The 72,089-nt window shown below is 41.8% G+C and overlaps 1 protein-coding gene across 1 annotated transcript; it reads right to left on the reverse strand.

Moving 5' to 3' along the window:
- Window positions 1-405: 405 nt before the first annotated feature.
- pard6a (par-6 family cell polarity regulator alpha) lies at window positions 406-28,048 on the reverse strand. Its single transcript, XM_070907618.1, has 6 exons — window positions 27,760-28,048; window positions 21,722-21,944; window positions 6,768-7,057; window positions 6,227-6,352; window positions 4,638-4,837; window positions 406-1,506 (listed from the first exon to the last, which is right to left on the reverse strand). The coding sequence occupies exons 1-6, from the start codon at window positions 27,871-27,873 to the stop codon at window positions 1,182-1,184; spliced, it is 1,278 nt and encodes a 425-aa protein (XP_070763719.1). The 5' UTR covers window positions 27,874-28,048; the 3' UTR covers window positions 406-1,181.
- Between the last annotated feature and the right edge of the window lie 44,041 nt (window positions 28,049-72,089).

Below are 72,089 nucleotides of genomic sequence, written 5' to 3' on the forward strand. Positions count from 1 at the left end.
TCTGATGTCAGAGAGGCACGGATGTCCTTATATGGTAAGGATGTCCTTATATGGTATCTCTGCTCCAGGCACAGACGAGATGTTTACATTTATGCTTAGGTTTACAGTTCCCCTTTGGAAATTCTTCCAAAGACTTCTGGAACTTGACCGACCAATCAGAAGAAAATGGGCTTGTGGGGGGGGGGGGCTTAAAGAGACAGGAGCTCAAAAGGCTTGTTTCAGACAGAGGGTGAACTGAGGGGCTGCATGAAGGGCCAGAATAAGATAAATCAGACTTTTTCTGAACTGTGAATCATGTAAAGCTTCTCTAGTGGAAGTGGAGTTAAAAATGAGCATAATAGGTCCCCTTTAATGAAGTGAAGGAGAAGCTTTTTTTACAGATTTACTGACTTTCCTGCTTTAATCACATTAAACTTTCACTTTACCTGCCAATTTAAATGCATTACTTGGTTGAAATTGATTTCACTATTGCTGTGCATTTTCCACCAAAAATACCAACAACTCTGCTCCAACCTGAGCACGGTGCACCATCTGTGCTGGACAGCGACACGCCACACAGACCGGCAAAGAGAATTTCAAAGTCAGGAAAGAAACCAGCCAGGTTGGAGCGGCCATGATATTAGAGCCCTTCATGTTTTACTTTGTTGTTCTTTCACTGTCTTGTTGTGGTCAACAATCCTGCCATCCTACAATTAATAATGAGGTTTCTGATCGGTGCAACTGTTTCCTAATACTCCACGAGCAAATTTTGGAATAGAGATGATTTGTTAAACATGTTGACATCAAACTGACTTATGGCTTTTACAGGAGCAGCAGTTTATTTCTCCACCTTGTTGCTCTCTGTAAGTCCACGTTGATCAGTTAATACATTATGGCATTTTAAATCATTTCCCTAATTTTTTTTTTTTTTTTTACGTACATGAACCCGACAATTCAGCTGTATACAGCCTCACGTTGCAGCCATGTAAAGAGTCAGCGTTGTTATACCTGTAGTCTGTGAAAGCCCCCACGATCCAGCAGAACCCTCTTGTCCTGCTGTCAGTGTTCCTAAGTGTTCCACCTGCTTTATAAAAGAGACACCAATCAGGGGACTAACAGGAAGGAAAGGTGCTGCTGAGTCTGTAACTGTCATGGTTACAGCACTCTGCGGTTGTTAAGTGTAGCCGTCAGAGTTGTCGTGGTTACAGTGTTATTATGTTGCCGTCCTCTCTCATGCTCTCTTGACTGCTGTTGGATGTGTGGGCGGGGTTTCCGTTGTGATTGGACATCATCGCGGAGGAGCTGTCGCTCAGGGACGCTCCGACGCTGTTGGGCAACGACACGCTCTGTGGGAGGGGCCTAACCACGGTGGAGTTGTGCGGCCTGTTGCTAGGCGAGTCTCTGTTGAGGTTAGTGTCGTTGCTGTTGGTTACCCGATGGGAGTCGAAGGGTGTCAGGCAGTCATTCTCCAGAATGAGGTCGCCGTCATCATCTTCATCGTCACTGTCGCCCTCTGCAATGCTGTTGCTGCAGTAACAACAGACGACACGGCAAATAATGATTATAGAATTCATTTAGAAATCATGTCTAAACCCTGCTTTCATCTGATTTTTTGTCCACCTGATGACTGTAAGTCTCTGTTAGCTCTGTTTTTGGTCTCCACCACCTCCTGAGGGAAATATCTGGCTCTTTAGCTGCTAAATGCTCCACTGTGTTCACCAGCTAGTCTTGCTACTCTTACTGTGTCTGTCTGCTGTTTGCTGCTGAGCAGGTAGGGAACAGTAACAGCTGATGCTGCTGCTGGAAACAGCAGATTGATGAGAGGGCTGAGACAGAACCAAACAGTAAAGCTATGGGGCCACACAACCTGTAAAACTTCCATAGAGCTGAGGGGAGCTGCAGAGCTGGTGGTAATTCTCCGTGAGCGACATGCATGGTTGATTCATGCTGGTTTGTCTATTGAATGTCCTGAAGTTACATTTCACATTTTACAGTTTGAATGGATGTATCATATACTTTATGCATGTTTTGCTGGAATTCTGTCTCCTTCTAGATATGACATGAAAAAAGGTTACTGAGATTTTTAGCCACTACTAAGACTGAGCCAATGAAACCAGTTGTAGCGTCTATAGAGTGCTACAGGAATGAGTCCTAAAACCCAGAAATGAGTCAGCATTTTTACACTTCCGGTTCCCTTGTCTGAAAGTCAATGGGTTTTTCTGAATGGGTTTTTGGTTAGATGCCTGAAATAAGGTCTGTGGTTAACACAAGCTTAAGAGATTTACACGTTTTGTTCATAAAATACATCAGTAGATACCTCACTCGAGAATTTTGAAGCTTTTTAAGTCTTAAAAAAGGCGGTTGCTAACAAGTGGCTAAATGAGACTACAGAGGTTGTCGCGGACATTAACGTCTTCATGCCGAACACGGAAAATCATCTACTCACATCTGCTCCCATTCAAGAGTAGAAAGCTGCATCAATTTAGAAATAAAAGTATGTACGAAATATAAAAAATAAGAAATAGAAAATAAAAATATACACATTTACAATATTTAAGTGAAAGGTAAAAGTAAAAAATATATACAATAGCAATGTATATGTATGTGTGTGTGTGTATATATATATATATATGTATGTATTGCACTATTGTGTATGACTATATGTATTGCACTGACATTTAAGAATAAGTAATAGTGAGGTAGCATATGTAAAAGTTAAGCTGGTGGTGACGCTGAAGTAATGCGACTATGGTGTAGTTCGTTTATAGCCTAACGTTAGCTTTTTACTTCTGGCGATTCCATTTACGCTTCAAAAATCATAAAAGTGGTGTTCATTAGTAAAGTTTATCTTGCTGAACAAAATGTGTAAGTATCATAAACTTTTGTTTGCCACAGAGCTTATTTTCTGCAATAATCCAAAATCCCATGGAACAATCCCATTGGCTTTTAGTGGAGGGAACGAGGGCGATGCTAACTTCCGGGTTTGCCTACAAAAATACGTCCTCCCTGTAACAACTCTATTTGGAAAAATGAACAATTGCTTATGAAGACAAAGTCTGATACTCATCTTGTCCCAACTATTCATCAGCAGCTTGTGTAAAAATTCTGGAAATTTGCTTACACTTCACAGGACTGATCAGGGGGGTGTCATAGTGAATTAAAATGTTGCTGTCAGTCTACATAAATGCAATATATCTGTTTGCTTTCCTTTTGCTGCCCAGTGATTAAGTCTCTCTCCTCCTCTTCCTTTTCCTGCTGCTGCTTGTGGCTATATTTGTCATTATAATTCAGAGTCAGAATGGCCTCAGCGCTTTTTTAAAGGATTTTACACCCTGGCATACATTACACTCTGAGAAAACACTGACTGACTTTTCGGTCCTTGTTATGTGGATTTTCTTGGTATTGGTGTATACCAATCAGGCATAACATTATGATCACCTGCCTAATATTGTGTTGGTCCCCCTTTTGCTGCCAAAACAGCCCTGACCCGTCGAGGCATGGACTCCACTAGACCCCTGAAGGTGTGCTGTGGTATCTGGCAACAAGATGTTAGCAGCAGATCCTTTAAGTCCTGTAAGTTGCGAGGTGGGGCCTCCATGGATCGGACTTGTTTCTCCAGCACATCCCACAGATGCTCGATTGGATTGAGATCTGGGGAATTTGGAGGCCAAGTCGACACCTCAAACTCGTTGTTGTGCTCCTCAAACCATTCCTGAACCATTTTTGCTTTGTGGCAGTCGCATTATCGTCGCATTATCCTGCTGAAAGAGGCCACGGCCATCAGGGAATATCGTTTCCATGAAAGGGTGTACATGGTCTGCAACAATGCTTAGGTAGGTGGTACATGTCAAAGTAACAGCAGAACATTGCCCAAAGCACCACACTGCCTCCGCCGGCTTTCCTTCTTCCCATAGTGCATCCTGGTGCCATGTGTTCCCCAGGTAAGCGACGCATACGCACCCGGCCATCCTCGTGATGTAAAAGAAAACGTGATTCATCAGACCAGGCCACCTTCTTCCATTATTCCGTGGTCCAGTTCTGATGCTCACGTGCCCATTGTTGACGCTTTCGGCTGGCGGACAGGGGTCAGCATGGGCACCCTGACTGGTCTGCGGCTATGTAGCCCCATACACATCAAACTGCGATGCACTGTGTATTCTGTAACCTTTCTATCAGAACCAGCATTAACTTCTTTGGCAATTTGAGCTACAGTAGCTCGTCTGTTGGATCGGGCCACCGGGCCAGCCTTCGCTCCCCACGTGCATCAATGAGCCTTGGTTGCCCATGACCCTTTCGCCGGTTCACCACTGTTCCTTCCTTGGACCACTTTTGATAGACACTGACCACTGCAGACCGGGAACACCCCACAAGAGCTGCAGTTTTGGAGATGCTCTGACCCAGTCATCCAGCCATCACAATTTGGCCCTTGTCAAACTCGCTTAAATCCTTATGCTTGCCCATTTTTCCTGCTTCTAACACATCAACTTTGAGGACAAAATGTTCATTTGTTGCCTAATATATCCCAGGTGCCATGATGAAGAGATAATCAGTGTTATTCACTTCACCTGTCAGTGGTCATAATGTTATGCCTGATCGGTGTAAGTGGCACATAAACTGGCACATACAGTATTTAGTATCCCCTTGTCCTATCCTCATACCTTGCAGTAATGGGGTTGCTCTGAGAGGCGGGGCTTGGTGAGTCATGCGACAGAGCCGAGCCGGTAGATCCAGCTGAGCCCACAGAACCAGAATTGCCTATTGAGGTTTTACTCCCTCTGTGCACCACGTTGTTCCTCTGGTTGGCCGGTTTGACGGTCACGATGAGGTTGTGACTGTTGGCCACCATCATGTCCGTAACCTGAAAGAGACAAATAGAGGGGTCTGAGCTCTGGAAAAAGGCAAAAAAGACACTTGAAGGATTTGTTTATTAAGTCAACCACATGCATCACAGGTTCCACTCTTCAAATCTGAAAAATATGAAATTTGGAAGTACATTGGAATATCTGACTGCCTGTTGCTCTTTTCTTCTGCATTAAGATCACTGCAGCCTAATACTCAGCTAGCCTAGTCATCAAAATGTGATTGTAACAAATGAGGAAAAAACAGTAGCCAGAAAAGCCCAGAATTGAAAAACACTTCAGTCAGGTTATACTATGTCTTACTACGTACTATGCGGTAGCTGGTTTCATAATAAAAGATCAGCTTAAAACCCTGCAAAAGTCCTCCTTAGTGTCTTTATATTATGAAACTGTGTGAGATGCCTGAAATGATCAATGATCAACTTCCAAGTGTATATAAAATGAATATGATGAATAATTAGATGACGATCCGATCTAGATACATGAGCTACGATACGATCCAGGGACGATACATTTTAATAAAGAACAATTTGGTGCGATGCGATGCATTCACTTTCCATTTTAAATTGAAATAAGCCAATTCTCAAAAAGTAGCAGTGTTTACCTTCAAATAGATACTGTATATTTCATAAAAGACCAGGGAATCCCGAGTATTTCTGTTGCTCAACCAGACTGACAACAAATTCTGTAACAACAAGCAACGTTCAAAATGCGAGTGTTAGTCGCCTTCGTGACACATTTCCTCAAACAAGACTCCAAAGACTAATCAAACAGGTATGTTTTGATAAAAATCTAAATAAGGCACCTACGAGGACAGCTACGTATTATCTTGCTGCCTTCAACAGCTGTCGTAACTACGACATCAACAGATGCATTTGGCTGAGAGTCACCAGTTAACAGGGTCATTCATTAAACCGAAACACCCGCATAGGTTTCACCAGGTGAGTGTTGAGATATGTCGTCCTCGTTCTACAGACCTTACAAATGGCCAGACTTTGGTCCAATCTTCCTTACTTCTTATGAAATACAAACTTCTTCCAAAGTTTAGATTTGATGGTGCACTGTAAAACTGTTGGACATGTTTTGTTTTGACCTCGCAAGCAATACTAAGCTAATGTTGACAGTTGAATTTTGTAGCTTTAGAAATCGGGCCATCGGTTCATGGTACATTTAGATCAATCCAGGGGTCCACGTATCGAGGTAGTTGCATCTTTAACGTTAAACCCGGATTCCGATTCGTATCGGTGAATCGTTACACCCCTATTAATAATAATGAAGAAAAATTGCCACATAATTTGTTGAGCAAGTTTTGAATTAACCCTGTAAACATGTTTTGCTAGGGCGGTGGCAGGGTCTCCAGGGAGGTTCAGTTTGGACACTGTATCTACCTGATCCAAAGACTTTCCCGCTACATCGATGCCGTTGACCTCGAGGATCTCATCATTAACTCCCAGCAGCCCAGTGCTTTCTGCTAGACCGCCACGCACCAGGCGAGATATGAACACCCCTGGAACCTGCAGGAGGACGCAAGAAGGACAAAGAGTAGATAAAGAGTCAAATGTTACATCTCTCTGCAACATGTTTCACGACCATATTATCATATCTATGCAGACGACATGCCCAAATATTACCAATGTTATAATAGCATTAACCTTCTTTTTATGTATGTTGTATGGTATTGGTTTTCGTGTGTTCACCATTTATTTTATTCCTAATAACATTATCATATCTTATTTATTTGCCTTGCATGCTGTATTGTATGTTTCTGTGTAACATGTAGCATAACGACGTCCTGTATGATATCTATACTAACATTAATATTCACCTTTTTATTATTGTCCTGCGTGCTTATTGACTGTTATAATAACTTTTAAAATTGAAATTGTACCTAGAATGGTAAGTAGGTTGAAATGAAATCACTGATCTCACCTTCTCTACGCCCTGTGGTGTCACCCGCACGCTCACCCCATCGCGGATGTAGAAGCCCAGTGGCTTGTGGGTACCGTGCTTGTGGAGTCGCACACGTCGGTGTGTCTCGGGCAAGATGTCCACGTCAATGATGGACGAGATCTGTCTGAAGTTCTGCGGCATGCCAATCATGAGGCCCGGTTTGCTCTTTGAGTGGGTGGAGCCTGAGCCGGCGGTGCGCAGTCCGGTTAAGCCCAACCCCTTTTTGCGCCTCTGGAGGGAGTTGGTGGCAAAAACTACAGGTTCATCCTCTGAGAGAAAAAAGACACACAGAAGGATAGAGAGAACAGTTTATTATTGTGATATTGTGATGCTTTTAACTACAACTTTTATTCTAAATGAATATTTCAACTGGCCTGATGGCTAACTTAGCTGTCAAGTGATAGAAACATGGGCATAGAAATCCACCTTGTGTCCCTGGTAGATCCCTGAACTCCATACTAATACTTCCGCATACAGTACACCATGTTGCGCAATTGACTCCCCATGCTAAAACTTGAATATACATTACATGTATGTTGGTTTATAGCAGAAGCAATGCTAACACTTTTGGTTGCAATACTGGTCCAGGCTAAACACAGCGTACACCATGCTCAATGTTTAGTGATTCACTCCCAAACTGACGTTAGAGTAGGCTTCAGTCAACACATACTACCAAGTAACAGTAAAAACTAAAAAACTCAAGAACTAAAAGAAATAAGCCCAGTTATATTAACTATATTGGGAAAGAACTATATACACTATGTCCCTCTTTGCCCTCTATTTGTCATTTCTTTCCAAATTGAAAACAGTATATTCCCTCCATAAATGGATGGACTTCACTTAAATAGCGCTTTTCAACCTTAACGGTTCCCAGAGTGCTACAGATCAGGTCTCATTTACACATTCACACACACCGATGTGCGGCTCGGTCGCCCGCCACGCAAGGTGCAGGCCTCCATCGGGAGCAACGTAGAGTTAACCCGTTCTACCCTGTTCTACCTCCCCGTGCGACAGTGCTAACCACTGCAACACCATGCCGACGGTAGTATATAGTTTCATAGTTTAGTGGAGGGCGCGGAGGGAACACCTCTGGCACTGAAAACCCGGAGCCCAGGTTACTGTTCCCTCTTGGATTCATATTAACGACGACCAGGTTTTCCGAGCTACGTAGGCTGACTGTACCATACAGTAGTGGACTTTAAAAACCTTCAGTAAAATCCAGATTTTACAGAACTGATCAAAATCGACTTTGTGTTTGCCATGTAGGCTGTGGGAACCTGCAGCAGGGGTGACCCCTGGCAGTCCTTCACACAGAGGTGTCGGAGAGCTTGCAGAAACCCCCCACAGGTTTATCTATATAATCTAATCAAGAAAAAATGTACATCTGAGTGTTTTTCTTCTTTTTATTTTTTTGGAGGAACATTAATACAATTCCATCCAAAAATATTATTCTGTGTGTCAAATTTCATATTTGGATCCGTTACTCTGACTGTATGTACACGGGGAATTTATAAATATTTGTGTTACAATATTCACATCATTTTCTAATTTCACACTCCACCATCCTCCTTCTTTATTTTGCCATTTCTCTCTCTTATGCAGCGTCATCAACGATCAGCTGACAGCATGACTTCATCAAAAAGTATTTTACATGACTAGAAAGAAATTGAATAAATGACTACTTCCACATCCACTACTTCAACTACTGTCAGTACAGTACTACTAAAACAACCGAAAGTGAAGTTACATACAGTATAACTCTAAATACAGAAAGCTATTTGTACTATGTTAGTAAGTATATGCTAGCAATTGATGCATGTAAAAAGCATTTAATCATATTTTCACAACAATATTAGAATCTGATATTGTCCAGTCCACATGTGTGTATCCCACTGAACCCCCCCATGCTGAGACTTTAACCAGGACTGCGGCCCCCACTAACTTGCCTGATTGATTAAAGATTTAATACCAAAGGATTGTAGATTTCTAGAAACCTCCTTGTCTGAGCAAGCTGTGGAGGGTCAGGGTCTCGGGTTGAGACTCTGAAGCAGATTAAACACAGACAGATTTATTCCCAATCTCTAATCCCCATCGTTGTTGTTGTTCGGCAGTTGATGATTCTTTTGTTGCCTCCATCTTTGAGGTATCAGCTGCCTCTATTAGCGGGCGTGCCATATGATATGTTATATCCTTTACTGCTACATCTTTAAGCACTGCTGTGGGTTGAATTGAAGGCAGGACGACAGAGGTCAGATTGAAAGGGTTAAAGGATTCTTCCACTCTAGATGTGACTAAGACGTGATCCATTTCGCCACTGAATTCTGGCTGCACATGTATAAAGTAAAGGCAATGGCATTTGACTAACGCTGGGTTAAAAAGCAGACTTTTATGGACAAACAGGATTCTCAAGGCCATGCCCATGCAGCAGAATTCAAGTGCGTCCGCACAGGACAAACCCATTAAATTGCTATGAATCACAATCCAAAGAAAGTCCAGGCCTTGTCGCTTGTTGGAAGCAACATTGCAGACACAGTAAACAGTTTGCTTCCAGAAAAAAAGGGAAGAATGTTTGCAATGTGCCATGCCCATCACACTGACTGGGTGACAGGTCTTCAATCATTCTCTTGGTTTGACAGGAACTTCTTGAAGCCAGACAGCACATGTTTTTGTTTTTGGCTTGGAACGTCACTGAGCAGACTATATAGCAGCCGCACCTCTTCTGTTTTGTTTCCGGTTCTATCTGGCAATAACAACAGAGTTGCTGGTCACTATTCTTAACCAGATTATATTACAGTTTTGCATCTTAATTTCAAGGTAAACTAGTATCAAATCTTCATTTGAGGTATAAATAGGTCACAAATGAAAGATGCTTCCATACAGGCGTCAGTTCTCTCGGAATGGTTTGATGAGGATGAAGATGATGCGAACCATATGCTATGGTGATCACAGTCATCAGATCTCAACCCAACTAATCACCTGTCTTAGATCTTCACCACCATCATCAATTACCCAATGAGGGAATATCTTTCGGAATAATGCTGCTGTTTATCCCTCCAGTAGAGTTCTCACACTGGGAGAATCTATGACAAAGAGATCTGAAGCCGTTCTGGAGGTTCATGGTGGAACAACACCTTACTTTAAGCAGTGCTAACCGGATCATAACCATCACATGTTCCGAAAAATCCCAACCTACCTGTGAAGATTTGATAAAATGATTTAACAAGTATTGCTGGTCTTGCCCAGTATGCTAGCTAACGTTAACCTCAAGGGCTTGGCAACACCATCAGCTATTCCAGGACTCCAGGACTTTAGCTTCTGTCTCCTTGTAGACTGGTCCCTCTAATGTGGTCCTGCTCGCAAAGTACCGACGTAATCATCCAGGTTTTAACTCCTAAATATCGAACATGTTTGAAATGATCGGGGGCGGCTCGGATGAGTCTGCGAGCAGGTCAGGAGGTTTGAGGCTGGATCTGTTAACCTCTCACATTACCAAATAATCTGGGCCGAACATCGGTACCAACCAAAGTCCCAGACCAGATTTCTCCTCCGATTGTCAGGAGGGGTGAATCGGCCCGAAACTCCTGTAGTCTGAGCCCAGCTTCAGGTGACATACAAGTCATCCTCTGTCGTCAACGTCAGTCACAAAAATCTTAATGAGAATGACTGGCAGCACCAACTGACCCAGACTAGAACAGACCCAGACCAACTCGGTCCCATCAGTCATCACGCCCAAATCCTACTCCGAAACACCTTAACTCTCACAATGTGTGTCTTCCTGTCCCTCTCTTCTTTCTTCTCCTCTGATCTAGAGATACCTTCAGCCAGCTCGTTTGCACTTCGTGCTGCTGCACAAATATGAACCAAAACAGCAGGTGGAGACACCCACACAAGACCTAGACACTAGACCCATTAGCTTCCTCATCAGCCTTTGCAAACGATTTGAATAAAATCTGCCTGTGCCAGCTCAGGGAAAACACCTGCTGTGACATCCATGATCGGGGCGTGACCAAAAGTTCAGTCCAGCTCATGAAGAGCATTGAAGGAACCATTTGCTGCCTGATGTGAGTCAGTGTTCATTTAGCCTTGATGAAACAGACTGCTGTGAGAGAGGGAACATCCATTTCTTGCCAGTTTAGCCCCGTGGCAACGGTCCCTCAAGACTTACCTCTAAATCATTTACTGTTTTTTTACCATATATCTTGGACATCTAAGACCCACCTGGGATGGGAGATTTCTGAGAGTTGCTGCAATGCTAAACGTGTATCCAAAAATGTAACTGCCACGTCTTACATATTGCACAATCACTCAAAGATTGAAATAAGTCTAGACAAGCTCGGTTTACAGCTGCTGAACTGGAAGCCTTTGGTCTAGGCTGTACGTAAAAGACTCCAAACGCTTCACTCTTTGACCCCACCACCAAGTCTTAAACTGCAGGGTCTTCATGGGAGACAATGGGAATGTCTAAATGGCTACAGTATGTCAGCAATGTGGCAGCAAAGCCACATTCTATCAGAACTTGTACAACCACATTCTATACTGCTGAAAGGAATATGACAAACAACATGTCTTCCAACTTCATGTATTGACTAATGGTCATTAGACTAGAAACCCCCCCAAAAGTAAAGCCAAAACATCTTGATCACTTCAAAGTACACGTCAAATACTTTCCCCCCAAAGATGGTTTGACATGCTGTATCACTGCCAATGATAGTTAACAGTAAGTGGAGTCACACAGCTAAACTATCTGTAGGTAATAGGAGATTACTCTAAACATGGTTTTCTCTACTTGTCTCCTGACACTTTATTGGACCATGTCACAACAAATGAGAAAGAGCAAGGAGAAAAGCATGTCAAAGAAGCATGTCACACATTCACCCACACATTAATTGCCAAGTCTCATACCGGGCTTTTATTAGTTGGAAAGGAAGAAGAGCAGCTTCTCTGCTGGAGACAAATACCTGACCTGCTGCATTCTTTCTTTCTTTCTGCTACACACACGGTTTCCCTCACTGTGTGTGTGTGTGGGTGTGCATTAGGTCACTCTCTGAGAAGCAGTATCGACCAATGGAGAGCAACATTAATGTAAGAAAACACACATACGCGTACTGTCTCCATTTAGAGAGTGTGTGTGTTTCCTGACAAGGCAGCTAGAACAGAGACAGAACCTTAGCAGAAGGGCCAGACTAAAGCCTGAAGGCACAGACACTGCTTAGCCCCCTCTAAACACACAGACACACACACACACACTGTAGATTGATAGAACGATATTGTAGGCTTTCTCCTTCCCTGTCCTTTAAAGCAGCGTTACACCCAAAATCTGATAAACATTGTAATTCCATGTAAATCCCACAGTATTGTAGATAGACCGTCATGTTCCAAAATTCCTGGTCTAATCTGAAGGTTTATGGCAACATCATCCAAATCAAACAGACAATCTTCTGTAAACTGATACAACAGCTTTTACACAAGCTCTTACTTTCATGTTCGGAAACACTGAGGTACAAAAAGATTTTATTTTGTGTTACACGGAGTATTAAATCACTCTGAACATCGCAAATAATGGTTAATTGAATACAATGATTTCATGTTATTGAAATGTAACATCTGCTATAGAGAATACAGACTATAAAATGAGCATCATTCAGTCCACCATGGACCTATAGAGTGCTGCAGGAATGAGTCCTAAAACCCGGAAATTAGTATTTTTACACCTCGTCTGGTAGTCAGTGGGTTTTTTTGAATGGGTTTTTGGCCTGAAATAAGATCTGTGGTTAACACAAATTTAAGAGGTTTTCATGTTTTGTTCTATGACATAAAATATGTCAGTAGATACCCCACTCGTGAAGTTTCAAGCTTTTACGTGTCTTAAAAAAGGCGGCTAAAAGTGGCTAAATGAGACTACAGAGGTTGTTGGGGACGTTAACCTCTTCATGCCGAACACGGAAAGTCATCTACTCACTAGTCCGCCTTTACAGCCTAGTTGTGTTTATGCTCTATATCTGTCTATATATGTATATCTATCTATATTCTCTTAAAAGTTGAGCTTAGTGGTGGTGACGTTGAAGTAATGCGACCGTGGTGTAGTTCTTTATAGCCGAACATTAGCTTTTTACTCTTTTTACACCCCTTTTACTCAATCATAAAGTGGTGTTCATTAGTGAAAATTATCTTGCTGAACAAAACGTGTAACTATCATAAACTTTTGTTTGCCACTGAGCTTATTTTTTGGCATAACCCAAAATCCCATGGAAAAAAAATCCCATTGGCTTTTTGTCGAGGGAACCAGGGCGATGCTAACTTCTGGGTATGCCTACAAAAATATGTCATCCCTGCAGCGCTCTATAAGGTCATCATCAGCTATCAGTCTGCCAGTACAAGCTGGTCCATGTGTGTCTTGAGTGAACCCTGATACTGTACGTTTATAGAGTAAAATGCAATTAGATCCGATTGTATACATGTAGGCGTCTGTGTAACTCTGTCTCTGTGGGAACCAGAGTTACAACCTTCAGAGTGAGAACATGTTTTTCTTGCCCGTCCTCTCGTTTTCAAGGAGCTGTTTGCGAATCAGGTGTTGATTTCTGCATCAGAAACAACTTAAAAACCTTAAAATGAGGTTATAATTCAATTTTCAATTGTATTTACATAGCAACAAATCACAACAAACGTCATCTCATGACACTCTACATATGAAGCAGACTCTTTCTAATATAATAAAAAGGTTATTATGAAGGTAAAGTTGGTGGTTAGGTTTAGGTTGAGGGGGGCAGGGCATGAATGCAAACAATGACGGATCCTCATAAAGATACAAATATTAGAGGTGTGTGTTGATGTTGCATCAGTTGTATGTTTATGCACTGTGGCAGCAAAAAGCTTGATAATTTATATTCATAATGTCAATAAAAGACCTTTATTTCATAAGCTCAAAGAAGGGAATATCAAAGCAAACAGAATGAAATGCTTAGACAGTACGCTCTAACTGTCGGGGCTCAGTTTATTGATATGAAGGCCGTTCTTCCTGGCAGACATAGAGAACAATAAATAACAGTCCACCTAGAAACTCCCGACTGACTGCTTTACTGACTAGTCTTGAGTGTTGGCTGATCAACTCCCTGACTGACCTGTGTCAAATGAACTGTTGACACGCTACATTTATGCCATGCCATTATTACTGTAGCAATATACAGCAATATACATTGTCTGTGCTATTTCATGTACGGAGGGAAGTCATTGCATAGAGCTGGGCAAAATCATCTGGAATCAATGTCATGATTAATTGTCACATTTATCTCACTAAGGATTAATAACACAACGTCACTGTCTAACTGTTATTGCAGTTAATCATTCTTTGTACTGAGCAATACACAGAAAAAATATGGATTATGAGTATTTGTATGTTAATTGTACAGTATTCACATCTAACAGTTTTGTTTTTGTATCATGTTGACTAAAGCCAATGTGTGCCCACACAGCTGACATGCATTTTATATAAGCTTAATTGTATGACTTAAAACACTCCAAAAAAGGTTGGTCAGTTTCAGTAACGTTTCGATGAATTCAACGCTCTCCGGGGAAAATATATTATGCCAAATACGCCAAACTCACTTTAAGAAATATAACATATTAAAAATTCCTTAAGTCTCCGTAAAAACACATCATTCTAGAAATACAAGATAAAGTGCTCTGTATTTCGACAGTCTTCTGGTCAATTCGGCATCAATATAATCCATAAAGATAAACTGTATTTCCGTACAAACTTGCTGCAAGCCTCCGTTGGCTAGCTGCGCTATTTTAGTGGAAATGAGATGCAACCGTTAAAAATTAAGATGTCTCACTAAAATAAGAGTTGGTTGGTGGATCAGACACACGCCGAATTAAACACAGACTCGTAACACTGTTGATTCACTCCATTCACTCAATCTATCGTGTGTGTGTGTGACGGTGTTTGAGTTTTTTTTAGCTGCAACAGTGAAATCGTTTGAAAAGTGGATGGCAAACTAATAGATAATCATTCACAAAATATAAGTAGGATATTATCATCTGCCGCTGTGTTTGTGTGTCCCAAATCTGTCCCAAATGTGTGTGTGTGTGTGTGTGTATAACAGTGACCTCACTCTGTAGTGCCCTCCATCTGGAGCCCAATGGGCTGCCATATGGCTGAATCCAGTGCAGGTCTACAATGGGCTTGTGTACAGAGGAGAGAGAGAGAGAGATAAAGAGGGCATGGCGTGAAACAAAGAGCCCACTTCATGCTGTGAGGGTGTGGTATTAACCCTTTCCTCTTACTGCTACCCTTTAAGAGATAAAATTGTATTTTTCTCCCCTCTGGCTTACATATTACATTATAAAGCCCCTTCATTGTGTTTCATTGTGCTACAGTTTTACAGTTGAACAGGTCATTTAGTAAGTTTTTAAATGAGGCCAAACCAAACCTTTCACAACGATCACATTTGTTTTCCTCCCCTAAAGCCTTGTTGGCAGGTTATCATCAATAAACAAGCCACATAAGAGTTCTAATCTGCTTGGAGTCGGACAGTGTGAACTTAAATTAAGAACAAAACATTTCAAGCAAATCAACCAACCTAACCCAAAAAGTCCCATAACAGCTAGAACTGCTAGAACTGTCCTTGTGGCATTCGGAGGGTCTCTTCTCTCCTTAGCAGAACAGAGAGGGTTTTAGACTCTCCTATAGCCACCTCAGTCTGTGTGAATCACTGATAAAGCTGCTAACTGATAGCATGGTAATATGACCCTTCACTAACTTCCCTTTGGGTTTCCCAACAAGAGAACTTCCCACTTATTCTCAGTCTGTCTCTTCACTTCTTCCCACATTCAGTACAACAGTCGGATGATGATACAGTTTTAATTTATTATTAAATATAAGAGACACCTTTAGGCTGACACAATCAAATATATTTGGACTATAAATGCAGAGTTTACCTTCTTTACCTGTCGGATTATATGAAATGGAATTCTCCACTAAACTGCTGGATTGTACATTTCACTATTTGTGAGGAATCGGATCAAAATGCCAAATTACAAAGAGTTAAAGTCAAGGGATTCTTATAGACAACCGATGGAATATTGACCAGCTCTATGATAAATACTGTGCGATCTGTCACTTCATCACAATATCAGATGTAGAAGAGCCACAGCTGAAGTCCTTTTCACACTTCCTAAAAGACAGTGCCGGTGAGGCTGAGTGTGATGCACGTGTGCCAAATAACTGAGGCCGATACGCTGCCAGTCAGTGTGGTAGATGTCGAGGGATTCAAAGAGCTAACGGTGGTTAGGTACCTCGAGCCCGAGTACGTTATGCCATCCAGAGCTACTGTGACTAAACGCAACTGAAAAACACTTTGAGGAGAGGGATGAGCTAAAAGTCAAGCTAGCCGGGGGCAGACAAGCTAGCTCTGACCACTGTCAACCTATGAATCATTGATTGATGATTCATAGGTTGACAATTGATTAGACGTTAACATTCTCTGGTTCCAGCTGCAGAAATGTTTGGATTCGATTGTCTGTTACATATGATAATAAACTGGATATATTTGTTGGTCAAATAAAACAAGCAATCTGGGCATTTCTGGCAATTTTCTGACATTTTCATAGGCAAAACAATTCATCTATTAATTGAGAAAATGACGGATTAATCGATGATGAAAATGATTGTTAATTGCAGACATATCAGGAATCATCCATTACTTAGAATGTATTAATACTACTCTAGTTGCCCTATAGATTAGCGTTGATGTCACTGTTATTTTGTTGCTTAAAGTAGTTGGTTGTGTATTGGACTTACAAGCATGATTATTTCCCCCACTTTGAATTTCACAAAGATTAGTAACTAAAATAGAATTTCCCTAATCTTTGTTTCAGTTCCTCCACTACATCTCCTCCTCTTTCCCAGTCTTTCCCAGTTTTACAGTGCTTCTACTGTGCCAGCAGTGCCAAAGCACCACAAACAACATTAACTGCCTTCCATATGTCACGTCCGACAGTAGCAATTCATTCCAATTTGACTCACTTCAGCTCATTAGCTGAATTACTGGTGATGACAGGGTGTCGAGACAGACGGCTTGAGCTGCAGACAGAAAAACCTCTTCCTCTCTCAGTCTGCCTCTCTCCTTCTCTCCATCCCCGCATGTTGCTGCTGTGTGTATGAATATTTGATTTCCTCCTCCTCTCATCATTTTGTACGCAGATATTTTCAGCCGTCTTTTGCCAGCTCTCCGTCATAACTCAGAGATATCAGTCAGAAGGCTGGGGGAGCTGCTGCAACATTATATAAGTGCATTCCTATACACACTTACAGACACAAGCATGTCAGCAGCTGTGGCAGTGTTCTATGTGTTATTTGTGTATCCATGCCTGTGTGTTGGTGTTATTTCTGGAAAGTCATTTCTGTGGTACCCTCCTTTTCTTCATCCACCCCCCCTTTCCTTCTCCCAATCTCTCTTTCTCAATCTTTCATTTCCTTCTCTCTCGCTCTCTCTCTCTCTTTCTCCATCATTTCCCCCGCACAAAAACACACACCAAGTGCTGGGGTACAGGTATGCCAGCAGCATGCCAGCATCACAGAGCTCATAGTCAGCACCTTTAAGAATGCCAAATTAACCAATGAATCAATGGTTCACTTGCTGAGAACTGCACTGATTAAAAATATGTAAAATGTTATATAATTTAATATTTGGGGTTCTGTATATTTGTGCCTTGCACTTCCACCTTCATCTGTACCATGACTACCACTGTAATACTTATACAGTCCTTCACAACTGTTACCACGACTACCACTGTAGTTCTGCACAACTGTTACCACAGCAACCACTGCAGTTCTGCAGAACTGTTACCACGGCTACCACTCTAGTTCTGCATGGCTACTACTGTAGTTCTGCATAACTGTTACCACAGCAACCACTGTAGTTCTGCACAACTGCTACCACGGCTATCACACACACACACACACACACACACACACACACACACACACACAGCATACAAAGTGGTGGCAGTGAGTGGAGCTGATATGATTGATGAAGTCTTTTAGAGTAAGATAATCCCACTCAGTGGCTAATGGTTTACAACACCAGATGGGCTGCTATCACTCTCTCTCTCTCTCTCTCTCAATCTCTCTCACACACACACACACACACACACACACACACACACAAATACAGACACATGTGCAAACACACAAAGTCACAGAAAATAAAGGGAAAGTATTGTGAATTTAAAGACAGACAGAGATAAAGGGGCACACACAGAAAGAAGGAAGGAAGCTGCTGCTTAGTGAGCAAAATGAACTTTTGCCTTGACAAAGAGGCACCAAGGTTAATGATGTTTTGAAGCTGTCAGGAAGCTTTTACATCCTCATAGATCTACACATACACTTAACATACCATGAAGTCCTAATACAGTGCAATATTATAACAGAGCCGCTGTAATGTTGCCATTAAGCCTACTATGTATAATTTAAGAAGATGTTTATAGAGCTGAATCAAGGAAAACCTGATATACCCCCCCCCCCAAAAAAAAATCAGGAATCATCACCACTATATGAATCTGCAGTTGCATGAGTCTCTCCATTCACGTGGATGTGGTGTAGAAACAGGATTAGGCTTCAGGGACGAAAGATAAAGTGATTGGAGAGTAGATTTTGAGTTGGCTAACTCATGGCCTAATCCTTACTAATGAGGTGCAGGCTAGCTTCTACAGCACAATGGAGATTAAATTACGCCATTATTCCCAAAGCAATTTGTGTGTGTGTGTGTGTGTGTGTGTTTAAGATTTTACTGTGGGGATTTGATGGACTTCTGAAAACATTTCTACACACTTTGGCTGTTGCCCCATAAAATAAATGGCCCTGCTAATAAAAGTGTATGTTGATTTCCTGTTGTTCTCTCTGGGCTCAGTCTCTCTCTCTCTGTCTTAAACATCTTGCTTTCCCTAGCTCTTTTCCTCTCCTTCTCCTTCTTCTCCTTCTCCCAGACCACTGAGTTAATCTGATTATACTAGCAGCTGTCTGTGATTTCTGAACAACAATAGCAGCCTGCTAAACAGCAGATTAGCATCATTACATCATGAATTATGCAAGATACGGAGACACAGCAAGAAGAAGGTGCCCTGGGAGACAACAATGCAGTGGCAAGATATGTAATCAGTCAAATAATACATGAGGGTAGAACTAAGCATGGCAAGGGCTACAAGATAGGAAGGTAAGTTTATATGTTTTATCCCAGCCAACAGAAACACCCTTCATCACCACAGAACTCATTAGTGATTCTGTAGATATGAATTCTTTATTAAATCCTTACACCAACTCAGAGTATTTCCGAGTGGTAAATAATAGGGACAGCTAGCATTACTTTCGAGCAGTAAAATATAATGATATTATTTCCCATGGTGCTTTTTACAGCTGTAAATCATTTCAAACCACTCATTAAAGAAGATGAGTGATATGAATGATTGAATGATACAGTATATTTAGTCAATGGTCACCAACTGTGTGTGTTCTGTTTTGCTATTACTGCACTCATTTATCTAACATGGGTAAAAAACAACAACAAAAAAACACTTGTTATGCCAGGACAGGATTAATATTACGGGGTGAGGTGGTAACATTTTTCCCTCCACCCTTGTAATAAAGGTCATCATTCTGCACAGCATTTTATCCACTGGCCTTCGTAACCTTCATCACCAGCAGGATTTAGCATTATCTTTAATATTAGTATTAGACAAACCAAGATGGCGCCGCGGATGGCTGCCTCGGTCTGTTGGAGCGCATTGTTTTGCCTTGTTTTGTTTGTAAACTTCTACTTATTTGTTATCAAAACAATAGCACCTTCAGACCACAGCAAATTCCTTGTAATGTATGTTACTTGGCAATAAACAGTTTCTGATTCTGATTCTGATTCTGATTTACTGGTAATAATTCAGCTGTAAATTACTTGCACAGGCAGTTGCAAACTACTTAAAGGTCATTTTCTGAATGTGGATTAGGTGATGTTTTTACAGTAAGAAAGAGACTGATAATCTGCATCAGGGTTAAATACATGAAGCTCATTATCAAATTGGTTCGGCTATACAAAAGTAGACCAGCAGAGACAGCATCAGCATGTAACATGACATCACAACAGCCCATTTGAGAAGTTTGCAGGATCTTGGTCTCGTAAAAGATCAGATACACAGATTCTGTACTGACGGAAACTTCAGGTTTGAAATCTTAAGACTGGCATATTCACAAAAAGTTCCTTTCCTCATTACATAAACTGCCAGACCATCCCTGATTAACAATTCATTAAGAACCATCATGAATGTCATTTCTCCATACAAGTATGACTGTGGATTTCCCCTACAGGAGGTGCTGTACTTTCAGATCATCTTAAACCTCCATTGTTTTATTCGATACAAGACTAGTAAGTAGCGTCATATTGGCTGATACAGCGCAAAAAAATAGTTTATTTCTCGCGGAAACTTTAATGAAGTTTAGATTAAGGAACAGTCGAGCTGTGATAGGATGACAGTGTGGGCTGAGGAAAATACTGGTCTGTAGGATGAGTCTCAAGTACAAAGCTGTGTAGCTATCTGATGATGAAACACAATTATAATTCTATGATAAGCACAACCCTACATGCACACCTAAATGCACCATGTCCAAGCTGCACAAAGACATCAGATGAAACCCTGTAGACTGCGTTTAGAGACCAGACTCCCTTGCCTTCCTGGTGAATGTATCAACATACAATATTATCAATAAATAATTACTGTACCACTTAATAGAAACTAGATCATGTCATTTGACTGTAGTTATAAATATTGAATGGCATTTGCTGCTGCTCTGAAATGCTTTCCCCCACAGTCATTAGTGTAATGTTTTGTCTTTTTAAAAGACTTTGTTCTGGCTTTGGTGAATGTTGAATCGGATACCTGCATCTTTCACGTGAACTTGCTCGATACTTCATCGGAAAATCCTAATTTAGCGAGCCGGTTAACTGCCATTGTTAGGTTTTGTAGAGCCAGTTATTACAAAAGATACCTTGACTGTATTGAACCAGCTGGGAAAAACATGATCAAGACATGATGATGACATATTGCACCATGACGCCATACTGTCAATTAGCACAGTCCACTATGAAGTGTGGTCTGACAAGAAATCCAGCATTTCTTCTGTCAGTAATCACTTCATAAAAACTCCCTCTATTTAAATTGAGGTCCACTTGCTTACTTGTTCCAGAATTTCAACCATGTCTTCATCAGAAGGTAGCTGTCATCAGAATGAGCTGCCAAGCTTCATTTTAAGCCAACATGGACAAGAAGTCCTAGACGTTCTCTGATTAGTGGAACGTTTAACACGGTCAAAAGCTCTGGAACAAGCGAGCGAGAGGACCTTTAGTAGAGATTGCTTTGTCAACGTTTCCAAGGCCTAACAGAATAAAGATTAATCCCTCAAAGTCAGACCGTGTTCTCCAGCCCTACATGTGACAAACTCTGAAGTGATGGGTTTGTAATGTCTAATAGTGTCCCTATTCCACCCCCCTTTTCCTACCTAGACAGCAGTATCTAATGTAGTTGACGTGGCCCAGAAAAAAAAAGTCACAACACGGCCTGCTCAGAAGGAGAACTGCATAAAGACAGCATAAGGAAAAAGGCAGGGTAGGCAGAGAATCATCAGGTGGCGTTGTGTATGAAGAACAAACCATGTTTGATGTGGAGAACAAAAGGCCTTCCCTGCAGCTGTGCAGAGCCTCTGGCTCACACACAAACACACACACACACACACACACACGCCAGCAGACAATGCTTGAAAGCAAGGAAAGACAGCCAACAGGTAGAGCAGTCTAGCACAGAGTCTATTTTCATCCAAGGCTGTTCTATGGGTTCCAGTGATACATTGTCTCTCTCTATTGTGTCCCACAGTCTGTCCCTACTCGCCTTACCTTTCTTGGTTATGATAATGCGGAGCAGCGGATTGGCCGACGAGACAGCTTTGTGGAAGTTGTCTTCATTGTTGATGGGAAGGAGGTCCCCGTGGACGTCGGCGTATCCCAGCAGCACGTCCACACCAGGGATGTGATGGATGGTTTGGAGGAGGCGGTAGAACTCCTGGAAGCCGCCAGGGCCATTCCTCTTCAGAGCAAAGCGGCGGTACTCTGCTTCGAACTGCAGAAGACAACGCACACAAACATCAAGTGGTGTTTCCCCCTCGGATAGTCCACAGTTTAGGATGGGACAGGATCAACTTGTAATATAATACACTGACAGCTGAGACAACCTTCATCACTATCATTGTTCACATGTTCTATTGGCTTTAAATGTGTGTCTGGCTCATAGACTGTATATAAAGATGGACGACATGACTCAAAGTATTGAAAAAACATTTAAAAAAAAAAACTCAACAGCAACATTTCTTTCTAGAGTCACTGCCCCAATACAATGGAGGTGAATGGATAATCCAAAGACTGCACCCTCTATTTTTATGGGGACTATTTAAGAAATAATCCCTATGAAAACAGTCCAGGGTGAATTCCATTCACTATCCTCATGGATATCTACTGTAAAACCTGGACCAATGAACTGCAGCATTGGGGTTGCTGGCAATCTAGCCCACATGTCGAAGTGTCCTTGAGCAAGACGCTGAACCTCAAACCACAGCAGATCTGTAACTCTGAGGCCAGCTCGCTGTGCTTGTCATCAGGTTCAGTCAAAGTGAAAACTTAAATCAAGGATTTGACCCTTCGTGCCAAATGGTTACACAGTTGCATTAAATCAAAAATACCAAGGGAGAGGGTCGGGTGGTGGAGGGAGCTGTAGCGGTAAATGGTGTCGGCAACAAGGTATCGGCAGTAATACATATGACTGGATGTTACAAGTCAGGTGGTAGTCGAGCAGCTGATGAATGAGGAAGCATGAATGAAACAGCTGATGCTAATCAGCTAAAGCAAACACGACTTCAAAGCTCTGCATGGGCTAACGCAATGCTGCAATGTTAATAAAGATGTTTAGTAGCTCTGCATTTGTCTGGTGGTGTTTGGTGCATTCCAGCTAGATGCCAGCAACAAAATCATAGTGCAGCCTGCAGCAGACTTTCAGATGTAGCGCATGACATAAAGCTAGCAAGACACTTCTATTTACTTTGTTTGAAAATATGCAAGAGTGATACACTCTTAATCCTGGACCACCAGCTGTGCTTACGGGCTTTGCTCTTTGCTTTGTTTTTGGGCTGCAGTTGCTGTGGAGTTTATTTTGTTTATCGTCTTAGTGTTGTCTGCCTCTGTGATGCTTTATTCTGCTGATTCTATCAGTGTTTGGCTATTTATGTGGCTTAATACTAGAATATGCTGCAGTGTCCATTAGCCCTTTGTAGTTATTGTCAGCCATCATTGGCCATGTGGTATGGCTATACTGGGGAAGGGGGTTGTGAGTTTCTAATTTATGATAGTACAGTATGCATAGGTTGCAATGTGCCTGTCTATAGAGAAGTGATTTATAGTAATGGCCCGGGTGTGCGCGGTACACACCCAAGCCCGGTGTGATGTGGTTCTGTATCTCAGTGCACCACTACAGTCTTCATATACTGTATATCTGCCACATTTTCACCAAAGCTTCAAATCCATGTTCATGTGCACATCAAAAAGTCTTTTTCATACTGTGTAACGGGGTGTAATGATTCACCAATACGAATAGGAATCCGGGTTTAACGCTAAAGATGCGACTACACCGATACGTGGACCCCTGGATCGCTCTAAATGTACCATGAACCGGTCGGTGGTCCGATTCTATGCTTTGATGCTAATTCTGCACAGCGTCTCCACTCCAAACCAAACACGTCCGACACGGTTTACAGTGCACCAACAAATCTAAAGTTTGGAAGACATTTGCATTTTATAAGAAGTAAAATATATTGTACCAAAGTCTGGCCATTTGTAAGGTCTGTAGAACGAGGACAACATATCTCAACACTCACCTGGTGAGACGGCATGGTGAAACCTATGCGGGTGTTTCGGTTTAACAAGTGACCCTGTTAACTGGTGACTTTCTGCTGAATGCGTCTGTTGTTGTCGTAGTTATGACAGCTGTTGAAAACAGCCAGATAACACATCGCTGTCCTCGTAGACGCCTTTGTTTCATCAAAACACATCTGTTTGATTAGTCTCTGGAGTCTTGTTTGAGGAAACATGTCACGTAGTCGACTAACACTCACTATCTCGCATTTTGAACGTTGCTTGTTGTTACAGAATTTGTTGTCAGTCTGTTTGAGCAACAGAAATACTTGGGATTCCCTGGTCTTTTATAAAATATACAGTATCTATTTGAAGGCAAGCAATGCCACTTTTATAGAATTATTAATTTATAATGGAAAATGAATGCCTACATTAAACAAATGTTAAGAACTGTATCAGATTAAAATGTATGGTCCCTGAATCGTATCGATACAGGCCATGTATCTAGATATGTATCGGATCACCTTTAAGGGAGAGAGGCACAGTTCAAAAGGTCAGGCTAACCCCTAGTATGTAACATTTACATACTAGGGGTTAGCCTGACCTTTTGAACTGTGGTCAAGTTGGACCTGTTCTGCCTCAGCTCCTCTTGGTAAATCTAAATCCATTCCCGTGCACTACGCTCTTTCAAAATAGCTTCACAGCCTTTTTTAAAGGTTAATTCTGGATATGTAACTCACACATTTCCATTATAAACTTCCTCACTCTAAATCACTGAAGTCCCTCTGGACTACCCAACCACATCGATCCTCACCAGAAATCCCTGGATGATGGGATGCATCAACAGCATAATATAATGTTAGTGCAGAGGCAAGGCGTGATTGTACCCAGGACAGGAAACATATCATTTTGGGGTGGGTAGATGAATACTGGCAATTAAAACAGGAAATACTTTAGTCTAGTTAAATGGATTATTATAGGGAAGGACAGGTTTATGTAATTATGTAACTGGACTATGGCCTAAACTCACTGTGTTGGTGCGCAATACTGTGCACAAGTAAATGGAGCCATTATTAACGCTACAAGAGAACAGTAGCAAACCTGTTTAATTCAGATTATCATGAAAACACAGCCTGATGGGAAATGGCAAATGAAGGAATCCACCAATCAGGCCTATCCTGAATATGAATCACCAGCGTGATGGGCTGCTGATCGGTTCCTATTAACAATGTTGCATTAACATACACAGCAACCACAAAGCAGTGAAAGTGTAACCAGTCACGTGAGAGTATGACTTGCTACCTAACTATGTGTAAAAACAAAAAAACAAACAAAAAAATCTCGCTCAGCATCTCAGAGTGCAGCAGGTGGAGGTGGAGATGGTGTCGGTACAGCTGATGTCTCACTAGAATATCGAAGTAAATGCAGCCAAGCACACATTGTAATGTCTTATTATCAGTGTGCACTTGCCTGTAGTGATTTCTGTTCATTGCTTGGTCAAGTTTGAAGTCAAGTTCAATGAACACAAACCATAACACCCCGTCCATTGTTTGCTGTTATGAAACACATCACATTTCATGATCATTATTGCTCTACTTGTGCACAAAATTTGTGACCTTAAAAAAATGCTTGCAGGTATATGCAATATGCTAAGGTAAGTTGTAAACTTGTAAATTAGACCTAGCAGTGCTGACCAAGTGTAAACCAACCGGACCTCCTAGCACTGTTTGTGTGACAAGTTGAAAGACAATAAATACTGTACAGCTGAGTGCCGCCGCCATTTTGTGTCCGCTGTGGATTTATGTATACATATATTATATAGTTAGCCCTGTTGTATACTGTTGTATACTAACGTTTCATGCACTTTAGCAACTTGTTTGAGAGTTTGCTGAGCTTAACCTGTTTTGTAGTGACAGTAAATGAGAGGGTAGTAATTGACCGAGGTAATTACCTGCTACCACTTCCAGTTTAAGGACGCGCCGCGGCTTTAATATGGCACTTGTAGCTGTCATAACAGTACACTAGGTCCGCTTTGTCCGCTCCAACAACTGGTTCAGCGCAGCACGGCTCTGCAAGGCATTCTCACACAGAACTGGCATCATCTGATTTATTAAGTCAGTACACAAGCCATGGGTGGCAGGTAGGCTAGTAGCTCTTGACAGCCATATTTCTTTTTTAAGATACAGCAGCTGCACAGAGCTTCTATGTACCGTAAGTATAGTTTTACATGCTCCTACAGCGTAAGGAATTGTTAACAATACAATTACAGTACTGTGTAAGCGCCCTAAAGCTGCCAGACACCACGACATGTTCTTATGATAATTATTGTGGGTTTAAATGAGGAGCCTCTTTTATTTTTCGCCATAGAAATGACAAATGACAAGTGTTATTGTTACATACATTTTCTAACATTCAGACTAAAACGTTCTAAATGCCTGTAAATGTATATCCTGAAAGAAACATATAAGACAATAATTACAATGCCAAGTCTGAACTCTCCTGCACACATGATTAGATTTTTTTCCCAGCTATTGCAATTAATCCACAGCACCACAGCAAGTCTAATATTGCTGATCCATTCTCGCTCATTAACAGTATACGTTTCAAGTCACTGAAATGTGTAACTAAAAAGTTTAAGTGGGCCTGCTCATTGTGAAGAATGCTTCCTTCCACAGTGGTACATTACTGATGCATTGATCTGTAATAAGTATTTAAATGTTTTAGCTGTAAGTACCTATATGCCATATTGCTGGCATATTTGCTGCTTATGATTAACTGACTATGATTTGATATGACTCCTTTGATGTCAACACAGTTTATCTCTCATACTCAGAAAACTTCTCCATGTTGCAGGCCAGTGGTTCCCAACCTGGGGGTTCCACGGGGGGCCGTAAAGGCCTCTTGATTTTAAGGGTGTAAGAATTTTTATATATGTAAAAAAAATTGTAGTCAAATTAAAAGAAAATCATAATACGGACAGAGAATTGAGTTTCTAAAAATATAAGGGGAAAAAAATCGCCTGATACATTGCGATATCCACAGGAATTAGTCTGTTCGGAATTTTATACAAATTGCTAGTTTTACACAAACTTCCTGCAGGTATTAAGTTCACTATTTATGTTAATTGTACAGTTAATTGGTCTGTGCTGTTATTGTTCTTTTTATGAAATATACATAAAGATATTTCAAAAGAGGTAGCCTACTTTTTTGTAATTGTATGTTGGGGGGCGGGGGGGGGGGGGGGGGGGGGGGGGTCGTCAGTGTATATACAATAGTAAAATAGGGGTCCCTTAAGAATAAGATTGGGAACCACTGTTCTAGGCTAATGGATGTATTATTATCCCTATTAAGTTACAGCTGTCAGATGCACCCATTTCCTCAATTAGTGGGAAATGGGCCTCCAAAGTGGATATAAAGTACCATTACTTCAAACTATAGGCTACAGTACAGTAACTATGTACATGTAGGCTAGTCACAAAGTAAATATAGCCTAACCTTAACACCTACTGCAGCCTACTGCTAACATGTCACCAACACTAAAGTCACACTTCATTACAGTATTTCAGTAAACACAGCCGGACTGGACAGGTAATGGGATGAAACTGAAGACACTGAAAAATAAGAGGGAGGAAGAGCTTGGGGAGTGTTTTGACAGAGGGGGGGGGGCGACGGAATAAATGCGGAATTAAACGGAGCGGCGGACGACAGCAGGCTTGGGTTTGGTAGTCTGCTTTACAGTGTACAGTAGACGCACCCAGGCCGCCTGTCAGCTGCACCACACTCGCTTTTCATTTCCACTGAATTTGCTGGTGTCGAGCCGGGTAACGCGCGTTACGTGTCGGCTTGTTCGAACGGCAGAGACACCACGTATCTCATCTGAACACGGCGCAGCACAAGGTTATGTCGGTGTTAGTCAGCGCACCGGGCAGAGCATTGGCATCAACCAGACCCCCTGGTATCTTGTCATTGACGCCAAAACGAACAGTCAACCCCCCCCCACCCCCCCCCCCCCCTGCATTAGCACCACCACTCACTTTGCTCTTGACCTCCACCACGTTGTCGGTTTGTTTTAACGGCGTCCGCTGCTGCTGCCTTGACATTCTGCTCCCCTGTTGGCTGGTTGGCTGAGGCACTGCGGATAAAACCATCCACCGGAATTATGCTTGTTGTTTCCTCCTCTGTCCCCCGGTAAAAGAAAAGATAACGTTCATTCAAAACGTTAAAAGCGGGCGACGAGAGCCGCGGTCCGTTAATGTCCTGTTTTCCTACGACACTCGGTTTTAAAAAACACAGCCTAGGTCTCGCGCCTGTGTTTGTGTCTCGTGCCCGTCCTGTGCCAGAGCGCACTGTTATCATTTGCTTACGACACTGACACACACACACAAAAAACACAGCGCTCGCGACAGGTGGAGTCCGGTAAATCCAGTATGGGATGTGAGGTGCCAGTATAACCCGTCCTCCTCCTCTAACCTGACGAGACTGGAGGACACAACGGAGGGGGCGGGACATGGCGCTGGAGTAACAACACCACAACGCTACCGTATGTATATGCGCTCTTAATACTACACTGTTGTGCTACTGTTTAGCCTGCTAGCAGTACTTTTGCTGCTGCCTCAACTCCTAGCTACAACTTGTGGAAAAAACCTATATATACATATACATACATACACACACACATACATAAAATAAAATAGAATAAAAAAATTTTTTTTTTAATTATCTTTGCCATTGGTAATGCTGCTCGAACAAAACCCCCAATTTCTGTACTTATATTTCCCATTCACAGGGATGGAAAGAGTAAGTAGAATATTTCACTCAAGTAAAAGTAAAAAAATTACTTGTGGAAAACAATGTCGAAACAAGTGAAAAATGTACTCTTGAGTAAACGTGTTACATTTTTAAAAAAGGTAACGAAAAAATGTTACATGATGATGATGATGATGACAATGTTATATGACAGAGCTATTAAAATGAAGCAGGCTACAAAGTAAAGTGCATATACACTGTCAACATGCTCACTGAACCCTGATGTCATGACATCCTGTCCAGCCTGTGCATACAACTGATTGTCAGCTAAAAATATGCAACCACCTTCCTCAGTGTAGCCTCACTAGAAATTAACCAGAAGAGAGGACAAAATAAAAGAGCTATGGATGCCGCAAACAACAAGAAATATTACAATTTTGTTTTTTTCAAACAGAATGTCATGCTGTTTCCACTTGGCCTCTGCCTCTCCCTCTCCTCCGCATGGATGACGTTAAAGGCACCTAATCCTGTAGGGTCATCCGTCATGGAGTCGGGTGAAGAATGAGCCAGGGGGGGAGTTGCGCATCATTGCCATTGTCCCTGCAGACCTAATGAGAGAAACATGTTAAAAGTCACGTTAGCTCTTTGATGGCCAGGAAGTTAACATTTTCTGCAAAGCGGAAGGTGCAACAGAATCCATACAACAGAATCCATACAGGCCCTTAGCTACTGGGCCCTTATTGAACCCTGTCTCCTCAGCTAACTGCACTGAGGTTCCTTTGCCAAGCGATGACTGCCAGGCACGTGTCCTTCACATGCTGAAAAACATTTCAGTCATGAGATAAAAGACAAATCAGAATCAGAATCAGAATCAGAAATACTTTATTGATCCCCGGGGGGAAATTGTACAGAAAGTGCACAATAATGGCCGGAAGTATTGTTAAAACCTACAAGGATGGTTTTCAGTGACCTAGCCTTCACTTTTAAAGGTCCCATATTGCAGAAAGTGAGATTTCCATGTCTTGTTTGATTATAAAGCAGGTCTAGGTGCTGTGTAAATACTGTGAAAGTATCAAATCGCTCAGTCCATGGAGAAATGCGCACAACCCATATTCAGACATTGTGCCTTTTAAACGTGCTGTCAGGACTTCCTGTAAGGTTGTGATGTCACAACTATACAGTCACAGCACTCAGCCACGCCCCCAGCAGGTCATCTTATCCAATCACAGCATGCCCACCAAGTACAGGGACGCTCATCCACCCGCTCAGTCTGTCTAAGTTATTGGAGCGCTCTGCTCAGGACAACTCTTCAAGTTTTTGGAGATCGCTCAGTTTGTCTAAAACGGCTTCTTTCAGACAGAGGGGGGGGAACTGAGGGGCTGCAGAAAGGGCCAGTGTAAGATGAATAAGGACTTTTTGAAACTGTGAATCATGCAAAGCTACTCTAGTGGAGTCCCAGAATACAAATATAGAGCCGAAATGAGCAGAATATGGGACCTTTAAGTCCTCAAGGCCCAAGGACTCTGCCGAAGCTTTCAGAACAGCCGTTCCGTCGGCGCTGTCGTGAAAATAGAGATGGAGCTGCTGCAAGTGGTCACTGAAGGTAGCCATATAGGGAACCGCATATGAGGCGTCCCTACATGCCAGGGGCGAGGCGATGGGCAGCATACGCAACTGGCAGCAACCAGGGGAAGTCATCTTGCAGCTGCTTTGCTGCGACACTCAGCCCTTCCTGTTACAAGTGCATGTATCTGAAAAACATTTAAAAAAAAAAGACATCTTAAACTCAGACGTATTACTCAGATTCAGTCACTAACCGTTGTCCTCTCCATTGAATAATACCGGACATGCAGATCCAGCTGCTTCTTCGCAGAGATATCTGTGCTTTCATCCACCTGTGGCCCGACAGCCACAGAGGAGTGGGTGTCTCGGTTATCTTTGATGGTTACTACAACAAAAAGCAGGGTACGCCTGAGACCTGAAGTCCCTGTTGGTGCTCGTCGTCATATGCTCCATTTAGATGAGCAGAGCTGGTAGCCTGGCCGTCTCGATGAGTGGCCGCTTGGCCCCTCCACTCTTCAGTGCCGGCTTATGTTGCCGACATAAGCGTCAGAGCGTTCCTGTGGGGACGGAGTGAAGTGGCCATTTTTCATGCAATGTTACATTGAAATACACTGAATGGCATGACGTGGTGTAATGCTGAATACTCACCCTGATCAGTGTGGTAGAGCCATGGGTGGAACCTCGTCTTGTCTCCCTATTTAGGGTCCCAGTCTAATAGCCACCTCCTCCACTGCTCTCCTGCTCCACTTGCCTCCATGACTGCCTGCTACATGGTTATATTTGAGAATGAGTAACGTTCACACATCACAAATATTTGATCATGCAACCAGTAAAAACATTCAAATATTGTAGTAGCCACCACTAATGTCAAGTGAGTTCGGCATAATTTTCTCGGTAAAATGCAGTAACACGGTCACAATGGCTCCAAACCTGGCAACCTCACTGTGATGACAAGACATTCATCCATATTTCTGTTTGTGTGTGGATTAAACAACTAAGATACATGTCAAAATGGCCATTTAACTAAAAAGCTCACTAAATGACCTGCTTGCAAAATCTCTTGTTTCCTGCCTTTATGCGACGACTTACTGCACAGATGTGAGATTGATATCCACCTGAGCGTCTCGCTCTCAACAATTCCTTTAAAGTCTTATCTCATTTGACTAGAATGACCTTGGGGCTGAGGAATTTAGCCCCCATGTCTGTGTTTTTGTCAAATTCAAAGCCCAAGGATTGTCTACAGAGACAACTAACACCACTGTGAATAGGACTTAACTCAAGTAGCCTGTTATACTAGCTTATAATCACATTAATCACTATTCCAATAAGTATAACAAAACTGATGACTGAGGTCCTCTGATGGCGTGCGGGGTTGGGATACATGCCATTACCTGTGACCTTTGGCCCATGTTATGTCTTTTTTTTTTGTTCTCTCTGATCTTGTTGGTGTGATGGCAGTGTGAGACTCCAGATTCGTACTATTTCCAACGTCAGCGCTTCCTCAGATATGTGTTTTTATTGATAAGATACATTCAAAACAAAAATACGTTCAAAACTTCTCACTTGGCAGAGGTCAGTTTTTGATTTAGGATTTAGGGGGTACCAAATTAAATCCCCCAAACACACACACTCCACACACTTACATATTCTGCTTTTATATTGATATTGCACTGCATATCATTTGTTTGTGTATTTTTTTGTGTGCAAAAAAACCCCAAATAAACAATAAACAAATATGATGCTCCACAGTTCCACAGTTCTCTCCATATCAGACAGTTTGCAGACAATACTTATCACAATTGATCGCACTAAACAAAATAACTAACATTAAGTCACACCCCCAGCCCCCCAACCATATCTCAGTTTGTCACACTGAGGAAATTCAAAGTGAAGATGATTCACCGTGACGAAGACGGAACAGTTGCGTGTGTTTTTTTTTTTTACCTCCCTCTTTTCTTCCTCCTGCTCAGTTTTTCCTCCTCCCCCTCCTGCTCCTCCAGATTTATACCCTGTGCTAACCCGTCCTAATCATTTTCAGTACCAGCCCGTACTGGGGCCAGTGTGTGTGTGTGTGTGTGTGTGTGTGTGTGTGTGTACTGTGGCCCCTACATTCTTATGTAAGAGGCTGTAATTACCAACAACACGTAAGCCTTCCAGATAAGGATGCATTCCAAAGAGAAGGAGAGAGCACAAAATGAAAATGTGTTTTTTAAAAAATTTTTTATCATCAACTCTATTTTCTTCTTCTACATTTTCTGTCGAACATCCCTCGTTCACACTCCTCCTTCTCTGTCCTCAACTCTCTTCTAGTCCTTTGTTTTTGTTTCCTTTTCTTTTCTCTCCCTCCACTCCTCTCATGTCCTTGCTACCCTTTTCCCATCTTCCAGTCTTCCCCCTCCTCCTCCTCCTCCTCCTCTTCTCTCAGTGATGGTGGAATGTAGGAATGCGAGGAAAAGTTGGAAAAGGGAGGACCTGGATTGACAGCGTGATTTCATACAGCCAGCCAAAACTTTGATGCTTCCACACAGTTTGTGTGTGTGTGTGTGTGTGTGTTGGAGTGTGTACAGAGTGTGTGCAGAATTAGAAATGACAGTGATTATTCAGTCTCAGTATTGAGTCACTATTGCCTCGAGATTCCTCCGACAGATGAAATCTAAAGGAAACTTGTTTTTTGCATACACAGTATACACACGTGGTTGCTCATTACAATTTTTGACAATTGATTAATATAAAAATCTCGAATCAAATAAAGATGATATTGATGATCCTTATCAATAAGTGGTACAATACTTAAAAATGTAACGTTTGACCTGAGAATGATTGCTTGTTAGATTTTAATCTGCACAAGAGTACATTTCTGCCTGATGGTGGTGCTGTGAATGTGAATTATTATAAATACATCTGCAGAACATCCAGCACATTTCAGGGCAGTCTGACCAGGAGTTGTCGAGATGTCTTGCTCTGGACCAAAATGTCGAATGGACGGACCAAATGACCAGCCACCTGACTGACTGCCATCACCATGTGAGTGTATAGTATATTTACATGTTCAAAGATTTACTGGAAGGGCCTTTAAAGGGTTACAAAAGCATATTTTTCATTAGAGTTGTTGCAGGGATGATGTATTTTTGTAGGCAAACCTAGTTAGCATCACCCTGGTTCCCTCCACAAAAAGCCAATGGGATTTTTCCATGGGATTTTGGATTATTGCAGAAAATAAGCTCTGTGGCAAAACAAAAGTTTATGATGCTTATAAGTTTTGTTCAGCAAGATAATCTTCACGAATGAACACCACTTTTTTGAAGCGTAAATGGAATCTCCAGAAGTAAAAAGCTAACGTTCGGCTATAAAGGAACTACACCACAGTCGCTTAACTTCAACGTCACCACCGCTGAGCTTCACTTTTAAGAGACTATAGATAGATATAGATCTATAGACAGATAGATATAGAGTATAAACACAAGAGGCTGTAAAAAAACTCTCTTAAGTTTGTGTTAACCACAGACCTTATTTGAGGCATCTAACCAAAAACCCATTCAAAAAACCTATCGGCTTCCAGACGAGGGAACCAGAAGTGTAAAATGCTAACAAATTTCCAGGTTTTAGGACTCATTCCTGCAGCACTCTCTTCCCTCTGATGGTATCAGCCCGTGCAGATGACTCTCTGGGATTTCTGCTCCCACACCAACACAGTGGAGGTGGATGGAATTTAGTTTGTGAAACATGACATCTAAAACATTTAGAAAATTTCAACAACAGCAACTCTTTCCAGAAAAACCGCCCCTGGACTTTGAATCATCCACAGAAACTACTTTCTAGTGAAAAAAATAGTCCCTATGAAAACGGTCTCCAGTGTGTTCTGTGGATTATCCAGAATAACGGGTCTGTTTCTGGGCAGACCACGGCTGTTGCTGTTTTTTTTTAAATGTCACCAAAGCACAATATGAACTGAAATAATAAGGGTCTTAATTATTGTAGTATGTGCTTCCATGTTGCATATTCATTAATAAATGTCTGTTTAATCAAATTACCACAAACAAACTGACACACAGCAACTGTGGCTGGACCCTGTATGGTAAATACTTTCATTGCGCTGTGACGCATTGGCGAGGTGTGGACTGGTTATTGATTTCTCGTGAAGTGGGTGTGTGTTTGTGCTTGTGGGTACCGGATGAACCCAGCAGGACCACATCCAGCTTCTATAGGATGCCCTCCAGATTCTATGAGTATAGGCGCAGCCCTCTGACCTCTGGGCCTCACTGGTTCCTTTAACTAGCTGAAGAAAAAGCTGTGTTTTGGAGCCCATTGTGAGGCACAAGAGTGAGGGATGAACTCACTAGCGATAGCCTTGAGGGCTGCGCCTATATAGAATCTGGAGCTATGGTAGCATTCATTTTGAAAGAGCAGTGGGGACCATAGCTAATTTTTGCCCCAGGCAAAATTAGCCATGGCCCCCCTTGCAGGTTAATCTATCCCTGATAATGCTGCTAATACTGCAGTCTCTGTCGTAGCACTGGACGATGAATGAATGTTTTCCTACACTCGCCATCAAGAGACACTGGAAAAGAGCAATGTTTGGACAGAAATAGAGTAATCATAGAGAAACGCTGCTAGCAACCAATGAGCAGGCCTATACTGTGTATGTGTGTGTGATGACAGACAGGTACTGTATGTGACTCTGCCACACCCAGGAAACCAGCTAACTCGGGATTAATGAATTCAAACCTGACTCACGCTTCAAACTCTACCCCATCTGCTCTCCTGCTTCTCCCTCTGGGCACGTATGAGTGAGAGAGTGAGACACAGATAGATAGAGAGAAGTATGTGTGTGTGTGTGTGTATGTGAGCAGGAATGTCAGCTATGCGAACCAGTCAGGTTAGTGAGCCAACCTGTTACTGCTTTTAATCTAATGCTCTCCTCTCCTCTTCATGTTATTTCTTCTCTTTCCTTGTTGAACGTTTTTTCGTGTCTCGTCCCCTTTTGTCGCCCTTCACATCTGTCTCTGTTTTCTGTCTCAGTGCTTCTTTTAAATCTAATTTCTTATCTCTTTCTCTTTTCTTTCTTTTGCCTGTCGTGTCTCATTCCCTTTCTCTTCTCTTACAACCTTCAACCTTCACAAAGTGTCTGGGCGATGCAATCTTATTTTGTCTTACTGTTATTCCCACTCCGCGCTTGTCTTCGCCCTCCTGAAGCTGATATTCACAGTCGCAGCTCAAAATGGAAACCACCATTCCATTGCGAAGACAATATCTGGCATACTTGAGCGAGGTGAGACTTTATGAAGGCTTTATTTAGCCCTGTGACTCACATGCCTCTCTCTGCAAGGTGCGTTAATGCGCGGCATGTCCCGGCCTTCGGTCGGGGTAGGTTTTGTTTTGTGTGTCGGGGTGTGACAGGTGGTGACAGTGAAGGACAGTTTTTATCTGTGTCAGGTGGCTTCATTCATTTCTGGCGGGCCTCCAGTGCAACAATACAGGGTGGATCTCTCTTTCTCTTTCTCTCTCTCTCTCTCTCACACACACACACACACACACACACACACACACACTCACACACACACGTTCTGACATACAATAGGAAGTGAATGAGGTCTCTTGTCTGCTTGTCACAGTTGGATCTGCATACCAGTGTGTCTGCCTGCACCAGATGATTGAATGATTGCTTTTTTTTTTTGGTTGTGTAGAGGAACAATGAGCAGTCAGTGACCAACAACGTAGTGTGAGTTTTAATACAAGTTCCTCAAAATGACACAGTCACAACTCCGATATATACAGCACCATTATCTGTTGTCATCTGTCGCCAATTAGTCATCTCACTTTACAAGAGAAATAAAAAAAAATTACATAAGAAAATAAGAAGAAAAGAAATGATAATGAAAATAATCACTAATCATTGTCATCCATTACTGACTCCCATACATTCACCAAATAACTTTGTGAGTCATTCATATCCATCAGCTCACTCATGTCCTTTATGTCATCAAAGAAAAGGTGACGAAACTGCCGACACAAAGGACAGACTCACATTTTTTTCAAATCTGTCTTACATAAATACAACACACAACATTCCCGCATTGAAAGAGCTACGGTTCCTCCTGACCACCTACCTTAACAAAACAACGTGATTTTCAACTTTCCTTAATCCAAAGCATCGCACTGACCCCTTTCAATATGATATATATTTTATGATGTAGCCTACGATTTATATTGTGTATAGTAATGCTTTATATGGAGCAACTACTTTTTGATAATCAATACAGTCAATTTGAAACCACCTCTCTTTTCTTTTTCTTCAATCTACAATGGCAAAGGGCTTATTGTATGTTTTTTTTTAGTTTTAAATATTATAGGTTATTAGTTACTTTAAATTAGTAATAGTAGTTAAATTAACTTCATATCATGGTAACGCTGCAGAATTACTTTAAAAACAATGTGGCCAACCAAAACAATAAGGCAATAAAAGGTTTAGGATAATAATTGAATCTTGAAATGGTTCAACGTAGAACCATTTTGTTTTAGCAATAAAAAGTATGGGATATTAATTGAATCTTTAAATGGTTCCATATAGAACCATTTTTTTTTTTTAGTAACAAATAACCCCAAGGGTTCTAAAGGAACCCTCTGAAATGGTTCTATATAGAACCTTTGAGGGTGCCAAATACGTACCAAGCTATAGAACCTTTAAAGGTTCTATATAGAACCACTTATTCTTTGTGTGTAGAAGCTCCTATTTAAGCACAAATGGACCTTTTCATTCCATCCACTGAGCTAAAAAAATGGTTTCAAATATACTTTTTTTTGTGTTTAATGTAAAGAGCCCCATTTAGAAATTTGAAATGCAATTCTTCAATCATTTATTTATTTTTAATTTAGTTGTACTTCTTTCCTTTGACCATTGAACTCCAGTATTTAAAATGTTAGAAATACAAACCAACCTCTGACAGCCCAAACTGCTTTAAAAAAAAAAAAACCTGCTGCTGTAAATCTGCTTTTTTACCGCCAAACCATCCTGTTTAAGCTCTTGCACTACAATAAAGAAAAATGAAATGAAGTGAGACAGACAGGAGGAGAAAAAAAAAAAGCGGAAGACAAAGATGAGGACCAGCAGAAAAAGACTAAGCTTTTGAAAACCAAGCATTAAGATAAAGCAGTTTACATCTTACACCTGAGAACACCAGCTGGTCACGTGATTCACATACATTCCATTTCTGGAGTCTGGAATGCTGTCGAGCTTGTCTGACTTTCTGTCTCCCAAGGCACACCCCCTCCCTCCCACCAGCCGCTAAGTACTGCCCGGTGCCAAGAAGGATACCACAGTGACACAAAGTACCACAGTGCAAAGAATACAGACGTGTGATTTATAAAAGTAGCACAAAACCTATGAAAAGTATTACAAAATACAATGAATGAATAAGGGTGGACAGCAAGGTGCCACAGATAGCCTTTTTTCCACTCCAGGAGCGCAACAACATGTAATCTACGGCTCCCCATGACCTAGTCTGGCTCATGCGATGCAGGCTGTTGGGATGAGTCTGCCATTGGCCGACTATTTCAGTCGGAATCTGCGTGTCACCGCTTTGCAAGGGCGCCGCCGCTGCATCCTGGCGCTTAGCGCCGCCAAAGATGATTGTGATTGGTTTAAAGAAATACAAACAACCAAGACCTTTCTCCAGTGTGGAGATCTGGCTATCGCGAGATCAGCCATAACCTGACCTTTTGAGGTTCTGGTAAGAGGTTCTTCCTTGAGTTTTGACGTTTTAAAAAGGCAAAAGCAGGACAGGTTACGTCATTTTCCGTGGTCTTTATGCCATCTCGCACTTGCGACTGATGATGCAGCTGCTCCACAGGGTCCGAAAACAGCATCCAGCCGTGGTAGTTGCGGCACCACGAGTCAATATGTAACATTCTTGTTGTAGGGTTGCCACTCTCCAAATACAAATGCGGACCTGCCCTGGTCATGTTGGTCCGTACAACAAATGTTCTTCATTGTTCTCCATTTTTATAGTATTAGTTATCCAGGATAATATAGATGCAGTAGTAAAATGATGATTACTGTTTGTTGTCGTCATCTGCTTGACCAATCACAATCAATAATGACTCCTTCTATCCAAACTTAGTTCCAGGAACGCATCGTCGTTGTAAGTTCCTGCAGTGGAAAAGGGCTAAAAGTACACCAAAAAGTACCACAAACTACAGCAAAGAACTGCACCACAAAGAATGAGCACTGCAAAGGACCACAAAGAATATTAAAAATGAGCTACAAAGTACAATTTAGTGTGTCAAAAGCCTCCAAAGTCCATCAAAAGTACCAGACAAAAAACAACAAAAATGAACTACGAAGTACAGTAAAGTCACAATGCCAACAATAGAGACAGCGTTTGTAAATCTGCTTAACTGGATATGACACACTGATGCCAGAACTAAAATGATCCCCCCTCATACCTGCCATGACTCACTGACATCAGGACCTCCCTCTGAGAAAAGTGTTTCCGGCTCATGGAAAGCATTTGTCATTCCGTCACCCCCTATAGTGATTCAATATTCTGCCAAAAACAAGTCTAATAAATTGCAAATAAGGCAGGGAGCATTTTAGAAGGACAGTTCTGAAGAAGGAACATTGTGCTCTTGCCAGCAAACATGTTTGTGTCCATGCGATCCATTTGAAGGTTGATAGGTCATTTGTAGGGTTCCCCCCTCCTCTTCTTCCTATACTTAGTAATTCTCTTGTTATTTGTTCACTGTTTTCATTCCTAATAATAGCTGGAGTGCGGTCTTCCAGGATTTCTCTAGGTGGGATCATCACTGTTTTCTTTCTGTCTTTCTGCGGTTGCTTAAATTCACACATTATGTACAGAAATAATGTCATTGATTGAAACCATGCGTGATTGTTTTCACACTAGAGTTTGGACAACAGTTTGGCAAAGTGGACAAAGAGCTTCGTCTCCCCTCCAAGAGGAAAAATTGACATGAAATATGCAAAAAAAAACAAAAACCCTGCACAGTGTGATTCTTTTCGTGTGACTGGTATGAGCAGTGCTGCGTCCATCTGACTAAAATGTGGATAAACAGCGCCATCATGATGTTAAAACATTATATTACAACAACAACAACCTCTTGTTGTTTCAAAGCAAACAATTATGAGAAAAGAAAAAAAAAAAGACCATGTTTACGACCAAGCAACAACTAAGAAGGTTTTGCTTTGCTCATAGGTGAAGACAAAATGGATCATGACTGAAAAGACCACAGAGAACCTCCAATTGACCTTCATTTCCTAAAGTCTTTAGAATAAAATGCAACAGTTGCAGAAGCAGCTCCCAAACCATCAGAGGTCCATTGACCTTTCATTAATTACATGGTCTCCGGAGGAACCTCTTGTATGGGCTGTGTCCTTCCAAGGATCAGGCCACGAACTGGGCCACTACTCTTAAATGCGCTGCCCTCTGGCGACATCTGCTGGTCAATGTGAGGTGTCACGTCTTCTCACCGACTCATTTCCACTCTCACACATCTGGCCTGTTGCAGCCTACAGTCCCGTCCATTTTGTATGCTAGTCATCTAAACCTCCATCATCCTCCTCTCCTCCTCGTTCTTTTTTCCTCCCCACTTTGTGGCAGCAGCAGCAACACGCGAAAAACCAGCTTTGGCCCAGAGCTACTCCGTCCATGATTGGTCAGTGGCGGCAGCATCACTGCCACCACGAGGAGGCAAGTGAAAGAAAAGAAATAAGCGTGTCTCTTTACACTCTTGTAACATTTTGCGTCTCTTTCTATGATTACTGTTGTCTTGTCTTCATGTTTCTGTACTTAATTCACAATGATTTTGTGGTATAGTATCAGGTCTTCTATTGTGCTATAGGAGCTGGTGTTGACCACTTTGGGAGGGGGCGGGGGGGGGGGGGGGGGGGGGTATGTTACTTGGTCGGAAAAACACATATTACACATATTACACATGTTAGTCGTAACAGTCCTGCACTCTCCATTAGTGTGAGAACATCAGTGGTTACCTGTCCATGTTCTTTGGAGACTCAGTGTTTTTCAGTCCTGTCTGCTGATGAAACTGTACAGAATGAAAATGAAAAGAAAACTGCTGCTCCTGAAGAGGATTTATTTTCCCTCCAAACCTCCACAGACGGCAAGTGAAAAAGCACAACATTGACGTCGACCAAGTCCCCTTGTCACATTGATTTAGCAGCCTTTTGCTTTAGTGAATGCTAAGAGCTCTCTAACTCCTCGTTGTAAACAGGGATAGAATCCAGGATGCATTCATCAGAGTCCTTGTTTTCTGTTTTCAGTGTGTCCTGTGTTAACATTACTTCGCATCCACAATAACGGGGCGGGTTTCAATTTTTCAACTGAAATCAGATCATAGAAAAAAGATTGCGGAAAGCATTCTGCTGCTGATGCCCATGAAGTAGCAGAGTCAGAACTAAGCATTATTTGCTCACTAAATTTATACTTAGCCTGTCCTGAATATGACCATTTGAAAAGTTCACGCGGAATTTGCAGAATGTTTGAGGGAGTGGCCATATTGAGCAACGCTCTTAAAGGGAAATTCTGGTGTTTTTAAACCTGGGCCCTATTTTTCATTTTTATTTTTTTGCAAATTTTGGTGTGCTGCGCCCGTGAAACGCACATCCAGTAAAAGTTATTTCCGCCAGCGACAGTCTCAGATTGTTATTCTAACTGTCTGGCAACATTGTGGAAAGGATCCCCACAGAGTGAGTCAGAGGCTGTATTCGGAACCGCCTACTACATACTACTGACGAATGCAGTGCGCAGTACACATACAGCATGCTGCTTTTCAAGATAGTATGAAACTGTCAAATCCGTGTATTTTGCAGTATTCCCGGCTGCCCCGGTCAAGTGTTCTCGACCAAGACACTGAACCCTGATCTGTGAAGCGCTTTGGGAACCGTTAAGGTTGAAAAGTGAAGACCATTTACCGTTCATTTCTTGCCTCAAATTTGTTCACAAATGGTGGACTGCGAAGGTGAAATAAGCGAACGTTTGTGAAACGTTAATGGCAGTTCACCGCCAGCGCTTTGCATCGCGGGACACTGTAGGTGAGGTAGTGACTAGTCCGATGCATACTGGAGATTTCCTAATCAGTATGAGATCTGGGTGTTTTTGGCATACTGCATACTACATAGTACATTTTGTATAGTAGGCGGTTTCCAATACAGCCCCGGGTCTTCCCACTTTTCATTTTCTCCCTACACTCTCGTGGCAAGTAAAGCATTGTTAACGGTCTCGTGGTTATATTTAGGCACTCACAGCACTTGGTTAAGGTTGGGGAAAGATGATGGCCTTGGTTAAATATTGAGAAAACGAACTGTGATACGTGACAGGATGTTGCAGAATGCGAACCCTGGTGATGTCAGAGATTTTGTATGCCTAACATCCACCCCAACCACCTCCGTATTCATTTCTGTACGCAAATGCGACACTTTGTGACATTAAAACATAATCTGGGCAGCAATCATGTTTTCTCCAACAGAGAAGATTCAGATTTATAATCTTGTTGTCAAGGTACGGACGTATGCGAGGCTCTGTCAAACACAATTGCGGGTTACATTTAATTGAGCTCGTGCGATGCAACGTGTGAGATAATAAGATGTGCTACACTGAAAATGAGCTGGCTAAGGCTGCAGGAAGACAGTGGAAGTTTACAGGTGCAGCTTGCTGTCATTAGACAACTAGAGGACCTTATCCACCGCTCAGGGAAGAATATAATGAGACGGAAGTCCACAGCATGCTTGGTACTCCTCTATTAGGAGCTTTACATGTTTCACAGAACCACACTGCTCCACACCTGCCCTTCCTGGTTACAGCTAATAGCAGTTTTGTTTGGTGGAAAAATATATTTGAAACAGTGGGTTGTGCAGAGAGGTTTGCACTGTGCTACTCGACAGCACAAAAGATCCCCAGATCAGTGGTGAAACAATGTGGGCAGTGAATGTTCAAAAGCCTTGGTCTAAAGATAAATCTGCATCGGTGGAAGCCAAGACCTCCTCCACAGCTAGCCTGCAGCCATCAGCCTAGCTGCACAGCTCTTCATGCTGTGCACGGCTCCCACATTTCTGCAGCTTCAAGCAATACCTCCTTCTCGGCTTCAGTCTTCTCCGCTCTTCACGTATGACATCTGGAGGGCGCTCATGCTTACTTGAATCCTGAAGATTTGCAACAGAATCAAATATCTCTACCTCTTTTCTTTTTGTCACTCTCCCATGTCTTCGTCTGTCCGTCTTTTCCTCCCTTTGTGCAGAACTGAAAGAATGACGAAGACAGAGGAATACGATCTCCCCGACTCTTCTTTGTGAATTCAGTTCAGTGGATATGACAGACATTCTTGACCCTGTCAAAGTAACAGCTCTTAACGCCATTGACAAGTTATGCGAGATATGTGCAGGTCTGCTGATTTGCACGGTATAACAGCTATTGATACTAGTTGATATACACAGTAAAACATACACATAGGGAGGGTCCAATTATTTTCTTAGTTTCATGGAGCTGAGCTTGTTGACATCTGGATTCCGCCTTGGTTGAAGTATATTATGGTATTTTATGGTTAGGGCCAAAGAGGTGCCTGGCATAGTGCTGATTCATCAGTCTGAACATCTTTGCTGCCACTCCAGGTTTTCGTGATGTTCATTGGCTGTTCAGCAAATTGCTCAGTGCTTCATCATGAGCAATTATGGACTAAGGTTGCCCCGCTGCCAAGCTCCTTGTGTTAAAAAGACAAGATTTTAGCAACACCTGTTGGCCCTAATGTATTTCCTTGTATATACATATATTATTTCATCCTGTTAATAAAAGCCAATAATCGTTTTGAACAGGTTTTATGAATTTTGTGGTGATTTTTCCTGCATTAACTGTGAAAAGATGTTTGTAAGAATACTTTTTAGCAGCATGGACCCAAGGATGGCGGTCTGTGAGCCGGTCCACCACTTGACTGTATATGGCTCTATATGTGGCTCCTAGCATAATTTATTATCGATTATATATATATATATTATATATTAATTTCAGACACTCTTTCAGTTTCTACTTCATTTATCATGAGTTTCTTGTTTGAGTTCGATTGTTCACATCAGATGCCTCTTCTTAAGTTATTACTATTGCTATGCTTTTTTATTTAGAGTCTGGGTCACCATAACAGGTGGCATCAGGGTCGGGTTTTCAGCAAAGCTGCAAATCTGTACTGTTCATCATGCATGACATTTTTTGAACGGCAGCCAAATTATAGCTGTGTGGGAACCAATGTGCGGAAAACGGAGACTAGATCAGCAGCGGATCATCCGTGGCAGCTGTAATGGAGCCGGATCTGGTGGACATTGGGGGGGGTTACTCAGAGACTTTCCGTCTCAGCGTCTGTTGTAGTAAGATGGCTAAGGCTCAGACGGTAGAGCAGCTCGTCCATAGGATCGTCGTAGGCTTGGTGGTCGGATCCCTGGCTCCACGTTTCAAGGTGTCCTTGAACAAAACACAGAACCTCAAATTGCTTCCGATGGCCAGGAAAAGCGCTGCATAGCAGCTTCGCCCACCATCATTGTGTGAGTGTGTGTTTGCAAAGGTGAAGAAAGCCACAGCGTAAAACACTTTGTGCTGTACATAAATGCATTCTGAGGAACTCTGCGAACTAGTTTTAAGCTGCTGACACGAAAAATATTGATCATAGCAAGGAAATTCCAAATGTTCTGTAGTGTTCCCAGTGTCACCCCATGACGGATTGACTCCCTGTGGATTAGTCTCTTCAAGTATCCTGGTGTCCTCTAGTTTGTCTTCACTGTAGAGAGTGACATGTGGAAGTGCGGGGAAAGAAACTGTTTTGGGACATTAACCCAGCTAAAAAGACAGTTCATCTGGGCCAGATGTGTAATCCCTCCAGCGTCACAGTGAGGCTCCAGGACACTTGTTGATCACTGTCTGAGCAATGCGCCTGTGCTGCTCACCCTGCTGCCAGGGTCCAGTCTGCCTGAGCCTCCGTCCTGGTCCACTGCCACACTGGCATCACACTACACCCTTTATCTTTTCCCTGCTGGCGATGACTACCAGTGGCTAATGGTCCAGAAAACGTAGCTTACAGGGTCAGTGCAGGTATTTCGTGGACCTTTTAGCACCTGGACTGCCTTGGAGCAATGAAAGAGACTGCCTACATACCTGATGCAACTAAACCACAAAATAACTAAAGGGGGCACTGCCAGCAGACCCTCAATGAGTTAGACTGATGGAAAGCAACAGTGCTGTACGCAGGGACCAGTACTCCTGAAGGATGTGCTTCCTGATGAGCAGTACCAGCATTTTCTTTGTCTCAGTGTTGGCGTGACTATTCTTTAGGATGACGAGGTTGAGGGAGACCTACCTTGGATATGCACACACAACATCCTGGAACACTTTGTTGATACCACAACAAACCTGGCAGACGTCCAAAAACTACACACAAGATCACAGATAAAAAGCCCGAACAACTGTTCTCCTGGAGGACAATTCAGTAGGATTCATTCGGGGGGAAAGTGAAGAAGAAGTGACCGAATCCTCTTGATTGTTGTGGTTAATGAAAAGCACTCTGAGGATCTGTTTGAAAAGCCCTGCAATTCTACACTCCTCAACATCACGTTTGTCATGGAGTGATGGCAGAAACGAAGGCTTATACAAAGAGGGGCCAATTACAGAAAGGCAGTGTGTCTCTCTCACACAGGGAGTTCTGCCGTTTTCCCTCAGCTGCACAAACTGAAATGACTGGAATTGGTAATGATTTATTCTTACGTTATTCTGCTTGCGTGTCTTGAAATATGTTTGTGAAGGTGCTCGTAACTGCAGCTTATTTGACACCTGACCACTAAGGCGGTCAAAAACGAATTGCATTAAATGCGCTTGTCCTTTGCTTGATTGAGAACGTTTTCCTTGCCTATATTTAGCTATTGCACAACATGCACTAAAACCCTACTTTGATAAATCAAAGAAACATTCTGACGCCATATTAAGACAAATATTTCTCCAACTAATTAGCTTCTTGGCTTCTTATGTCATAGAGAGAATCTGAAGCTGATGGAGAGTCAGGGTTTCAATTTAAAACTTCTTTTTGAGCGTAACCCCGTGTTGATTTCTATCTCTGTACTTCAACAGTTATATTATATATATATATATTATATACATATTTCATAATCCTAACACAGGCGAACACATTATAAACAATTAGCAACAACATATTAGTAGACAAACTTCATCCTCAAAGCCTTAAAAGGCAAGTGCTGATGTGTTGCAGGAAATGTAACATTTAATAGAGTGTTCAGGTTCTTAGCATATAATATGCATATGTAATGTTAGATTCCAATTTCAAATATCCTCTCATGGTTTCTTTTGATGTTTCACATGTCGACACAGCTGATGTGAGACACAGCATCTCTTCTAGGCAACACAAAAGGTGCATCACCGACTCCTCGCCGAGGCCATATGCGCACTCTTCAACAAGTACTCTACAATTACCATGTCATTCGGCTACAAGCGTTGCACAGGTCTGATTCAATTGTTAAAATGTCACTCAATTTTGAGGGAGTTCACATCTGATAGGAGGAACGAGAGAGAGACAGGGAGGCAGTTGGATCAGTCAGCGGCAGTGTTGCATGAAACCCTCCGTGTCAAGTGAAAATGAAACAGGATTTCAACAGTGAATAAATACATTCCATTGCTATTTAATTGGCCATATCAGTGCAGGTGAAGTAACAAACCCAAATAAACTCCTCCCTTCCAGTACCAGCTTCCACTCCTGCAAGTAAGTCCTGCCCGTTAGGCCTGTTCGGTTAGTTACCTTCTTAATTCAGTCACTCTATGTTGCCATTTTCATGCGACACAGGTTAAGCCTGACAGTCCTGGCCATCACCAGTGAATTGCAAGAACATTTACTGTTCATACCTGGTATCAACATGCGTCCTGGGTGATCCGATCTCCAAGTACACCTGGCACCGACACGCGTCTCCACAGTGGTCACTCGAGACGCTTATAAACACGTACATCATTTCCATTTGCAAAGACCAAATGCGTTGTTTTTAAGCTGAATTTGATGAATTTACCGTTTATCAGACCACAAATGAGACAAGAAGTAGGTTGGAAAAACGATAGACCCGCCAGAGCGGGGTGTTTTTGGGGGCCATGCTTCACTGATTACTGTACAGAAACGCAACTTTATAACTTTCTTCACTGATTTTGGTGAAACGTAATCGTGTTTTATGGAGAAACCCATTGATGCCTCAACTCTCTGCGATTTCCTGACGGACAGATAGCTTTACTTGTTGCTAAAGCAACCGCTAACTGTAGCTGCCGTTCGCAAAACTCAGTCGGTCATGCAGCTAGCGGTCTATTAGCTGAAAAGATGAAATACATCTTTATTGCTCTACAGAATTGTGTTTGTTGTTTACGACACATAGGAATACAAAACAACCAGCCATCAATACGGCGGAGAAGTCAGGACTGCTTTCTGAGACCAGTGACCCAAACTCAAAGAGGGCACACAAACCCACTGCTGACCTGTAAACGTACCCACCCTGATCACGTTCTATATCATGTATCTGAGGAGAACCTGCGCAATATGTGGATAAAAAGTCTAATTTCATCTCTTAGCTAACGGCAGCTACAGGTACAGGTACCTGAGGACATCAGGGCAAAAACAGAAAATATGTTTCTCCGTAAAACACGATTGAGTTTCACCAGAATTAGTGAATAAAGTTACAACATTTTTGGGTGTTGTCTTATGCATAGTCGGCTGACTTAATCAGTGACCTACGAACTGTTTGAAACCGGCTTTACCGAACATTTACAATTATTTTAATACCTAACCCTGTCTCATGAAAATGTTCACAATAATGTATTTGACTTACTTACAGAATATTCTCCACTCCCTGGTTCTGCAGCTCTGCGTGCGCGTGTAAAACTATGTGTAGCATTTGATATATCCGCCACATAACAGAATGAACGCATTTAAATGAATACCCACAAATGACTCTTGTATTGCAAATTGTATTGTATTTTATTGCATTTGAATGATAAATGTAGAGGCTAAAAAGTCTGCCGCTGCTTCACCACAGCCTCGTCAGCCATGTCAGTCTCACATCTGACTAAGAGCCTGAGTCACTTTTACATAACTCTCTGTGGCACTGGGTCTGCAGGTAACATTTCCATATCACTTATAGTACACTATCTCTACCTTTTCTCTCTTATGCGTGTAAAATTGCAACATCTATTTGAAACTGTCTTGTAGCACCTATTCCTGACTGAATGTAGACAAACACTACATATCCTAACACTGTATCATAGCAACATTCATGGCAAGGACCTATGATGCTTTTCCTTATCTTCTGTCATATATATAATGTTGCAATGTCGGATATTCATATTAAATGTCACCAAAGTCGCCAAATAATGAGTTAACGTCTGTGAAAGTAATCCCTGTGAAGCCAAAAGCTCAGTCTTCAGACTGCTCTGAGTACATGTGGGTTTGCATCATCTCCTGCCTCTGCCTCCTCACGATTGGTCAAGACTGCTCCTTGGTCAGTCTAACAGTAACTCTATTTATTCTTTTGGTTATTTCATAATATCTTACTTATACATACTGAATAACCCTTTGGTCCATGGTCCACAGACTCCACTGTTGCAAAACTCAACTAACTGAAGTAAAATCTGTCCATCAAACTAGCTAAATGATAAAGTCTTCTTTTCTATGATACTTAAGAGAGAGATCCAATCCACTAGTGGCCTTGTCTTGGACTTTTCTGATGTGACACCAACAAGCATCCACCTTTGGCAGCGGTTACAGCCCAAAAAAAAAATGATATCCTTCAATTGAAAATCATCGCATTCTCTGTGTCTTTTATCATCCCACTGACACAGCACACACCCATGTCATCCTGAAAGACAGAGGAGACCTTTCCTCGGGCTGTCTGGAGGAAACCCGAGCCCATTTTAAATATCTGTACTCATTTATATTCATGTTTCTGTTTCATATTGATGTCGTATCTGTTTTTTGGCATTTTTAAAAAGAGATATGTTGTCAGTACACCGCAGTTGGGAATGCTAATGGCGTCGCCCTGTTGTGAGACTTCAATGAGGTCTGTAGTCAAAGACAACATGAAATTCAGACAAAGAAATATTTTAACCCCCCCCCCCCCATACCTACAAAGACCATGGGAGCATAATTGAGTTGAGGTCTTTTTTTTGTTCTGATGCTGTTGTTTTGCTGAGCAGACAGAGAGAAATCCCATTTCAAATTAAAATTGAATGACCCCCTCAAGCCCTGCAACACACACACACACACACACACACGCACGCTGCCTCTTGATAGTTTGGATAGTGGTTCAGTTGCAGCAAAGCTCCAGGGCATACAGTGAGTGATACATGGGACGCAGGGGCTCGAGTGTGCATACTGTGTGTCCATGTATGTGCACAAATGAAAGGAGTGTGTGTGTCTGTGAGTGTGTGTGTGTGTGTATTGATGTGAAACTCAGGGCGGATTTGGGATACGAACTGTGGAGAAACAAATAACCTGCAAGGCACAGCGCAGGGAGAGTCGGTGCTGACGTGGCTGAAAGGTAGAAGAATGGGGATGTGATGTGTGTGTGTGTGTGTGTGTGTGTGTGTACAGCTATAAGAAGCTCAGAAGAAGAAGCTCGTTTGACTGAGATGGCACTTGAAAGACGTAATTGAGTTCACAAGAGTTTGTTTTTAGAGTTTCGGAAAAGGCGGACTAGTGAGTAGATGACTCTCTGTGTTTCGGCATGAAGCCGTTAATGTCCGCGACAACCTCTGTAGTCTCATTTAGCCGCTTGTTAGCAACCGCCTTTTTTAAGACACGTAAAAGCTTCACAATTCATGAGTGGGGGGTATCTACGTATTCTTACGTAGCAAAACGTTGAAATCTCTTATTTCAGGCAATCTAACCCACTGACTTCCAGACGAGGGAACAGGAAGTGTAAAAGTGCGGATTCATTTCCTGGTTTTAGGACTCATTCCTGCAGCACTCTATTACAAGTAGATTTATATGGACAGCAGATAGTTACAGTAATACTCTCAGTTCATCTTAATCTTGACTTTTGTAATCTTCATACATACAAATCATTACGCGGTAACATCTTACAGGTGTGAATCAGCACAAAGTCATCTGGCGGCTGTAGCTGGTTTCCACTGAAAACGCCAAAGCACGGCGTGGGTTGGAGTGTGTTCAATCTAGGATTAAATTCTGGTGCTACTGGGTTTGTTTGTCCATACCCTCTAGAATGGATCAGCAGGACAACGTCATCTGTCTACAAGCCACTGTTTTCATCAGTTTTAGCATGTGACAGCCCTGTGCTTAAGGTTGGGTTTAGGGAAAGATCGTGGTTTTGAGTTCTTGAGTTAGAATGGCTACTTCTCTAAGGTAGGGGACCTTTGTTGTCATGGTTACAATGGCTGTTAGAGGCACACCGTCACTTGAGCGTAAACAGATGTTTTGGCTCAGTAGCTGAAACAACTGACTGCTGTTGTTCTTGTTTATGTGTGCTGTCTCTGTGAGTGTCAGTGTGTTGGAACAAACACATTTGTCTCAGTGTCTTGCTGTCTGTTACATTATTGTATTATATAATATGGGATCATTATTACTAGTGCAGTAATGTGCTAGTGTGACGGATGGAATAATGTACATTACCAGAAAGTCAGATGTCATTCATTTCATATCATATTTTATGGTTATAATGTTTACTGTCAGTTGCAGCAGTGGTAGTACAGTATTTTTGTGTTTTCTTATGTTTTAAGCTCATAAAGTCAACACCAGCAGTAGTAAAAGTAGGAGTAGTTACCAGAGGGCTCCAGCAGGGGGGAAGTTAACCAAAGGCATGTTTTGTATGTAAAATCCTAACCTGCAAAGTAACTAGTAACCGCAGCCGTCAGATAAGTGGAGCAAAGGAATAAAGAAGCAGAACATGGAAATACTCAAGTAAAGTACAAGTACCTCAAAATAGTACTCAACAATAGAGTTCCACTTCAGCAGGAAAGGTCTTCTTTGAGTTTTTGGTGAAAAGACTGGTCAGACTCTTTTATGCAAATTGAACATTGTGTCTGAGGCTGATTACACAATCGTTTCAGACATGCTGTTCAAGACAGGCTGAAAGCAGCAGAAAGCTCTTTTCATGTGTTCAGGGAAGATGTGTCACTCAATTTTTGTAACTTTCTAAACCGACAAATCAGTCACAGTCACGCCTGCTTTCCACAGTGACTGACCAGGTGCACACAGGAGTGAAAGTGAGCAGAGCTCCAAGCACTCGCTTTTCCTCACAGTTACTACTTCCATGACCGGACGTTTTCAGACCAAACAGTTATGGGGACTCCCTGAGAGGAACTGCCCTCAGGGGAGCTCCCCCCCTGAGGACTACATACCTTCAAGGGCTTTTTTTCACTTTGCATTGTTGCGTAAGCCGGCCGGCGGTTGTTGTAGCAACATCACTTCTGCGTGACATACAACAACAACAACAACAACAACAACAGTAACGTTTTTTTTGCTCCATTTTTCAAAGCTACTGTTACAAGCTGTTTACACAGCTAGACTTATTTTTAAAGATGGCGGTTGCCGGTGCTGCACGTGGCTCATGTGTTCCTCTTGTGCTGGGAGAGTACCTACTCTGAAGTAGGAGCTAAAAAAAGTCCCTCAATATGGTTCTAATAACTACAATCCTTCCCAGTTCTTGCAGTGCGAACACAACAAAAATGGGCAGGGGGGGCGTCCTCCACCAACTGTTCTCCTGAAGGTGGAGAAAAGAGCTTGACCCTCACCGAAGAACAAGTCTGATGCTATTCTGTGGCTCTCAGCCCCAAGCTCATTGGTTCCTGCTGAGGACGTAAATCTTTTAAAAACACCAGTATGTCGTTTCACCCTAGAGCGGCTGGACACAGCTGGTAGTTCCTATCAACCCTTGGTCAAACATTTGTTGGGAACTACTTTCAGCGGTGGATGAATCCACGTTTGGCGTTCTCGCAAGTATTTGGGGCAGCAGGACGGTGTATGTGGGATTGAGTCCAAATAAGCTCAAGCTCAAGCTAAGTTCATGTCACCCAGTGCAACAGTGTGGCTCACTGATGTGTTTGTATGTTTATGGTTGCGTAGGACAGCTACAGTCTTCTGTGTTTGGCCAAAAGTTATCGTCCACATCACACAACTTCTGTCCTCTCCTGTGATCCACCTGGGAAAGAATCTTTTTGCATGTCTGATCCATCCTGATAATCCTCGGCAAACATGTCCAGACATCCAGCATCCAGTGTGCCATGCCTACTGATAGCAGTATGGTACTTCAACAAGAAAGGAGGAGTGATTATAAAGAAGTCATGTTGCAACTGATAAAGCAAGGGCCGTTACATAATGTCATAACTGGCAGACAAAGTAAAAGCTCATGTTAATGGTATAAAAACCCAGAGAATTTAATAAAATCCTCAGATAGATATTAAATGATTTAACAGAAGGTTATACATTTCATGAGGTAATCATTTCTGGTGAAGGGATCCAAAGCATTAGATATTATTACATTGACCCATTTCCCTGTTTCCTTTCCCCCTTCCCTCCTATCTTTTTCTTCTCTTTTCATTCCTTCCATCCCTCACCTCTGTTCCCTTTCTCTCTTCTCTCCCATCCAGCTGCTGCATCCACACCTCGCTCCTCTCTCTCCTCAGTTCCTTTCATTTATATTAAAGTAGGTATAGATGACCTTGTGATGAGATGAGATGGAAAATATTTATATCTATATATCTAATTTTTCTGGATATTTGTAGCACATAAAATACAATTTCTCTATGTGCATCTCACTATATCTCACTACACACACGCACACACAGGGTTAACAGTCGTGGCTCTACACGGGACAGTTGCTCGTTGCTGCTTAAATATTCATACGGATATCTTATGAACTGAGGTTAAAAGGTATTTCATCAGTAAATCTGCTCATCTCAATGTATGTGTGTGTGTGAGAGAGAGAGAGTCGTAGAGCCAGAGAGAGAGAGACTCCAAGAGTAATCAATAATGAAGTTCAAAGGCTACATCTGGTGATAAACCATGGCATGTGCGATCCCCTCTAGGTCTTGGCCAGTTGACTTTCGAGAGCACACATGTGTGACTCTTAATCTGGTCATTTTGAGAAAACAAAAATTTAACCTTTTCTTTTAAGGTCTTTTTTTCTATAATATAAATGCAAATATACTTTTTTTTATTTAAAAAAAAAATGCCATGAGGGAACTCATGGTCCAGCAGTGAAACTGAATGGTCATATCAAGAATACTTTTTAGATGATAATTTAAAACTCTATCACACACGTGACCTCAGTTTTTTTTTTTATTGTGCAGTGTTAGTATATGTCATTACTTTGAAATGTGTGGAGTGGCAGAGTATGAATTTTCATCCAGTTTTGTATTTGTTCTGAACAATTCTTAGAGTTGGGAGAAAAAACTCTCCATAAAGTCAGAACTCTGTTTTGAATCATGCTTGGACTACAGTCTGTTGTGGCTGTTCAAGCATCTTCAGAGCATTCATTTAAGGCTGATTTATGAAATGTGACTCTTTCTTTAATTAGGACTACTCATAATGCTGATTTGATAATAGACCCTTTCAGTGCAGACGTCATGATTCCTTCACTGTGTTAGCTGGAGGCAAAACAAAGGCAAAACACTGGAGGATACGCTAACTTCTAAATCTTTGCATTTCAAGTCTTGTAGGCCTACATGACCATTCAGGACTTCGTTATTAGGCATGTAAAGATTTATATGCCCTCAGTTTCTTTTTACTACACATGCTTGGTTTCTTTATCAGGTAGGTGTAACGCTAAATGTCTGGCCATTCCACCGGAGGTAATCCTGTCATATCGTCCATCCACTGAGTGAGCATGTACGGGTTGGCCGAGTGAGTGACCGTATTCAGAGAAACTCTTATTTTCTTCAGCCATTGCTAAAAAACACGCCAACAAAACTTGCTAGCTAGCGTTAGCTAACGTGTTCAGGGAATTATTCTGCCTCCACCTAAGCTCCGCCCACAAAAATACTGACAGGAAAGGGGTGTATTGGAGGGGAGATATCACTCCACGCTATCTCAACGGCACCCGTGTCACTGTGTGCTTGCTAAGAGATGTTTATTGTTCTTTCCAGAATTAGAATCACCTACCAGCACATTCTGTCAAAAAAAACAAAAAAAAAACACGAGTGAGTTTAAAGTCTCAGTTTTTACAACACATAAATCAACCACACACACAGACAAATACAACTAAAACAAATACAACATTTGTATGAACTCAATCCACCAACTTTTTACAGAGGTCCTTTACATCTTTCCTTTCACAAAAACAAAAATAGGTGAAATGAACTTTCACACCTTCTTGTATGAAAGTAATTGTAGTATTATTAAAATCTGTACAGCAGTTTTATACTACACCCTCCTAACACTGAGTTCTTTAGTAATCCTTTACTTAAATAAAAGTAGTAATACTACCTTAAATTACTCTTCTGCAACTAAAAGTATTATCAGGAAAATATCCAAAGTACTCATGATGCAGAATTGCCTACCTGTATTTATTTAGTGGTATATTACTGAATTTGTATCAGAGATGCATTAACATGTAAGCATTTTAATTTTAACCTATAACAATGTAATTAAATGCTCCATTTACAATGTAACAATGTCGCTGCAGCTGCAGCTGTATACAGTGGAATAAAAAAAATACAATATTTCCCCCCAATATGTAGTGGAGTATAAGTACAAAGTAGCATAAAGCTAAAAGAACTCAAATACAAGTACCTCAAAATTGTACTTAAATACAGGACTTGAGTAAGAAAGTTCTTGAATAAGAAAGTATGTTCATAAATACTTACTTATTGAAAAAGTTGAAGAATAAACATAGCTATTTGGTGGTGTGTGTGTGTGTGTGTGTGTGTTTGAGGCCACATTTTAAATCAGTCAAATACACAACCCCACCACAATATACAGTATACAGAGGGGCTCCAGGAGCAACACTTTCCCCTTCTTCTTCTTCCAGAGCCTCACGTGTGGAGGAACTCCAGTAGCATTTCAGAAATGATAGAAAATAAACAAAGCAAAAATAAGATATATACATATTTATTTAGACACTTCAAAAAACCTCATACTGCTGATACTTTTTTTTATTCCATGAAGTTGAACACTTCGTGTTACTTCAGCAGTATCATATATGTACACGATGCAAAATGCATTTATTCTGTCTGGAGAAATCAGATTTACATAATATAAAAAGTGACATATAACTTAAACCTGGTGACGGTAACACTGTGCAGGGGACTTTACTTAAATACTGTGGGAACTCTCGTGTTCCAGGAAACCTGGTCCTGACCCTATAAAAATAATTATTAAATGAATATATAACTTTCCAGAGTTGTAAAATCCTTTCTCATAACTGTGCTGGATAATATATATATATATATATATATATCTTATCACCTGTATCTTTAGTTACATACCAACACAGCCCTCCCCTTATTTCTAACTTTATCCTGATTCTTTTTTTTTGCTTTCTTTCTTTTTTCCTTTGCGTTTACATTTTAAAATGTTTCTTATTCCCCTGCCTTCTAGATAGAAGCTTGAATCTAGTTTGGACTAAATCCACTAAAGCTTCTCATAAAAAAAATGTATTTTTCTTTCTAAAAGAAGACTCGTTGCTTGAGTAAGGAGCCTGTTAAATAGCCCCCATAATCCTGGGGCTGCAAGCCATTTACACTATGGAGGAGTGTGTTAGTGACTCTGTAAATCACTGCCCCAGCCTGCCCAGGCAGTGCTGAGTATGAACTTTAACACTCACACCTGCAGGTCCCCTCTTGGCTGAAATTGAAATAAATTCTCCAGAGGGTTTTACACAGAACTTTTGGCATGATGTAAAGCACGACCAACAGCGGACCCCCAAAACGTCCCCTGCTGGCGAATGTGTAAACAACACGAGGTCCACTGTTGAAAGGGGACACACAGGTTTGTAACTGAAGCACATCATAGCGGCATTGGGCAGCCATCATGCAGTCACAGGGTCAGCAGCCTCAAGATTATATGGCCGTCTCCAGCACGACTAAGTGGACTCAGTGCTAACAACTGGGACCTCACTTATCGACACTGAAGACGCCATAACCTGCTGCTGAGCACGAGGTCACTGACCCTCAACGATCCTGACTGGAACACTGCAATGATCTGCTGTCTGCTGGTTTAGCTCTATTTACATGTCCACCCTTTTCCGTCCCCATGGCGAGGCTTAAGGGAAAGCGGAGACGAGGATACGACGACCAAAGAATCTGAAGGAGTGAAAATGAAAGTGGTTTATTTTCAGCTCGTCTCGCTACGTTTTTCAAGCTCTCAAAATGTGGGGGAGGAACGTGGTCGTGCCAAACAAATAGAAATCAAAATAACAAAAGTAACTGACTGATCCCTGCCTCAAACAAAAGACTTAACTTGCTTATGTAAAAAGAAGGAGTTCAAACTCATACAGAGGTGACACCTTTACTGGTCCAATGAAATAAAGGCCGCGCATCATACAGATGTCTTTTGAAGATTTAATTTTTCATTTCTCTCTCTCTCTTTCGTCAGCAGACGCTGTGAAAACTGCAAGAAATTATCAATCAAACATACACCTCTCAGTCTCTCAAGCTAGTGTACGTTAATAATAATGAAATCAAATAAAACGGCTGAAAATGTATCATATTTTCCACCTAAAGGCACATTATATACAAGGTAAAACAGTTCCCGCGTTCACCCCATAATGCTACGGTTATGCCCTTCAAAAATAAAACACATTTTATGAACTTTACTCACTTAAAGAGCGCTACATTTTTAACATTTGCATTACAAAACATGGTTTTAAAGCGGTTGGTGCTTATTAAGAAATCAATTACCCCTCTCTGTGTTTCTCACACCTTATCTACATTTGTTCCTAGTATCCTCTCCAAATCCCAACCCAGCCCGACCTCTCTCACCCTTTGTTGCAAACGTAACCTTTGTTCATTATATTTGACACAGTGCATTACAATGTGCACATAGCAGCGCATTGACTTTTCCCAATAGAATTGGAGAGTATTTAAAGCAGTGTTATCAAACCTTAATCTGGATAGAACCACCTCCTCTCGTCTACTTCATGCTCCTTTTATGAAGGGCCCCCAATGATGATAAGCCAGCATGAAGTCCAATGGAACCAATGAGCAGCAGGACCGGAAAGCACAGGTGGAAACCAATCATGTTGTTAGCACCTGGAGAGAAATTCTGCGAGGGGAGGGGGAGGGGGAGAGAAAAAAAAACCACACACACATACACCAAAGGCACTGGCACATGAATGTATGCTGGATGCTCATAGAGTTTGACAGAAAATGTATGATTTGGAAGTGTCTTCATTCCTTAAATGAGCAGTGCTTAAGATTCCCTGACAGAGACCACTTTGTGTTTATCCAGAGGTCCATATGGTCAGAGGTAAGTCAGTAAAATGCACTGCAGAACAAATTAATATATGGTATTTCAATAACCCTTCCCACAGCAGGGCCCAAGGATGGCAGTGCCATTTGGTTGAAACTGACTTTGCATGTTCATGCTCCCCAAAGGATGAACTATTTGTCTTTCAGAAATGAGGAGCTGGATGGAACAACACTAAAACAAATCTAAATCTAGGATTCTTTTATTTAGCCCACACCCTCCTGACTCATCTATAGCGCATTTTTCGATCAAAAAGGTCCAGAAACTATGAAACCAGAGGAACTAAACTAGGAACTCAAGCATTCTGTTTGCGTTTCCACCACATCTGAAGAACCGTGAAGATTAGGCAAATTAGACCCACGGCGGATGAAAAGACGACAACGCAGAGTCATCCTGTTGTTGTTTGTATTTACTCTTGCATGTTTGAGTCGGATGTAATGAGTGAATGACACGGACAAATGCAGGAGGGAAAAGTAGACCAGCTGTCTCCACAGTCGAGCTGATCAGAGTTTGATAGGTCTTCTGCATTCGAATGTAACCGCCATGAAACAATCGGAAAATAACCTTTCACTCTAACTCACTGTCAGCTCATTTGCTCTCGGCCTCTCTCTTTTCTTTTCCTCCTAATATGGATGCTAGAGTACTTAATTGTTCTGTGAATGAAGCAGTACACAAGTAAGAAGAAACTGTGGTGTCTGTTGTTGGGACCAGTCAGCAACAGCCAACGGCGAACATGCAAACCCTGCGAACCCCAGAGTTCTCCAGTTGAACAGAAATACTTTATTTCCACCAAAATGGTTATAATAATTCTATAATAATGGAATAATCTTAGTCCTCAAATTTTTAATAGACTATGAGAAAGTAGTCCATGTAGCCTGGTGCCTACAGCCCAGCTGAGGCTTGACTCACCACCTCAGCATTGCTCTCCAACGTACTGAATATACAGTCATGGAAAAAATTATTAGACCACCCTTGTTTTCTTCAATTTCTTGTTCATTTTAATGCCTCGTACCACTAAAGGTACATTTGTTTGGACAAATATAATGATAACAACAAAAATAGCTCATAAGAGTATAATTTAAGAGCTGATATCTAGCCATTTTCCATGGTTTTCTTGATAATAACCAAAATCACTTAAGTTCTTACATCAATAGCTTTGGCATTGTACTGCCAAAAACAGTGCTTTTAGGCATTCCATGTTTTCTTTTCTGTCTGTTTTAGTCACATGATTCACACAGGAGTTAGTACTTGATTGCATAACCATTGTTTTTGATGAGCAGCAGCATGCACTAAGAAATATAAGACAAGGCAGTTACTTTACAGTTTCTCTTGTTGTTTTTAATGTAAAACAGAAAGTAACAGCATTTTCTTTTAGTTTTTCTTTTTTTTAGAAAATATAAATAAAGTTTATTATTCTAAAGTAATTATTATATAACTATATCATGGCTGATTGCTATGACATTCGCCACTTCTTTTCCTGAGGAACAAATTTGATGATGACCTGTTATTTAGTGCCACCCTCAGGACAAGCCTTCCATTTTTAGTTCCACTGACAGTAAAAACATTAGTCCACTGCTCTAAAAAGGGAAACTAGCAGTAACCACTGTGCTTAGCTTCAGTGTGTTCCTAGTCCTAGTTCTCAGGAGTGGATCTTACCCCTGAAACAGGATAGCTGAAACCCAGAACTCGCCGACAGATGATGAAGGTCAAGGGCTGAGGGTTCCCATGTGAAAGCAGCTCCATGGCGCTCCTATTAGTTAGCTGATGCTCTGTTAGTGATCCTAACAGTGTCAGTGCCTCTGCCGCCAGCAGCAGCCCTGGCAGATGCCGGGGGTCGCGGCGGTCAGGACCTGTGCCTTGCTACATGTGACCTGCAGACTCCCTGAGGCCGCTGGCAGACCTCCCATTAATCGCACCACAGCCACCTATTTCATCTTTAGCATTGTTACATAAGCAAGACCAGAGCGAGGCAGAGAAGAGAGACAGGCGTTCTGCAAATGGATTTCTACATTTCTTTGCTTCTTTGTAGCTGTTTTTAAAATGTTCCTTATTATCTTCATTTACTCTTAACCGGTGTTTTGGCTGAATATTCATTGGGGAGGCCATACAGCTCATTCTACCATTCATCCTACTAATTATGCGGAACTACTGATCAGGGTAGTTGCCAGGGGGTGTAACCAAGATGTTCAAAGTAATGAGGTTATGAGTCCAAGTTGAAGTTAATGTGATTTGATTTCCACACACAGTTTCTAATAAATGACTAAAAGCATTAATTCTATATTTTTTAAACAAATGTGGAATCTATGACCTTATACACCACATAATATAACATACTGAAGCCAAGGCCTCAAGTTCAAACCAAAAGTTCATGTGACCAGCAGCACTGAAGCTGTTCAGAGGGCTGTGCTACGAAGTGAGTTCCAAGTAATTCAGGGGACCTCTTACCACCACTTAATTAAATGCACAGTAGCAAGATGAAAATTCTGACTTATTGATTCAGAGAAAACTTTTGGGTTGCAAAGATCATTTGAAGAGTTGACATAGTCATGTTGGTAATTACAACAACTTAATATTGTGCGCAATTTAAACTCAAAGTTCTGTGCTAATTGCTTTCAAACAAAATTCAAGTTGTGGTAACTCAGTGAAATTGGCTCGATAACTTCATTTGTCTCGACCTGGAGTTCAGGGCTTCAAGCCCCCTCCCCTACCCACTTAACATGCCTGGACAAGTTCAGACAGTGAAGACTGTGTGTCAGAGGACCTGTAGGCTGAACAAATATTCTCAATACAATCAATTGTGATATGACCAATAGTGGACTCGAGTACGGAGGCTAGGCTACACCTGCTAGTTGATGGAATGTGTTGTACTACTACACTTGAGCTAACGCTGGTCATATTTAGCAGTGTAATTTGGCCATCCTAACCTTTAGTTCGCATAATTTAGCATAGCATAGGTTATCAACTTAAAAAAAAAAAAAAAAAAATATATATATATATATATATACACATAACACTTAAAAATGTATTTTAAATAATGTGGATTATGAGTAATCAACTTGAAAACTTGCTATAAATGATTAAGTAAGTGGTAGTTCAAAATACCTTTGCTTGTAGAGGAAAAGCTAATTCCCCTAACTCAGTGTAGTTCGTTGGTTGAACATAATTTCATTAGAAGTTGTCACAACTCAAAAAAGATTGATGCAAACTTAATTTTTTTTTTGTTGAGCCAAAGCATTTGTTTTGAGAGCGATAGCCTGGCTTTCTTTGCGTTAGCTGGCTCGACAAAACCTAAAACCCCACCTAGCCAAGAGGAACACGTCGCTATAATGGAGAGCTGTAAAGAATATAAAAAAGCAACACTGTTTTTTTTTTTTACAACTCACTGCTCTCTCAATGCCTCCCTTTATTTCTAATGTGACAGCTGCACATTCGAGCTCTTAAACTTTAAAGTTGATCTATTTAAACATGATACTCAAGGTCTGACGCTGTCCCATCATGAGGGATATGTGGAAGTCACTGTAGTGTTTTGGTCAAATCAAAGTGAAATGAATTTCATTGATGGAATATTATCTGTGATAACCATATAATAATAATAACTGATCAAGCATAAAAACATGATCCGAAATGGGATGTAGTTGCCGTGCCCTCTACATTCTTTCAGTGTACGGATGATATGCTGTGTGACATTTAAAGTGTTAATATTACCTGAAGGGAACACTACAAACACACTGAGTAGTTCAGTGAGAGAAGAACAACCTGACCAGCACGGCATACAATATTCTTGCTCAGATTTTCATCATCATCTTTATAGCTCCTTTTAACAGAGCAGGTTGTCTAGGTCAGCAGCAGCAGATGGTCCCAGCTGCCTGTTTGGCCAGATGGAGACACCAGATCCCCTGGAAAAAAAAAAGAAACATGCAATCCTCCTTCACTTAATGGGAGCACTGTGTTCTGATTCCAACAACAACAACTCACTGCACGAGTATTATAAAATTACAATAATATTGTATTTTCTGATTTTGTGTTTGTATATTTCTAGATTAAAAACTGTAATTAGCGACGCATTATGTTATTTTGTTAACCTAGTTTATATAAATGAGGGTCGGCTAAATAAGACAAACACCTGCGCTTAGTGCAATACAGTTCAACAGCGCCACAAACGACATCCTCCAAAATGATCGTACAGTTGAATCAACACATCTCTGAACAGTTTCAACAAAAACTGAACTTTATAACATCCATGAGGGGAGGATGTACAGCAGGACTGTTGGTTTAGACTGCATCAGTTTTCGCTAGGCGTCCTTAAGCAACTTAGTGTATATATCATCTGAATGGGGCAGACCTTAATGTAGAAGTGAAGAGCAGTTTGCCAAAGTTATGTTATGTGGTGGACACTCAGCTTGGAAGGCAGCCACTATATCACTAATGCACACAAATGGCACAATATCTGTATAAAAAATAAATAACTTATCACAAAACCTGGTGGGTGATGTTGTAAATGGGATTAAAATGACCCTGGTAGGTTTAGGCAACATCTACGGAGGCCTGCTCGCAAGAGCATAAACAAGGCTTAACTCCTTCTTGCAATGGTGTTGGTGTTGTAAGATAACAAGCGTGTGAGAGAAGACAAAGACAATGCTGAGCCGTGCTGCTTTAATGCCTCTTAGCATACATTTTGCAAATGTAATGCTCTATGTTTTGCTGTCTGTATCCAAGTCATCCAAGTTGTAAGATATCAACCTCAACATCATTCAATGCATTGGCCAGGAATTGAACATAGGCTTATTAAGATGAAGACCTGTTCTTGGACACAGTACATGTTGGGTCATGAGCATGTGCTATATCATAATGCATCTATGTTCTCTCTGATTTCTTGGTAACTGCCTCAAAAAAAATGAACACTATTGTGTGGACGCTTGCCTTGAAGTCCACCGATGGTATGTGATGATTTGAAGGCTCTGCACCCTCCGAGGAGTCTGCCACACGTCTTGTTTTCACATAGAGACAGCTCATTTCACCCAGGCCCATGTCACTTATCATGTTAAGACAGTGAGGTTTCTGCAGTGACCTTAAAAAACCCCAAAAAACCTTGGAAACTCACTATGGACAATCCATGCTCACATAAGTCCAATTATAGAAAGTGAACATCAGTCTCCAACCCTAAACAGAATCTTGTGGAGAAGCAATATCGTAGTTTTTGTGGCTTGTTGGTCTCGGAGTGTGATTCTTGCTTCGGGCGTGAGAGGCCCAGGGTTCAAATCCCAGACAAGCTCTAACAAGGAACCAGAGGGGATTCGCTTTCTTTTTAAGTTTAATGAGAGAGAAGGTGCGGCGAAAGGAATGGGCTGTTGAAAACATGATTATCGTCGTGACATGAAATTGAATTGGCCAGCTTACCTACCTTTATGGCAGAATGGTGTAAGTGTATTGAGGGTACGCAAATATGTGGTATGGTGGTTTTCAAATCTAAAGTGAACCTATGAACTCCTCCTCCCTTATCGACTGACTGAATCCCTATCAAAAAAGTTAGGTCCAAATTCTGGAGCTGCCCTAAAAGCAAGGACGTCACTGCTTGCAGTGCCAAAATGCCCACCCATGCTAGATAATTATCTTTTACCCTCTGTGTCTGGTTCATGGGTTGTAATGGCGGCCATTGATATGTATGTTTTTCTATTGAAAGCTGCTTATATTCGCTAAATTTGAGCATTTTCCTCTCCCACTCAAAACAAACCCCCGACTATCTAGAGGATTCATCCGCAATCTATTTTTCTGTTAACTACCTTTGAGTAAACAATCATCTGAAAATTGAACTGGGAAGAAATTGCTTTTCCATTACAATGGCTGGTGTGCTCAAGCAGACCCATCAATGACGCTAACTTATTTCCAGATTTTTTTTTTTATGCAGCCGTTTCTGTGCAACTCAGCCTCGATTGTTGTGTTTCCATCTGGCGAAAATTAATTTCATTCTCACTTCGAAAATGTCACAAATAGAACGTCTCATTTGGCGCGTCTGTCATTTGGGATTGAGTGAATCACCCAGCTTCCTGAATGTTAGAAAACGTCTGGCAGAATCAGGAAGTCTTTAATTAATAGTGCTGCTCAACAAGTTTCACGCTTTCCTCATCACACCAAAACAGAAATGCACTCGTCATTGTCAAGCTACTTGTTCTAAATCCATTCAAATTCAGCACTATTAAGTTAATCAGCTATAGATATTGATATGATGTGTTAAAGCTTAACTCGGGGACACCTGCAAACTGTCGGTCTTGTTGAACTACAAAAACACACTGACCATAGGGGGACCGAGTAGGGTGACCATATTTTCAAACCAGGACCCTAAAGTTTACTGCGCTTATTCATGTTCTATCGGGGACAAGTATTTCAGTGCTTAGCACGCCTGCCAAGCGCACCTTTCAACACCATGGACACCTTGAACGCAGCATTTTTCGTTGCCGGTTACTTTACAAATGAAGGGAATAAAAGACGAGAAGACGAAACAGACCGCCTTTCTCTTTGGCGTGACAGGTTCTGTTACAGCCTAGCAACAGCCTTGGCAACGACACTTTGATTGATTGACACATGTACCAACTAATCAGTGTTGAATTCCAACGCGTGGTGCATTGTTTATGTTTTTAGGTAATAACAAGTAAGACAGAACATGATAAACGTCTACGTAAATGCTAGAAACAAGTATAATGTTGTAGTTATTATTTTAATTTGGTACTGAATGTTGAAAACCGGCATTTTACTGTTTGTCGGGACTCGACCCAGCTTGAAACCGTGACAATCCCGGACAAACCAGGACGTCTGGTCACTTTATATTAGAGGGATGTTACAGAGTAATGCCTCTTTTACATCACAAATGATCTTCGTCCGACAGACACGAGCTTGCAGAGAGCAGATTCAAGAGTCATTTACGCCAAGTGATTTACACCGTCATGTCGACTAGCTGTGGCTGATATAACCTGCCACCAGAGACGTTTACGTCATTTAAACTGGCCAAAGTCTGTTTATACGTACACTGCACACAGTTCCACACATCCATCACTGAAAACTCCCATCATCCATCACAATCACAGTTGCGGCTCCTCCTCCGGGCAGCTGAGAAGGTAAAGGTGTGCACAGCAGCACTGTACTGTTGGACGTCCCACTCTGTCCCTGAAAGATGCTGCTGCTGCTGCATCACCAGCAACACAGCCAACAGTATGCAATCCTTCCAAGACCTCCATACCACTGATGACTCCCAGCTCCTGTCCTCGGCCACCAGGGAGTTTTACTGGCCTGAGGTGCACTTTAAAATGCACAGCCTGAACTGACATGTACACCAGCAGCCAAAAAATATCCATCTTGACAAGTCCGACCAAAATCTATTCGTTTTCAGGATTAAGAACATCAGCATCTTAAAACAGGACAGGATCCGCAGCTTAATGCCTCTATTTAGAATGAGGCCCAACGGTGTTTACGTAATAGAGCGCATTTCGTCCTTCTTATCACTTTCTCTCCTGCACCAGTTGCTGCAAATTTGTCTTACAGTAGATTGAGCAAGGAGCCTGCGCGCTTAGAATTCTGTGGTGAGCTGGGTAGGAGATGTCCTTGTAATGACTTTAATAAGGGACAAAGCCCTGTGGCCCTTTCCATTAAACATACGCACACACACACACACACAATCAGATGTGATGTATGTGGAAGAGAGGGTGGCCTTTAGTGCTGTAATTTATCTTAAATCTCTCCCTTCCTCTTATTTTGTCCCTCTGTCTCCTCATTCATTCTGCCCTGAAATGCTCCTCTCTTTCACTATCCCTCCCTCTGCTTCCCTTCTTTATCTCTCCTGTCCTCTCTATTTTCGGGCGCCCTGTTCTTGTTTAATCTCCTGTGTATTAATGACCTGAAGATACTGTATACTGTTGACAAGAAAGTGGCATGTATACACACACCACACCTTACGGGGGTGTCTTCTTGGCCTCAATAGCTTGAATTTGAGCCTGTGATAAGCTGGCAATCAGAGATGTGTACTGGGATATATAAACCGGGGGTGTGGTGATTAAGTTGAGCTTCAGTGTCAGAACAACATTAAGTTGACACTCTCAGCTGCACATATGCCTACCGCCAGATCACAACAAAACTTATCTTATGACACTTAACATATAGAGCAGTAGACCGTAGTCTTTATATCAACATCAACGCTCTGGTAAACTGCCTACTTGCCCCCCCCCCACATTTATAATTTGGCACAGAACGCTGAGAATGAAAACTTGCCTGGTAAGTTCTCCCAACATGCCACCATAGATGCTCCTTGGTGCGGCATTGGTGGCGGCATTGGTTAGCACTGTGCACTGGAGGTAGAACAGGGTAGAACAGGGTAGGGGGTTTGATCCTTGGCTCCCCCCGTCATGTCGAGGTGTCCTTGAGCAAGACACCGAACCCTAAGTTGATCCCGATGTAGACCAGCACCTTGCATGGCAGCTCGGTCGCCATCAACTGACAGTGAATCAACAAGAAGATTAACAATGTGTCCGTTACGGAGGCAAGATCAGACCCCCTCTGCCCCCCCCAACCATTGCCAGGGCACCATCTACGGCAACGGCAATTATTTTCTTCATGACGACTGCTGTGTTGTCAGTGCATGATAAAAGTGATGTGCGAGTTAATGCAATGCAATAAAAGCTCCTCTTTTATCTCTTTTTTTTTTTTTCTTTCTGTGTATCTTGCAACAATCACCAGACTTGGTTTATGTCCACACTTTTATCCACAGCACACACACACACACACACACACACACACTCACACGTACACAAACACACTGAACTCTGGTACACTGTCAGTGCAACAGTTTACGGGATGTGTACATTTCCCACCATTTCAGTAATGCTCCTCTCATCAGTTCTTGCGGACAGTAGCAAGTCTTGGATTCTGGAGATGATGGTGTCTTCCTATGTTTAGCGATACGCTCTGAAAAGTCATATATTTTAAACATGCTGCTTTGCTGAGCTGCCCCCCCCCCCCCCCCCCCGCTTTATTGGACGCGTCTTTGAAGTTATTCCAATGCTTAGCCCCGAAATGACACTTTATGGCAAGGTACAGCTCGAACCTGAACTTCTGAAGAGGCTGAAAGATTGATGCCAGATTTCCTCGCCATGTCGCATTCAAGACGGTGGGATGTGGTCTCACACAGGTGATTACTGGTTACAGCACCTGCCCTGTCATCACCTAATGACTTTGGTTATCCCCTGACTTATCCCCCTACTGCCATCATTAGGTCAGAATTGTCCAATGCTTTGGTTAATGACCAAATACCTGCAAAACTAATGACTTTCCCATCAGCCTCAGCTGTACTTTGTGTCACGGGCTAATTAGCAAAGGTTAGCTTATTTAATGCTTACATGTTAAACTAAGATGGTAAACATTATACCTGCTGAACATCGGGATGTTAGCATTGTCACTGGCACACGCGTCATAGGCTGATTCACGGCACGGATAACATTGAACACACACTGTCGTCTGCTGTGTTATGTGTTCCACTCGCGCAGATGGTGAGAGATTAAACAACAAATCAACATGCAGTTTGTCAGTAGGGCACTGTTCTTGCCTCCAGAATGGCTTCGGTGCTCGTTGACAAGTTGGAGATGAAGTGGAGTCTCATGGACCCAACTCGACACAACACACGCTGTGAATGATTAAAAAGAACAGCTCTCCCCCAGTATGAATCAGCTCCCTTTATTTGTGCTTGAGTTGCTCAAAAGAAAGAAGTCTTATACAAATGGCCCAGCTCTGCACTGTGTGGTCTTCGGCTTGCAAAGCAAATCAAAAACGCTACATTGGTCAACTCCTTGTGCTAAATGGTAAATGGTCTTCACTTATATAGTGCTTTTCAACACTGTAACCATCACCCATTCACTCACACATTCACACACCGATGGCGACCGAGCTGCCGTGCAAGGCGCCGGCCTCGGTCGGGGCCAACTTAGGGTTCAGTGTCTTGCTCAAGGACACTTTGGCATGACGGGGATCAAACCCCCAACCCACTCTACCCTGCGCTACCTCCCGTGCGACAGTGCTAAACCACTGTGCCACCATGCCGCCATTAGTATCTAATGTTTGAAACAAACAAACAAAAGTGCATTTCAGTGTTCTCTCTCAACATGTCATGTTAGAACAGCCATTTTTCCAAGTTTTGCAAACTAAAGATTTGGCTTTGGTCATAATGTCACCGTAGATAAATGACATGGAACTTTCTGTTATGCTGGTTTTCACTTGAGTTATCACGGCCTCTAAAACACTTCATACCCTCCACAGTAGTTTTCTACAGATAGTTTCATTGTTTGGGTTTGTTCTATTGTTTAGTGTCTTGGCACCAGGAAGAGAAGGGGGCGGCCTTGAGTAGAGTTCCAGACTCCCTCTGATAACATTGATGTGTGAGATGCCCACGTATCCGTCAGACGGTGGTGAACAGAAGTACATCTTTTCCACATCAATAAGCAACTGTATATATTGTTTTGCTGCTATAGGCCTGGACTGCTGGGGGGGCTTCCCATGATGCACTGAGCTCCTCTCTCCTCCTCTCCCTCTCCATCTTTACACAGTCATGTCCCACCAATGCATGTTACGAACTTCATATCTTCCCGCCACATAAATGAAACTGAGCTGAAAATTTAATATTTGTATGGACGCTCTGTGTGTGCAGCATTTAGGCGGCCACAACTTTCATTTCATCGTGCAGTCCTGTGTTGCAGAATGACAAATACATTTACCTTGAACCCCTTTCAAGGTCAGCTGAGGAGAGGCAGTTCTTTTGTCACAAACATGTTTCTTAAAAATCGAAAAACAAGATTAGCCAGAGCGGTGCAGTTAAAGTGTGTGTGTGGTGTTATAAAGAGAATAAAGACAGCGTCCCTCTACAAATATGGCTCAAAGTGAACACCATACTTCCTGAGGAGCCTCTGTTAGAAGCAGCACTGAGCTCGAGATGAACAGCCTTGAAAAGCAGGAAGAATTTTGTCAGCTTTGCAGCTGAAGATTAAGTCTGGAACTGCTTTGTTAACGACAGCTGGATGAGGATGAGGCTCTTGGCGTCAAGACTTTTTGGTGACATCTGCCTGCCGTACAGTTCCCTCATGTTTGTCCTGAAAATAACGGAGTGCTACAGTGTCTACATTTAGTCCAACTTAAGGACCAGTGGTACCCTAAAATGATGAAACGTCAGCAGCTTATAAAGAGGCTGTAGTTCACAGCCACAACAATGTGTTTTGTTTGTATTGTATAATGGAGACAACACTGCTTGGCTTTTTTTTAAAGACAGATCAGAATCAAAAAGGAACACCCAGATACTGAGCAATGCGCTTGAAAGAAATCGACTCTTATTTGCTTTCTTGCCTGGGGCCAGTTGCACAAACTTAGTTCAAGACGAGTCTTGGCCTTAGACTGGTCTTACATTGTCAGGTTAGACTAGTCTAATTAAGCCTGTTGCATAACTATTAAGACGGACTAGTTAGCCACAGCTCCCCCTGGCTTAAACAGTAAAACAGAAACACTGACATGTCATTAGGCTATATGTTACAAATGATAGCATCAATGTCATTTTATGTGGTATTTCGTGAACTGAAATTGCTGGCAGGCTTCTATTTCAGCTCCTCAAAAGTTGGAAAAACACAGGCTCAGCCAGAAAATCTTGCGATGGTGTGATTTATTATGCAGAGGTGCAAACGGTGAGAATACTTACAAAAAATATGTGAAAAGATGAAAAACAGAAAACTAAAATTATCTCTATACAGGATTACAAAATAATACAAAAAGGAAGTTCCTCAATAACTCACATATCTTAAAAAAAAAAACCCGTAGCCCCTCCCATTAGGCTTAATAATTACAGAATAAGATAAGGCATTTACAGCTTCTTAAAGTAGTGAGTATGTTTGTGTAAATTCAATTCTATTCAATTTTATTTATATAGCGCCAAATCACAACAAAAGTCATCTCATGACACTTTACAAATAGAGCAGGTCTAGACCGACTCTTTATAATGTTATTACAGAGACCCAACAGTTCCCACCATGAGCAAGCACTTTGGCGACAGTGGCAAGGAAAAACTTCCTTTTAAGAGGCAGAAACCTCGAGCAGAACCAGACTCTAGGTGGGCGGTCATCTGCTTTGACCAGTTGGGTTGGAGAGAGAGAGAGAGAGGGAGGGAGAAAGAGAGAGGGAGAGACAGACCAACAGACAGACAGACAGACAGGCAGAGATGTATGGCAGCACCAGCAGTAGAAATAGCAGCTATAATTATAATAATACTGGAAATATGACTGATAATAGTAGTTACAGCTGTAATAGTAGCTGAGATTAATAATAGCAGCTTTAATAGTAACAGAACTACGACTAAACATAAAAACTGTAGTGATGAGAGTCAGGCAGGCCCATGGCAGCAGCACCCAGGCGTACCAGGACCACGATCCACAGGAACCTGCGAGACGAGAAAAATGAAAACAGAAGTACCAAGTGTGCACCCTTGGTCGCGCTACTGAATTGATAGGGCAACGGTACGCCCCCCCAATCTATTTTTATGCAACTGGAATTTCAACCATTGTTGTTTTTACGTTTCTGATACGGTGTTTAAAACTTTGGACAGAGCCTGTTAGCCTGCTTCTAGTCTGTATGCTAAGTTAAGCTAATTGCCTCCCAGCTCTACCGCCATTGTTAGCGGACATGTATGAAGTTAATATCAATCGAGCGTATTTCTCAAAATGTTGAACTATACCTTTTAATTTCAGCAGGCCGGCATCTATAATAGATGCTGGTCAGGTTTTAGGAACCAAATCAAACAATCTCATTTTTTTATTTTTTTTTATTTTATCATTAGCGTTTTAGTGACATCTAGCACTTAATGTATCGCTCAGCATTTAGTAACCTTCATCAGAGCTGCTCCAGGAGTTCCAAGCTGGACTGTTCAACAACAGGGAAAGGGCTTCAGGCCAGGGCCAGTGGACAGGGAGCTATTGACAGGTGCAAGGATATGGGGTGTCCAACGCACAACATTCATCATGCTGACATTTCTTTCCTTTTTTAAATGCTGTTGAAAGTAAAAATCAGTAAGGGATTTCTCCCTATGTTGGCTCGCCAGCATACGCACAATCTACACACAGAAACACCTTTTTCCTCCCTTGCAGTGTTTCTTGGGGGGGGGGGGTCTCACTCTTTCTAATCCAATTATGGCCTCCCTGCCCCCCGGTCACCCGCATATTGACATGCTGATCAGTTGCTGGGCAACCTGTCCATTTAATGTTACGACAGCAAGCAGTGTGGTGTCCATGTGTCTCACTGTCTGATGGACCTAAATTAAAATAAACCTTTAAAACACTCACCACAGTGACAAATACTGAAAAATACTACTCACAGCATACACACAGCATATACACTGTATCATACAAAGTGTAATAGGACATTTTACATACTAAGTGTGACACAAAGCACTGGTAAGTATTGCCCTTAAGATTTCTCTGTGAGTTCAAATATTTTCATATTGCACCGGATTTTCATCCAGGAGGCTGGGGTTCGTGTCCTATGTGAAACCAAAAGTCAACATTGACTAATTCAAAGTTTTAAGTTACCTACGTGACTTACGTAAGTCGTGTGACGTGATGTTTTTTTTAACCTTAACAAAGTCCTTTTGTTGCCTAAACTTAAGCCTTCTGAACCTACTAGTAGGTGTAGCAGGCCCCTTCTAACTCATCTCTATGAGGCTGATGACCACTGATGACGCCCATTCAATCGAGTGATAAACTTCCAATCCAATTCCAATTTTCTTTGTCAATCTGCGCATTACTGGTGGCCTCGGCCCAGGAACTACAAACGGCAATGAACTTTTAGCTTTATCTGGCGCAATAAATTCATTGCGTATTAGCCCTCTTGAATCCCGGGCATTTTACATCTCATTGTTTTGGTTTTACAGACGGCTGTTTTCAGTGGAAAAGCTCCGAAAAAGCCAAGGTACACTACTACAGACACAGCTTATTCTGCCTCCTCCCGGTGACCAAAAACTCGCTGTAGGGTATGTGTTGGTGGTATTGTAGAACAATTCTCTGTCAGTGGGGACAATTTAGGAGAAAATAACCTTTGGTGCAACTGTTTAGCCCAAAGACACATTGATTATACCACAAGCCCTGATTGAAGTCAGTTCTTTGTTTTTTTTTCTTTGAAACTCAAAAAGAGCGTGTCTCCTCTCACTTCAGGGGAAGGCTGACATGACAGCATTGGTCGTTTGGTCAAACACTTAAAACAGCCTATGTTTATGTTTTCCTAACAGCTAACTTACAATCTCAGCCCACTTCCCTAGACAGTATCTAGACTCCATCGGGAGGGGGGGCATCCTAACTATCTCACAGCCTCACTAACCCCCTTTTAAATATGATGGCACCACGATGGGGTCTAATAGCCAAAGACTTTTCACCTTCTCTTTCTTTGCATGTGTCAATAAATAATTGTTCACTCATATCAAGGCTCTCCTGATTGGAAATGAACCAGATCTTAAATACAGAGGTGACTCATTGGAAACAGCTGTATGAATCCTTTTTGTAACGTCATGTGGATTTTGGAAGGGACAGACAAACGACGTCTTGCCGATCGAGATTTCTGATCTGCAAATGTTCTGATCTTGTTTTGGAGGCTAATGACAAACCTGTTGGTATATTAAAGACACCATTATTCACTATTATTTTCTGACACAAGAATAAGTCTGATGATAGTCTATATTTTTCTTATTGTCAACAAAACCCATGTGCAGACTCAAACCACGAATGAATGAACGAACACACACACTAGTTTACTTTAACTCAATCCCACATAAGCCGTCCTGCTGCCCCAAATACTCACTAGAGCACCAAATGTGCATTAATCCGCCACTGAAAATAGTCCCCAACAAATGCACTATTTCCTGCTGTTTGAGTAACGTCTGATAACAACTACAATGAGCAGCTGTTTTTAGGAACTTACTGAGTCTTTTTAAAAATGAAACTATATATTTGTGAGGTGTTTTTAAACAATTACGTCTTCAATAGGAACCAATTGGCTCGGACCTGAGAGCCACAAACAGGGTAGGGAAGTTAGAAAGCACTGATGGGTCGGCTAACACATTGTTGGTTTTGGTCTTTTCATGGTATTTGTTAAAAATATGAAAAATTTAGAATATCATCATCTTTATTCCTTGAGTAAAGTATTCATTAAAACACTCAGTGTTTCCCACAGGTTGAGAATTTACTTATGGTGGTGGATGGCGTGCTGGTCCAGTAATAAACTACCTCGCTTTTGGGGTCATGTCAGTAATGCTCCGTTCAAGACTCTGACCTGTCGATAATTCCTGAACAACTGCAGCTTGTGCTGGTTTATACAGGGCAGGCACAACGGCACACTGCACACTGTAGCTGAGCTCAAGCACTTTGACCAGATGTCTAAATTCTGTATTCTCTACGAATATCTGCAGCGATAAACACTCCCGTAGCGTTAGTTATTACTTTGACACAGTCTGACTCTGCAGTGAGAGGCTGTCTGGACGCTGTGGGTAGAAGGACTTGCCTTCCAGTCTGGTTTCGTCTCGACACATTCAGGT

This window comes from Enoplosus armatus, chromosome 6, assembly GCF_043641665.1.
Source record: "Enoplosus armatus isolate fEnoArm2 chromosome 6, fEnoArm2.hap1, whole genome shotgun sequence".
NCBI classification, from domain to species: domain Eukaryota; kingdom Metazoa; phylum Chordata; class Actinopteri; order Centrarchiformes; family Enoplosidae; genus Enoplosus; species Enoplosus armatus.

What these genes read in the sequence shown, in the direction of transcription:
- pard6a (XM_070907618.1), bottom strand. Translation starts at nt 27,873, where the DNA reads ATGGTTTTATCCGCAGTGCCTCAGCCAACCAGCCAACAGGGGAGCAGA. An exon ending in CATTATCATAACCAAGAAAG is followed by an intron (nt 7,058 to 21,721) that starts GTAAGGCGAGTA and finishes TTTTTCTCTCAG; the next exon opens with AGGATGAACCTGTAGTTTTT. An exon ending in CACCACAGGGCGTAGAGAAG is followed by an intron (nt 6,353 to 6,767) that starts GTGAGATCAGTG and finishes GTCCTCCTGCAG; the next exon opens with GTTCCAGGGGTGTTCATATC.